General features: G+C 44.0%; 2 protein-coding genes and 2 pseudogenes across 5 annotated transcripts; 3 read left to right on the top strand and 1 right to left on the bottom strand.

Annotated features, from left to right (window-relative positions):
• Positions 1-8,611: 8,611 nt before the first annotated feature.
• Positions 8,612-10,993, top strand: LOC139379300 (nuclear factor 7, brain-like; annotated as a pseudogene).
• A 629-nt stretch (positions 10,994-11,622) lies between these two features.
• LOC139378504 (E3 ubiquitin-protein ligase TRIM35-like) lies at positions 11,623-14,244 on the top strand. 2 transcript variants are annotated; one of them, XM_071120727.1, is made up of 6 exons: positions 11,623-11,806; positions 11,993-12,438; positions 12,649-12,744; positions 12,825-13,078; positions 13,165-13,286; positions 13,467-14,242. In XM_071120727.1, exons 2-6 carry the CDS (start codon positions 12,022-12,024, stop codon positions 14,009-14,011), a joined length of 1,434 nt encoding a protein of 477 aa, XP_070976828.1. In that variant the 5' UTR covers positions 11,623-11,806; positions 11,993-12,021; the 3' UTR covers positions 14,012-14,242. The 2 variants fall into 2 exon arrangements, with proteins under 2 accessions (XP_070976828.1, XP_070976829.1); XM_071120728.1 differs by having other exon boundaries at positions 11,660-11,734; positions 13,467-14,244.
• A 606-nt stretch (positions 14,245-14,850) lies between these two features.
• LOC139379595 (protein mono-ADP-ribosyltransferase TIPARP-like) lies at positions 14,851-21,612 on the top strand (annotated as a pseudogene).
• A 318-nt stretch (positions 21,613-21,930) lies between these two features.
• LOC139378502 (tubby-related protein 3-like) lies at positions 21,931-45,914 on the bottom strand. Of its 3 annotated transcripts, XM_071120725.1 has the most exons (12): positions 45,851-45,914; positions 40,846-40,897; positions 33,807-33,969; positions 32,625-32,831; positions 30,955-31,113; positions 29,461-29,594; positions 27,923-28,114; positions 27,571-27,683; positions 27,267-27,384; positions 27,029-27,127; positions 25,449-25,620; positions 21,931-25,302 (listed from the first exon to the last, which is right to left on the bottom strand). In XM_071120725.1, the coding sequence occupies exons 3-12, from the start codon at positions 33,919-33,921 to the stop codon at positions 25,169-25,171; spliced, it is 1,443 nt and encodes a 480-aa protein (XP_070976826.1). In that variant the 5' UTR covers positions 33,922-33,969; positions 40,846-40,897; positions 45,851-45,914; the 3' UTR covers positions 21,931-25,168. The 3 variants fall into 3 exon arrangements, with proteins under 3 accessions (XP_070976826.1, XP_070976825.1, XP_070976827.1); XM_071120724.1 differs by lacking the exons at positions 40,846-40,897; positions 45,851-45,914 and adding an exon at positions 39,199-39,932; XM_071120726.1 differs by lacking the exons at positions 30,955-31,113; positions 40,846-40,897; positions 45,851-45,914 and adding an exon at positions 39,199-39,932.
• Between the last annotated feature and the right edge of the window lie 6,476 nt (positions 45,915-52,390).

Genomic DNA, 52,390 nt, shown 5'->3' with positions numbered 1-52,390 from the left:
AACAGTGCAGTCACACTAATGCACGCCTGATGTGTAGGTACTTCGGCATCTTCCATCTGTGGCAGTCACGGACTGGAGCCGTCACATGCTGGATGGTCGTTGGTCTGCTATGAGCAAGAGAATGAAGGACTATAAACCAGGATTTAAGACTATAGCCCCAATTCTATTTCCTTGTCATTTTCCCCAAATACAATTATTACGAAGCCTTCTATTTTCTTCAAAAACTCACATTATTTCACTCTGAAAGGCACTGGGTGATTAAAAATAGACCTTATTAGTTTCTCTCCACTCTCTGCCATCTTCTCTTTAATGGACTGGTTTCGCTCTATTTTAATGGACACATTAAAACATGTCGACGACTAAAAATCATTCGGTCTTAGAGTTGACATTTACTGTCAGCAATCAGTCAGGGACACAACCCCGGTCCCCCTCGGTAGAAATGTCAGACGAATAAGGTACAAAACTAGTGACATCATCCACACGGTTGTTAAATTACACAACGAAGTGGCACATTCCTCTGCCGTAGCCTGGCAACGGGACCATGTCTGTCCAGCGTCCACCCACAGAAGAGGAGTAAGGGGACGGGCTGGTTGCCGTGAGTGACGGCATCCCGTTTCATTCATCGGCTCCACTTTGGCTCCTTGCATGACAAAGAGGATGTAGGCTACTGTACACTGATGACTGAAGCTGAATGGACTTGAGCTATAAGTAACTGTTGGTTAAACCAGGGATCCACAGTGATGCACCTGTTGTGTCACCTGCATGCCTACTCCTTATTATCTGTAGGTTAAAACTACCCGATGACTCACTCAAACCTTCTACTTCCTCATTGTTTACTGAATGGTACTTTTTCTGCCCTCAGCAGTTCAAAGTATCCCGGGATTTCCTACACTAACACACTAGTATGACTGGTCAGTGCTTAAAGACTGGGCTGATGCACTTTGGGGAGTTAATTTACTGAATGTTACTTTCTCTGCCATCTCCCCTCAGTGGGAGGCCAGCGCACCAAACCGCTAAGAAATGACTAATAAAAAGCATTAGAACCCCACAATGGCTACGAGCCTGAAGCATTTGACATGGGACAAAGGGTTGCTGGGACCAATGTGAGTTGTGTGAGTTGTAATGTGATGAGGGATGCAGGAGAGCGGCTGTGAGGCTGGGACCGACTGCTAAGATTAAAGGATTATTTGCATTCTCGGTCCCATGGAAACTGTCAAATTTGAGACGGTAACAATCGCTTCCTGCAAGCAAAGAGGTTTTATTAATTAAATCTCCCCCCATGATCAGGTTGGGAAAACGACATATGCAGAGGCCTCACGTCATCTCTTACTCTCAATGTAATCACATATAACAGTGATGTCTCAGAGGAAGGTACATGTATTGTTACTGTACGGCACCATCTACTATCCACTGTCTCCAAGGACCCCATCTTGTCATGAATCAACCCCACACAAGTCACGCTATTTCCAGCCAGCGGCAGCGGATGTGTCCCTGAACTCCACCTCCGCTCTGAGACGGATGCAGGTGGCTGGTAGAGGTCAATGGAGGATTATATAGTGCCTTTTAACCATTCCCATCTTTTATATGCCCCGATAGCACACAGTTAATGAGGGCAGAATCCTTTCTCCCAGGACAGCGCTTAATATCCCCTATCATTGGGACAGAGGCCCTGTTGTACCATGATGGAGCATCACAACCATCCATCTTGGCTCTAAAAAGACTCCCAGTTTCCTCTAGCTACTACCTCCTTATCTGCCTGTGGTGTGAAGCTGGTCCTCTTCTCTTCCCTGTGCTGCCCAGAGCTTAGAGCCTATCCCAGCATACCACAGTGGATTAGGCCCCTCACCAGTGACAATGACCAATTCTGCACTGTAGGCCATGTGACCTACATGGAGACTGTCACATTGGTTTGGCATCAACCTTTTTGTTCAGCCCTTATAAACTGGTCGCTACTCTAAACACCGTAGTCTGGAGATGTCTACGTGATGTAGTGCCTGCGTCTGTGATCTGAATCACATTGTATCGTTTCTTATCTCTCCAGAGTGGGTGTTTCCATAATTGTCCCCAGTCACCGTTTCAGGACATAGAAGAAGAAAAAAATCCATAACATGAAGCACAATTTCAGGAAAGTGATTGTGAAAACCTTCCTTACACCAGGAGCGCTTTCCTCGCTCGCACCATCACGAAGCCAGAGAAAAAAACTAATAACGATTTGAGTCATTGCAGAGCACAAATTCATCTCCCAGAAACAACCTTGTAATCACTCTCTCCCTCAGCTAGAGTTTAAAGGAAAGCTTGGGAATAAAAAATGAAAAGAAGAATGATATTGGGGAGGGGAGAGTGGGTGTTGTATTGACCCGTCAGGTGTGGGTTACTGAATTGATGTTGCTCCTTTAAACTCTATTTGCAGCGGTGGAGGTGGAGGTATGCAGGGCTGCACACCCAATAACAGCTGGGCTCCCAGTGAATCCTGGAGATCTGGAATGTGAGGCCTGGCGACCTTCCAGAGCCCAAAGGAGGATGGAGTCTGAGTCCCAGGTTTCTCACCATTCTCTCCAAATAAGATTGACCTCAACTCTCATTTGTCCCCATGCAAGCCGTGGGCAAGACGTGTGTGTGTGTGTGTGTGTGTGTGTGTGTGTGTGTGTGTGTGTGTGTGTGTGTGTGTGTGTGTGTGTGTGTGTGTGTGTGTGTGTGTGTGTGTGTGTGTGTGTGTGTGTGTGTGCCTGTGCCTGTGCCTGTGCCTGTGCCTGTGCCTGTGCCTGTGCCTGTGCCTGTGCCTCTGTGTCTGTGTGTGTGTGTGAGCAAGCATGTGTGCGTGTGTATTCCAGTGATCAACACACATTTGGCCTCTGAGTAAGAATCCATAAATAAAATGGCTTCTGGGGAAACTTTCTGCCATTGGTTTCATGTCTGTCTGAGATTGTTGTCAAGAGTTCCTCCACCCATACAGAGAAGGGATAAAAAAAATCAATATGACCGAAAAGGTAACTGGTACTTGGTAAGCAGCCAGCCTGGCCAGTCTGGTGATATTGTGCATTTTATCCAATTTATACGGAGGCCTCAACTCATGTGTGAAAAGCAGAAATGAAATTCTCCTCTGATTAAATGGATGTGCTTGAGGTTTATTTCCTTTGACGCTGGTGGTCCTCTACTACTCAGAACGTGAAGGGAATGGAAATGATTGGTCGACACGTCACACAACTATTTCTTTCTGAGTAGGAAATATTGATAAGGCATGACATACAGACCAAGCACCATGGCCTTCTTCCATCTCGGGGCTGTAACAATTACAGTTGTGTTTCAACTTGAGGATATTCATCTGCTAATGTCTTCCACTATTTACCCAAGGACTACTCTACAGGCCTGTTCCGTTGGTAGTTTCTCACTCTGTGATCATTTGAGGCGCTCTCTCTCTCTTCTCTCTCTCTCTCTCTCTCTCTCTCTCTCTCTCTCTCTCTCTGTAGCACAGCAGATTAATACCTTATTGAATCGGTTTATACGAGGCTGCAATAAATGTGATACTCCGTTATACTCTATTGATAATAACATTATCAATAGAGTGGGCCCCAGCACCCTGCTCTCTCACAGGACATGTGGGAGAAGTGCCAGTGTTGTAGTACTCAGTCCAGGTTAGGGGCTTGACTACAACGCTGGGCAGTGCTCAGCACACTGTCATACTGTGCTCAGTTTTTTGGGGGGCAAGGAAAATATCAGATATCGGTATCGGACAAGAATATAATATCGGTGCATCACTAATAATTAATGTAGCAGGTTAGGAGACAAAAATGTCTGTCCCATGTACTATCAGCTCTGTAATGCCCTGATAGTGGTGTGAGACTGGTGGAGGTGTCCTGATACTCTCCAGAAGGCATCCGTCACTGAGACGAGCCAGGGAGGATAGTAAGAGAGAACACTGCATGTCAAACTGCCCAAGCTCATTAGAACCTAGGGGGATTGACAGCCATTCTCAGACCCAATGAGGCTCCTAGTTGCCTGGCTGCCTAGGAGAACATTGAACGGTATGAGAGAAATAATGAATCACTAAGCCTGCGTCCGTCGCACTGCCTCCCTGCCACTCTCCATCAGAGAGAGAGAGAGAGAGACAGAGAGAGAGACAATACTTAGTTGAGGCTGTTGGAATTGCTTGCTAATAAGAGGACAGTAACCCTTGGTCTCTGACATATTTGAAACAAATTGGATTTACTTTAGGATCATTTTTCATCTAGATTTAAAAGTATGTAACATATAATAACAGCATATCTCATTGGGTGATCATGTTTGTATATTTATACCCTATTAAGTAATACTACCATGTCTTCACCAGCAGTAAATAACAGTCTACAATGTAGTTTTGCAATGTGTTTCACAGTAACAACTGTTTCTCTTTGCAAGAGAAACAGTTGCAATTATGTCTGGATAATTTCTGACATCTAGTGGTAAAGTAGTGGTCTCATAACACAGGTACAGTAGGTACATCACTAATTGAATTAGATGTTTTATTATTATTGTTGTTGTTGTTTTATGTCACTCTAGTCTGCACAATATATTTCATAATAGATATTGCAAAGGTGACAGCTGCATATTTACCGTATATACGGATACCAGTTGGTTTGACAAGACAATACTTATTATCTGACTGTTAGATTGTTAGATAATGTGGCACAGGAGATTGGTGGCACCTTAATTGGGGAGGATGGGCTCGTGGTAATGGTTGGAGCGGAATAGGAAGAATGGTATCAGATACATCAAACACATGGTTTGATGCCATTAAATTCACTCCATTCCAGCCATTATTCAGAGCCGTCCTCCACTCAGCAGCCTCCACTGGTTGGTAGTATTGTGCAAACACCCCTGAGCCTGAGCCTTAGTTTCTGTCTGGAGCAGGCAGGGTGAAATGTGACTGTAAGTTTTGGTTTTGTTGCCTAGCAACTCATGGGAATGACATATAGAAACTGCTGGTCATTGTGGGTGAAGTCCATTTCAACACTATCAACCTGCACTTTGATCCAGCAAGCCACCACAACTTACATCGCCTCGTTGATCAATTCTAACATCGAACCAAGAGGAGGAGGGCATTTAGGGACAGACACTGGGCCCCAGCACTCTGTTCTCTCACAGGACACTTGGGAGCAGTGCCAGTGTTGTAGTACTCAGTCCAGGTTAGGGACTTGACTGTTGTAGGCAGTGCTCAGCAAACTCTCATACTGTGCTGTCAGCTTAAGAAGAAGCGGACATTTTGGGACAGGCACGGGGAACCAGCACCCTCTCCTCTCCCCAGGACCCTTGGGGAAGTGCACCGCACACTCACTTTGTACTGTGGAAAAACACTCTTTTCACCACTTCGATCAGGAAGTGACTTTTTTTGCTGCAAGTTAGGAGAACTTACGCAGCAGGTTAGGATAATTCATGTAGCAGGTTAGGAGACAAAAATACTGCCCTAACCTGCTACGAAAATCACTTCGTATCGAAGTGGCGTGAAAAGAGTCTGTCCCCTGTACTGTCAACTTGGAGCCTCAATGAGGCCCTGGCTAACTGAGAGAATGTTGGACAGTATGGGAGAAATAATTTCCCAATTTTGTTCACGTTAAAATGTTTTCTTCCCTCATCAACTTACACACAAGACCCCATAATGACAAAGCAAAATGTAGGTTTTAGAAATGTTTGCAAATGTATTACAAATTAGAAACTGAAATATCACATTTACATCAGTATTCAGTCCCTTTACTCAGTACTTTCTTGAAGCACCTTTGGCAGTGATTACAACCTTGAGTCTTCTTGGGTATGACGCTACAAGCTTAGCACACCTGCATTTGGGGAGTTTCTCCCATTCTTCTCTGCAGATCCTCTCGAGCTCTGTCAGGTCAGATTGGGAGCGTTGCTGCAAAGCTATTTTTAGGTCTCTCCAGAGATTTTTCGATCAGGTTCAAGTCTGGGCTCTGGCGGGGCCACTCAAGGACATTCAAAGACTTATCCCAAAGCCACTCCTGCATTGTCTTGACTGGGTGCTTAGGGTCGTTGTCCTGTTGGAAGGTGAACCTTCACCCCAGTCTGAGGTCCTGAGCAGTCTGGAGCAGATTGTCATTAAGGATCTGTCTATACTTTGCGCCGTTCATCTTTCCCTCAATCCTCAGTCTCCCAGTCCCTGCCGCTGAAAAACATCCCCACAGCATGATTCGGCCACCACCATGGTTCACCGTAGGGATGGTGCCAGGTTTCCTCCAGACGAGACGCTTGACATTCAGGCCAAAGAGTTTAATCTTGGTTTCATCAGACCAGAGAATCTTGTTTCTCATAGTCTGAGAGTCATTTAGGTGCCCTTTGGGAAACTCCAAGCGGGCCGGCATGTGCCTTATACTGTAGAGTGGCTTCCGTCTGGCCACTCTACCATAAAGGCCTGATTGGTGGAGTGCTGCAGAGATGGTTGTCCTTCTGGAAGGTTCTCCCATGTCTACAGAGGAACCCTGGAGCTCTTTCAGAGTGACCATCGGGTTCTTGGTCACCTCCCTGACCAAGGCCCTTCTCCCCCGATTGCTCAGTTTGGTCGGGCGGCCAGCTCTAGGAAGAGTCTTGGTGGTTCCAAACTTCTTTAATTTAAGAATGATGGAGGCCACTGTGTTCTTGGGGACCTTCAATGCTGCAGACATTTTTTGGTATCCTTCCCCAGATCTGTGCCTCAACACAATCCTGTCTCGGAGCTCTACAGACAATTCCTTCTACCTCATGGCTTGGTTTTTGCTCTGACATGACCTGTGAACTGTGGGACCTTATACAGACAGATGTGTGCTTTTCCAAATCACGTCCAATCAATTGAATTTACCACAGGTGGACTCCAATCAAGTTGTAGAAACATCTCAAGGATGATCAATGGAAACAGGATGCACCTGAGCTCCATTTCAAGTCTCATAGGAAAGGGTCGTAATTTAATACATTTTAGAATAAGGCTGTAACGTAACAAAATGTGTGAAAGGTCAAGAGGTCTGAATACTTTCCGAATGCACTATGTGTGTGCGTGTGTGAGTGTATCGGAGGGGTTGTGGAAAAAATCAGAAGACATATTTTCATCTCATATGGACTAATACAGTATATATTATCCTATTAAATCATTACTATACATACTATTATAAATTGATACTGAATCATTGTTATGTCAGGTCAACAGATTCTGTATAATGCAGTTTATTATGTTAGTGTACTCAGTATGTGCATTCTTAATAATACAAATTAATACATTCAATTCCATGTTGTGCTGTCCATATCAATTGAATATTGTTTTCCCAATGTCCTTTCAACTTGTTCAATTGAATTGAACTCCCTTAAACGTGGTTGATTGACAGATGATACATGTATTGCATCTACTGCCATTTCAAATTCTCACAACTAGATGAGGATATCAATCTACACAGAGAATATAGTAGTTTATACAGAAGATCTATACAGAGACAGACATTCAAACCCAAGTGGACTCTAAACTGAACACTTGAAATGCAAACGTGAAATTATTAAATTAATCTGAAACACCAGAGTCCAGATTGAAGAATTCACTTCAACACATAATGCCTTATTGATGTTTCAAAGAGGCAACATATTGTGAAATCCAACCATTACAATCATTTAAAGGATATACTGATGGATGGGGAAAATGGTCAAGATAAGAATTAAATATACATGTGAACAACACTAAGCCTGCATTCATCACTCTGCCTGCCTGCCACTCCATCTTAGAGAGAGAGAGAGAGAGACAGAGAGAGACAGAGAGAGAGAGACAGAGAGAGAGAGACAGAGAGAGAGAGAGACAGAAACAAAGAGAGACAGAGAGAAACAGAAACCGAGAGAGACAGAGAGAGAGAGACAGAGAGAGAGAGACAGAGAGAGAGACAGAGAGAGAGAGACAGAGAGAGCGAGACAGAGAGAGAGAGAGAGACAGAAACAAAGAGAGACAGAGAGAGACAGAAACAGAGAGAGACAGAGAGAGAGAGATAGAGAGATCTCTCTCTCTATCTCTCTCTCTCTGTTTCTGTCTCTCTCTGTCTCTCTTTGTTTCTGTCTCTCTCTCTTCTGTCTCTCAGAAACAGAAACAGAGAAAGAGAGACAGAGACAGAGAAAGAGAGAGAGCGACTGCAATAGCATTTAGTCTAGGAATTGTTTGTTAGTAGGATGTACGTTGGTGTGTTGAAGGACAGGTTCAAAGTAAATTGACTATTTTCCAACTAGATTTAAAAGTATACTTATACACTATTAAGCAATACTGCCATGTCTTCACCAGCAGTCTACAATGTCGTTTTGCAATGCTTTTCACAGTAATAACCGTTACTCTTTGCAATGGCTGGATACCTACTGACATCTAGTGGTAAAGTCCTTGTTTCATTTAACATATTTTTTATTGGTATTTTATATCCCTCTAGTGTGTGTTAGATAATGCATTATTGTTGGTTGGTACATTACACACATCTGCATTCCTGCCAGGATGCAGAGGGAAATGTGATAGTTCTGGTTTTGGTTTCATTTCCTGGAATATGAAAACATAACTGTGGGTGGAGTTTTTGTCTGTGTCATGCCTTTATAATCAGTAAAACCTGCCCCTTGAGCCACAACCCTGTTAACTTGCTTCATGTATTTCAACCATGACCAAGACAGAATAGCACACTGAGTAATACATTATAATGGAAGCCAGCTTGTCTCTCCTGGAGGAACACCTCTCTTGTCCCGTGTGTTGTGACATATTCAGCAACCTTGCCGTCCTCAAATGCAGCCCCAGCTTCTGTGAGGAGTGTCTACAGAAATACTGGAAGGATATGGACAATCTGCTGTATCCTGTATGCAGGAAAGAGTGTTCAATTGAGCAGCCGAGCTAAAGTTTGGCCTTAAAGAGTCTCTGTGAATCGGTCCAGAGAGGGAGTGAAAAGGAGAAAGGATCCCAGGATATGTTTTGATGACAAGCAGCCCATCTGTGTTGTCTGTCACATATCAAAGAAACATAAAGGCCATGACTGCTGTCCCACTGAGGAGGCTCTGCCTGATTTTAAGGTCAGTTTGTGAAAGTATCTGTTCCCTTTGCTTTTATTTTAACTGGTAATTTCAATATCATTATGTGACTGAGTAGAGAGTGACTGGCTGGATTAAAAGACTGGTCTGGTTTTTACCAGGTTTACAATAATCCCTTTTCATTTATCATTAGAGTGAAATCCAGCGTGTGAGTTCCACTTTGAAGAAGGAATTAGAAAGCATGAACACAGCCAGGATGTGCCATCCAACCTGGGAGGAGCATATACAGGTATCTGTCATTAAAAAAAAAACGTGTTTTTAAATATGGAAACATTTGAGCGGTGTTCAAGTTTAATCTTGTCTATTAGGGTCAAGCCCAGTGTGGAGAGGAGCAGATAACGGAGGAGTTTAAGACACCACCAGTTCCTGGAAGATGAAGAGACAGCCAGGACAGCTGCCCTGAGAAAGGAAGTGCAACAGAAATGTCAAGTGATGCGAGAAAGAGCTGAGCCTTTGACCAAGCAGATTTCAACCCTAATAGAGACTATTCAGATGATCAAGGACATGGATGTTGACCCTATCACTTTCCTTCAGGTAAGGGTAAAGATGTTTTAAATTACAAAGATGTAAATTCCCAACATGAGCTCATGAACTCACTGCAAAAAATGATCGTCCAAAGGACGCAAGCGTCACATTGCTAGGCTGCAGTCAAATGTCGTATAACGCCTTGAAATTCTCAACCAGGTCGGAAATTGATGGTGAATAATTTCACAACTGTAAATGATTTATTCCTCTGTGAGTTTTTCAATTATCTCAGTGTCATCTGATATAACATAGTGACATATGTCCTTGTTTTTGTAGAATTACAAGGTCATACTTAATAGGTATGTTGTAAATTAAGTCCCATTTCATCCCTACTAAATACATGTTACGCTCCATTTACAACAGCACTGATGTTAATTATTCCTATAGAGCCGAATCCACAGCAACAGACACTGCAGATGCTGAGGTAGTGTCAGGAGCATTCATTGACATAGCCAAGCATGTGGGATCTCTGAAATTCAAGGTCTGGAAGAAGATGCTTGGGATCATTTACTATAGTAAGTCCAAGTTTTTCACAAATGTTGTTTTTTAATATCTTGACTATCTTACTGTAGCAAATAAGGCCACAATACTTTGGAATTAAATTTATTTTTTCAATAGTTATTTGAAATGGTTTTATCTCCCAACACACCCACACACTTCAGTATTAAAGTACAATATTAAAGTACAATGAACTTTCCCCTTAAGCTTCGGTGACCATGGATCCAAAACACAGTGTCTGCAAGGCTCATAATGACTCATGACCTGACCACTGTGACATACAGCGAGGAGAGGCAGAACCTTCCAGAAAATCCTGAGAGGCTTAAAATGGGAGTGTTGGGTTCTGAAGGTCACAGTAAAGGCAGACATTTTTGGGATGTAGAGGTAGGAGAAAGTGATAACTGGACCCTGGGAGTAGCCAAAGAGTCAATTGTGCGCAACAAGCCACTCAAAATGGAGCCTCAGAGCGGATTGTGGAGCATCAGGTATATTAGTGGGAAATACAGAGTATGTGTAAAACCACGCATCCAGATCAAGCTGGATGAGAGCCCACGAGTGATCAGAGAACATCTGGACTGTGACCAAGGGGAGCTGACATTCTGTGATCCCACTAAGAGCACTATTCTGTACACCTTCAATGATACATTCACTGAAAAAGTGTTCCCATACTTTTACAGTCCCACTGCACCTTTTGTCAGTTAGCCCCAACTTTGGGCAGAATATAAACATGAGTGGAGACAGGTTGCCAGGTTTATAATATGTGGGGACAAATATCTACTAACATGTATCAACTAGAGGGACCCCATTGTGTGAACTTTAGTTGAATCCAGCTCCATGTAAATAGCTGTAAGACTTGCCTCAACACAAAGCATACTATGGGTATAAGTAGTGTAATCTAATTGATGCCAATGGAATGTGGTATGGTAACAACTGTCTATCTCATAATGCTTGTACAAGTGTTTAAAGCAGTTGTTACATTATGTAAAATATGTAAAGTACAGTCAATTATCTAAATACAATTTTAATGTTTCTGTTGCATTTCATGTTGTGCTTTTTTATTTACTGAATGGACCTTCCTAATTATTTAAGTGGGTTTAGCTAATTTAATTAATTTACACATTATAAAATAAAGTTTCAATTTGGTACCATTGCAAATATTCACCACTAAACGGGTATCTCCAACTACCGGTATACAGTAGAGACCACTGTTGCTCAATGCCACACTGTAAAATGGGCCTGTAGACAACGAGTGGGCATACAACTAAAATGTAAATATAAATGGAGAAAATACATCCCACGGCTATGACATTAACATTCAAATAGTCGTTGATTTATATGATGTATTTGTAGTGCTCGTGGCATGACAACTCATTAGTGAAACATGACTTTTAACATGAATAAATCATTTTTTTAGAAAGTCAACAATGACAAACACAAACAATGGAGTAACAGTCTAGTACCACCAAATAATGAAACCAATGTGAACACGGAGTGGAACTGGTGGTATAGTGTTAAAGAATGGTCTGCCTGGCTCCACCCCCATAATGATGTGTCACACCATAACAGGAAGAAGGGAATCGAAACTGGTCTTGGCGTCGCAGATCAAACAAGGAGCTAGTTACGTGTGTTTGGTCGCTGTCCCCTGTAGACGTGTCTTGGATAGCAAGTGAGTGTCACTGTAACTTGTTCTATTAAAGCACTCCCAAACTAAACATCGACGTGGCCTAGGACCTAGGCAGTAAGTATGGCTATTTTGAAGTTCAGACAGAATGTTGTTGAGCCCAAATAATTAGCTGGGTAAAGTTAAACTAAATACTGTACCTTACAGAGGTCATTAGCTAACTAGAACACAAACAAGGGCTGGCTCTGGCTTTGTCTAATACCTAGAGCTCTGTGTGTCCCTTTGCCCTACATTCCCTTCCAGAGGAGGAGTCATTTTCGTGTGAAGAAGGCATGGCCGCTCGATTCTCTCTCCCAGAGGAGGACCTCTGTTGCCCTGTGTGCTGCGATATTTTCAGGGATCCTGTGGTCCTCAAGTGCAGCCACAGTTTCTGTGCAGCCTGCTTAGAGCAGTACTGGTCTGGGAAGGGGTCGGCCCGGGACTGCCCTCTCTGTAGGAGGGAGTTTGTGGACGAGCCGGTGGCCAGCCTCACCCTGAAGAACCTGTGTGACTCCTACATCCAGGAGAGTGGAGCACTTGGACCTACAGGGGAGCTGTGTGAACTGGGTGAGCTGTGCTCCCTGCACGGGGAGAGGCTGAAACTGTTCTGTCTGCAGGACAAGGAGCCCATCTGTTTGGTCTGTCACACCTCCAGGAAGCATAAAAACCATGAGTGCTGCCCGGTGGGAGAAGCTATAGGTGACATGAAGGTAATCTGGTGTTTTGATAGGCAGCCCTATAAATATAAATTGAGTTCTCTAGATAGCATTTTATGAGTTCAGAGGTGACCATGAAGGTAAAGGGGACAATGCTAGGAGTTTGAACTAATCTGTTTTATGCCTTCTGCAACTATTTGCCTTTGTAGAACTGATATGTTTTGTTTATTCTTAGTCCAATTCTCTTTTTAATGTTCTTTGAAGGAGGAGATTAAGTCTGTGCTTACTTGTTTGCAAGAGAAGAAGGAGGCGTTTGACAAAATGAAGCAAAACTATGAAAATACAGTGACACACATTCAGGTAATGTTGGTGGTTGGCCATAGTATTAAATCTAATCTCTTGTATGTTAACACACAATCCTAACAAAGGTCTCATTTCAGATCCAGGCCCGGTTTGTGGCAAAGAGGATTCATGAGGAGTTTGAGACGCTCCACCATTTCCTCCAAGCTGAAGAGGCTGCTAGGCTTGCAGCTCTGAAAGAGGAGGAGGAGAGTAAGAGTGAGATGTTGAGGCAGAGTATGAGGGAGATGGACAGAACCCTGGCCTCCCTCTCTGACACTATCAGAGCCATGGAGGAGGAGATGGCTTTGGAGGATACTTTTTTTCTCCAGAAATGCAAGCAGACAATGAGAAGGTGAGTATATTACAACCCATGGTGGTTTCACTGTCTACGGACCATTACATGATGAGTACTAACTCCTAGTTTTTCTGTCTGTATAGTGTTCAGTCTAGCACACTGCAGGACCCAGTTATGGTCCCGGGAGCACTCATCGATGTGGCCAAGTACCTGGGCTCACTTCAATACAAAGTGTGGGAGAAGATGCAAGGGATTGTTAAATACAGTGAGTACTAACTGCAGAGTGTGTTGAACATCACTCGGTGTCAAGACTAGTCTATTTCGTTACATGATAGACTGAAATGTTAACTTTTTAAGCACTTAAAGTGCTTCTTAATGTGTATTGACACAGCAATTAGTGGTGAGAACCACTACATCATGGTAACTGGCTGTACTTTCTCCTCAGCGCCAGTGACTCTGGACCCCAACACGGCTGCCCCCTGGCTCCTACTGTCTGAAGACCTCACCAGTGTGAGGGACAGCGATGACAAACGAAAGCTTCCAGACAACCCCGAGAGGTTTGACCCTGACACAGGCGTACTGGGCTCTGAGGGCTTCAGCTCAGGAAAGCATGTCTGGGACGTGGAGGTTGGAGAGAACAGCGCCTGGGTCCTCGGCGTAGCCAAAGAGTCCATCCAGAGGAAAGACAAGGTCTCCTCCGTACTGAAGAATGGATACCTGTCCGTGTACTTTTACCACAAGATGTACTTTGCCGGGACCTCACCCCTGACACGACTCAATCTGAAGAAGAGCCCTCAGAGGATCAGAGTGCAGCTAGACTGGGAGAAGGGGAGAGTGTGCTTCTCTGACCCAACTGACAACACGCAGATCTACACTTTCAAACACACCTTTTCTGAGAGGGTCTTCCCCTATTTCTGGGTTGGCTGTAAGCAGTGTCCGCTGAGGATTGAGCCATTAGAGGTCTCAGTGAAAGCTGTAGATCACACCTGAGAATGTGTTATGGAATTTTCTGTCTCTAAAAAGTGTCTTTCTTGATGAATTTCTGTCATAAGAGAAAATCGAATGGATAAATAATATTTAAATATCTGCCGCTTGTTGCCTTTAAATAAACACTGACATTTGATTTTCTAATGGACAAGTGTTGACAATTATTTTATTGTGCATGGAATCAGTTATTAGTTTTCTGTGTGGAATAAAAATAAATAAAAATGGACTATATCAGACTTGCTGTGATCTTTCTTTTATTAGAACATACAAAGATGTGTTTGTGTGCAGTTGTCATCCATTTCAAATAGTTGGGCTAAACCATTCCTGTAATAACACCGTCAAATGGTATCCCCTGAAATCTACAAATGATCCTGTAAGAATATTGTCTGAAGACGACTTCCAGATCTGTTTTAGGCTTAAATATAAATGCCTTATTTAGTTACTCACCAATCAATACTTTTTTTGAGTAAAGCAAAACGTGGACAGATTCATTAAGCCTGAAACACTGCACGTTAACAGATAAAAAGTAAGTTCATGTTCTGTTTGAGTCATGCGATGCAAGTCATTTAGCTAGTAAGTCGGTGCAAATTCGAGGACAGGAGAAACATGACTGTCTCAAGCATTTGTATTAATTAGTACCTTTTTCATTAAATGTCTACAGGATATCTCTATAAAAGTTTTTAGATTTCAGCAAATTGGATTTTGGTTATGTGATGAGTGTTGCTTTTCAAATTATTAGGCTTTTGTTTTGTCATTGACTCAGGATAGGATTGGGACATTTATTTAGTCCTTTGGGTACCATGCTATGCCAACAAACTATTTACCCTCAAAAGATATTGAAGATGACTGACCTTTCATCAATCAAAGGGAAGAAGAGGGAACCTACAACCGTGATCACAGAGGCCTGTCCAAAGTCTCCCAAGGTCAGCTTCCTCACTCCTCTACTGCTCATGGAGGTCCCTTCTGACACCAACACCAGTCTGCCAGTGTGGGACGCCATGCACTCCCAACAAGTGGACGTTGTCTGGACTGTGGCACCATACAGTATCAATGTCCGCTTCACTCCTCTCCCCTCCAAGTCAGGGCAGACTACTAATGCCAGCAATACTCCTATCTGCTCTCTTGGCAAAAGCAGCAACACCACCAGGATCATCCAGATGTTGTCAGACCCATCCTCAGCCAGACCCAAATGATCATCCAACCTCTACCACAGCAAATGACCCCAACCAAAATCACAGCCAGTGTGCTCCTCACCTTTCCTCAAAGCACCCTCAACCTGGAGCAGTCACCATCTCACCTCACAAGCCCCAGAACATGACACCAGGCCCAGTCAAAACCACCTCTCTCATTTTCCCCCTGTCTGTCATCATCCCCCAGCCACAGCCTGTCCACCAGCCGACCACCCCAGCCCAAACCCAAGCCATTAGCACTAATCAGCCCCCTGGTCCATCCAAGACGGCAGTCAGTCTGACCTTCCACACAAACACCTCCGGCGACATCCAGATCTGCGACCACTTTCTCACTTACTTCCGCCAGGACGGGGAGCAACTGCAAGCAGCACCACACGCCATACCCCTTCCACTAGCAGCTGTGGTGCATCAACAGTCACCCATGGGTAGACTTCACCCCCCGCGCCCAGGTTAATCTATAGAGGGCCTACTGCAATGTCAACCGGGAGGAGATTGGAGTCAAGGAAGGGTGAGTAGTACAGGTAGTAGATGTTAATCATAAAACACTGTCCATCAGTCCTCAAAATCTGAGATTTACATGCTTGTTGTTCCTCATAGCTCCATAAGTACTGCTGAATTTTAATTACACAATAGTTTATCAATGTATAAAATATTGTGCATTTACAGAGTATATGAAGAAGAAGAAAAATACAGGAACTGAGACTCACCTACACACACACACACACATACACACACACACACACACACACACACACACACACACACACACACACGGGGAAGTGCCAGAGATGACATCAAGGACTTGATGCCTGTCTTTAACGTAGCACTACTTGCTACTTGCTACTACACCATAATTCTTAATGTTTTTTTTCCCATGTTTGTGTCAGTACTGATTAGAGCTGGGAATTAGCAGGTACCTCACGATATGATATTGCGTTCCGATACTGTGATAACAAACATATTGCTCACGATGTGTGTTGTAGAGGGTCAAGAGAAAACCATGAGAGAATAAGTTTGGATCAGTCATGAAAAGAAAAGTGCAAAAAATGAAATGTCTCCCTATTTAAAAAGAAGATGGAGAACTATGAAGGAAAACTATTGAAATGTTGGTGCAGATACAGTGCCTTCAGAAAGTATTCTTTGACGTATTCCACATTTTGTTGTGTTACAGCCTGATTTCAAAATGGATTCAATTGATATTTTTTCTCACCCTTCTACACACAATACCCCATAATGACAAAGTGCAAACATGTTTTGAGACATTTTTGCACATCTATTGAAAATGAAATACAGAAATATCTCATTTACGTACAGTTGAAGTCGGAAGTTTACATACACCTTAGCCAAATACATTTAAACTCAGTTTTTCACAGTTCCTGACATTTAATCCAGGTAAAAATTCCCTGTCTTAGGTCAGTTAGGGTCACCACTTTATTTTAAGAGTGTGAAATGTCAGAATAATATTTGAGAGAATGATTTATTTCAGCTTTATTTCTTTCAACACATTCCCAGTGGGTCAGAAGTTTACATACACTCAATTAGTATTTGGTAGCATTGCCTTTAAATTGTTTAACTTGGGTCAAATGTTTCGGGTAGACTTCCACAACTTCCCACAATAAATTGGGTGAATTTTGGCCCATTCCTCCTGACAGAGCTGGTGTAACTGAGTCAGGTTTGTAGGCCTCCTTGCTCGCACACTCTTTTTCAGTTCTGCCAACACATTTTCTATGGGATTGAGGTCAGGGCTTTGTGATGGCCACTTCAATACCTTGACTTTGTTGTCCTTAAGCCATTTTGCCACAACTTTGGAAGTATGCTTGGTGTCATTGTCCATTTGGAACCCATTTGTGACCAAGATTTACCTTCCTGACTGATGCCTTGAGATGTTGCTTCAATATCCACATAATTTTCCTGTTTCATGATGCCATCTATTTTGTGAAGTGCATCAGTCCCTCCTGCAGCAAAGCACCCCCACAACATGATGCTGCCACCCCAGTGCTCCCCCTTTTTCCTCCAAACATAACGATGGTCATTATGGCCAAACAGTTCTATTTTTGTTTCATCAGACCAGAGGACATTTCTCCAAAAAATACAATCTTTGTCCCCATGTGCAGTTACAAACCGTAGTCTGGCTTTTTTTATGGTGGTTTTGGAGCAGTGGCATCTTCCTTGCTGAGCGGCCTTTCAGGTTATGTCAATATAGGACTCGTTTTACTGTGGATATAGATACTTTTGTACCTGTTTCCTCCAGCATCTTCACAAGGTCCTTTGCTGTTGTTCTGGGATTGATTAGCACTTTTTGCACCAAAGTACGTTCATCTCTAGGAGACAGAACGAGTCTCCTTCCTGAGTGGTATGATGTCTGCGTGGTCCCATGGTGTTTATACTTGCATACTATTGTTTGTAAAGATGAACGTGGTACCGTTTGGAAATTGCTCCCAAGGATGAACTAGACTTATGCAGGTTTACAATTTGTTCCGATTTCTTTTGATTTTCCTTTGATGTCAAGCAAAGAGGCACTGAGTTTTAAGGTAGGCCTTGAAATACATCTACAGGTACACCTCCAATTGACTCAAATGATGTCAGTAAGTCTGTCAGAAGCTTCTAAAGCCATGACATAATTTTCTGGAATTTTCCAAGCTGTTTAAAGGCACAGTCAACTTAGTGTATGTAAACTTCTGACCCACTGGAATTGTGATACAGGGAATTATAAGTAAAATAATCTGTCTGTAAACAATTGTTAGAAAAATGACTTGTGTCATGCACAAAGTAGATGTCCTAACCGACTTGCCAAAACTATAGTTTGTTAACAAGAAATTTGTGGAGTGGTTGAAAAACGAGTTTTAATGACTCCAACCTAAGTGTATGTAAACTTCTGACTTCAACTGTAAGTATTCACATAAGAGTCAATACATGTTAGAATCATCTTTGGCAGCAAATTACAGCTGTGAGTCTTTCTGGGCAAGTCTTTAAGAGCTTTGCCCACCTGGATTGTACAATATTTGCACATTATTGTTTAAAAAATTCTTCAAGCTCTGTCAGGTTGGTTGTTGATCATGGCTAGACAGCCATTTTCAAGTCTTGCCATAGATTTCCAAGTCGATTTAAGTCAAAATTGTAACTATGCCACCCAGGAACATTCAATGTTGCCTTGATAAGCAACTCCAGTGCATATTTGGCCTTGTGTTTTAGGTTATTGTCCTGCTGAATGGTGAATTTGTCTCCCAGTGTCTGTTAGAAAGCAGACTGAACCATGTTTTCCTCTAGGATTTTGCCTGTGCTTAGCTCTATTCTGTTTATTTTTATCCCCAAAAACTCCCTAGTCCTTGCTGATGACAAGCATACGCATAATATGATGTAACCACCACCATGCTTGAAAATATGAAGAGTGATGTATTGTGTTGGATTTGCCTGAAATATAACCCTTTGTATTCAGGACATAAAGTTAATTTATTTGCAACATTTTTTACTTTAGTGCCTTATTGCAAACAGACATGTTTTGGAATATTTTTATTCTGTATCAATCAATCAATTAATCAAATGTATTTATCAAGCCCTTCTTACATCAGCTGATGTCACAAAGTGCTGTACAGAAACCCAGCCTAAAACCACAAACAGCAAGCAATGCAGGTGTAGAAGCACGGTGGCTAGGAAAAACTCCCTAGAAAGGCAAGAACCTTTTTTTTTTTTTTTTAATTTTACCTTTATTTAACCAGGCAAGTCAGTTAAGAACAAATTCTTATTTTCAATGACGGCCTGGGAACAGTGGGTTAACTGCCTGTTCAGGGGCAGAACGACAGATTTGTACCTTGTCAGCTCAGGGGTTTGAACTCGCAACCTTCCGGTTACTAGTCCAACGCTCTAACCACTAGGCTACCCTGCCGCCCCGCACCTAGGAAGAAACCTAGAGGAACCAGGCTATAACCAGGCTATGAGGTCCAGTCTTCTTCTGGCTGTGCCGGGTGGAGATTATAAAAGAACATGGCCAAGATGTTCAAATGTTCATAGATGACCAGCAGGGTCAAATAATAATAATCATAGTGGTTGTCAAGGGTGCAACAGGTCAGCACCTCAGGAGTAAATGTCAGTTGGCTTGTCATAGCCAATCATTCAAAGTATCTCTACCGCTCCTGCTGTTTCTAGAGATTTGAAAACAGCAGATCTGGGACAGGTAGCACGTCCGGTGAACAGGTCAGGGTTCCATAAACTCAGGCAGAACAGTTGAAACTGGAGCAGCAGCACGGCCAGGTGGACTGGGGACAGCAAGGAGTCATCAGGCCAGGTAGTCCTTAGGCATGGTCCTAGGGCTCAGGTTCTCAGAGAGAAAGAAAGAAAGAGAGACAGAAAGAAGAGAAAGAAAGAAAGAAAGAGAAAGAGAGAGAGAATTAGAGAGAGCATACTTAAATTCACACAGGACACCGGATAAAACAGGAGAAATACTCCAGATATAACAGACTAACCCTAGCCCCCCGACACATAAACTACTGCAGCATTAATACTGGAGGCTGAGACAGGAGGGGTCGGGAGACACTGTGGCCCTATATGACGATACCCCCGGACAAGGTCAAACAGGCAGGACATAACCCCACCCACTTTGCCAAAGCACAGCCCCCACACCACTAGAGGGATATCTTCAACCACCAACTTACCATCCTGAGATAAGGTCGAGTATAGCCCACAAAGATCTCCGCCACGGCACAACCCAAGAGGGGGTTGTGAAGGAAGCCTGATGACATTGCTTCCAGAGGCAGTTTGGAACTTTGTAGTAAGTGTTGCAACCGAGGACAGACAATTTTTACGTGCTTCAGCACCCGGTGGTCCCGTTCTGTGATCATGTGTGGCCCACCACTTCCCTGAGCCGTTGCTGCACCTAGAAGTTTCCACTTCACAAAAACAGCAGTTACAGTTGACCGGGGCAGCTCTAGCAGGGCAGAAATAGCAGAGTTCACTAATTTGAAGGGGTGTCCACATACTTTTAGTCATGTAGTGTTACTCATAATTGGGGCCAGGAGAAATTCTCCACTATTTTTCAAACCAGTAGTTCTGTCCTACAGCACCAAAAGGTTGATAGTGTCATCTCAAGCCACCTGTTGGCATTTAGACCCTACAGGGGACGCACCAGTGTGGGAGGGGCTAGAAAGATACTCCTGACCTGTAAAATGACTAACCACGACTAACCATGTGTTTATTATGTTGAAATGTGTTTGAAAGAGGCTGTAGTGTCACCATATTGATTGAACTGCAGGTTAATGTCATAGGTCAGGTGGTAGAGCATCTTAGTGTCCTACTCATAATGCTGGAATCACACCATATTAGTTCTAGTTCATCAATAATAACATCAACTACATTCACTAAAACAACCATCTACTTGTCTTGTATAGGACAGGTATCCTGCTGGATGGTCTGGCCGGCACATCCACCGAGCCAACTTCAGTGTAGACCCCCGGGGGGAGTTCAGCACCTGGTACCCCCCAGTATGGACCCCTAGCTCCGCCCCAGACCAGGACTACAGCATGGTGGATGTGCCGGCCAGCACCCAGGCCTTCCAGAAGGTTCACAGCCTGTTCCACAAGACCCTGTCAGAGACCCGGGTGGAGATAGTCAGCCTCCACCAGATCCAGAATGTCCTCCACTGTGACAAGTTCCAAAGGTGTGGATGGGGACTCCCTCTGGCCCTCTTTGAAATGTATTCTTGTGAGAATAGCCATTCATTTTCCTCCTCTACTGTATCTGACCGTCATGTGGGAATGAGATAAAGGACAGGGAAAGGTAGATAACATGGTGCGACATTACATCACACAACAGATCAATATAAACGTATTGATCAGGTTATCCATAGGAGATGAAGGCTTTTTATTTTACTGCTCCATTTGACAATGAATAAATGTAATACTGATAAAAACCGATTGAATTGAATTTAAGATGAATACATACATTAGGTGGCATTGTTTGCGTTGTAGGTACAAGGAGCACATGCGGAAGCTCGGCGACACAAAGGAAGACGGGGCTCTGGAGAGGCACCTGTTCCACGGGACCGTCGGGGACTTCATTGAGGACATCTGCCACAACAACTTTGACCCGCGCGTCTCGGGAGTCAATGGGTTCGTGCACAGCTACGGCTCCTACTTCACCCGCGACGTCTCCTACTTCAACACATTCGCTGCGGTGTCACCTGACGCTGTGGTGCGTAACATGTTCCTGGCCAAGGTGCTGGTGGGATAGGTGAGCGTGGGCAAGTGCAAATACCGCTGGCCGCCACAAGTCAGATCCACGAAGGAGGACTACAACCTATACGACACCTGTGTGGACCAGCTGGTCAACTCCACCATCTTTGTAGTTTTTGACCGGTGCCAGTGCTACCCCTACTATCTGATCAAATACAAAGAACTGCTAGTGGTGGACGTTAATGAGTAGGTTTACCCTGGGAGAGCTAGTGTTGCTGCCTGTGACGGTAACTGTTGTTGTTCACTGGATGTTCATTCCACACCAGACCGTAATGCAGCACCTTGCATTAAGGTGAAAGACAGCATTAAGAATAGATCAGTCAAAACTGCATCAAACAAAATGTTTGTGTATCCAGGTCAAAGGATAATGTTCAAAGCCTTCCAAAGACTTGTTTTTAGAAAAAATGTGTTTTATGAAGTTTTACAATTACCGTTTTTACAGTAAGTTTCTACAAAGTCCCATTTTAAAATGGAATTATAAATGTAACACGAAAACAAGTTTGATATATTTTCTAAATGTTTTAATAATCAAAGCAATTGTAACACTTGGTCATATAGAAAAAATTAATGTAAAGTTCTAGATGTTGCTTTCAACATGTTATTGAAAATAAATGGGTTTACTGAATACATCAGGGGCAGTCGGTTCCGTTTATGATTAGGGAGGACACTTTTTTTTTTTTAACAAGCATGGCCTTATTTCTATTACAGCATATTGGGATGACTGTCATTCATATTCCATTCACCCAGTTGAATGCAACACCGATAGGTTTAGGCTACTACATGATACTAACATTCTCCCTATACCCATCATGAGGTTGCTACAACCTAGCCTATGAATGGAAGTTTATACAGTCGTGCTGTGAAAAAGTTTTTGCCGCCTTTCTATTTTTGATACTGAATGTTATCAGATCTTCAACCAAAACCCAATATTAGATAAAAAGCAAAAATAAATTGCTAAAAGGCAACCAATTTGAAGTTTCGGAATGGTCTAGTCAAAGTCCTGACCTAATCTCAAGTGTCTGAGTTAAAGCAGTTCTGCATGCAAGAAGGCCAAAATTCCTCCACAGTGACGTGAGAGACTGATCAACAACTACAGGAAGAGTTTGGTTGGAGTCATTGCAGCTAACTGGCACAACCAGTAATTGAGCTTAAGGGGACACTTTTTCCCGCAGGGGCATTGGATGTTGCATAACTTTGTTTATTAAATAAATTATATAAGTATGTAATTGTGTTATTTGTTCACTCAGGTTCCCTTTATCTAATATTAGGTTTTGGTTGAAGATCTGATAACATTTAGTATAAAAAATATGCAAAAGTAGAGAATTAGAAAGGGTGCAAATAAATGTTTTTTACTGAATACATTCATTACTTAAACTTACAAGGGGAGTCTTGTTCACTTTACAATATCTTCATTTATTCTATTTACAGTCATATTTCTGAAATTCAATTCCTCCAAAATTGTCAGAAAGTTAAATTATGAATGGAATGCAATTCCCCTTAAGTATCTTGTAGTAAAACTGTATATTTCTCTTTTCTATATTTTGTACAAACAAACCCTTTCCCTCTTTCTAACAGTACATCTTGTGAATTAACTTTGTTTCCCGACACTGTCACACATAATCAGTGGACAGGAATCAAATGCATCCTGCAGGCTACCCCAGGAATGTTCCTCATCCTCCAAGAACAAGAATCACACTACTGGACAGAAGCATCTCTATAGCATATCCATCCAGCTGAAACTTTAATCAAAGCAAAATAGTTCAAACCTGTGCAAAAAATACTGTAAAAGTAATAATTTGGCATTGTGATGTAATTTTAAACTTTTCTTCAGCAACGAGCGTTGTAAAAAAGGCCACTATTTATGCATTTTTCAGTGTACTAAAAACTCTACTTAAATGACTTTTTATGGTCACCTTTAAATATATTTTTTGCACATATTTGAACTGTTTTGCACCTTAAATGTCGCCCCAAAAGTAATTTCCCACGGGGCACAGACGTCAGTTCAACATCTAGTTTTGATTTACATTTGGTTGAGTCGTGAATTCAACGTGAAATCAACAAAACATTTGACCCAGTCATTGGATTTAAAAGTTGGGTTAAAAAAAAACATTTTTGCAAATCCAGTGTTCCACGTTGATTCAAAGTCATCACCTCAAATGTTGGGGTTGAAATGACGTAGAAACATCGTGGATTCAACCAGTTCTTTCCCAGTGGGTTCTCAATGACCTCATGGTACAGTACAAGTGTAGTCTGCTGAACAGAGTAACACTTCCAGCTACAGTACATATAAAATGTGTTATTATTCAATCTGGTGTCATTTTACATGGGTAGATACGTTTGGCATATAATGTAGACTGAGTACAGGGCGACCGTTGTCACTTGGAATCCAAACGGAATATTCCTCTATTGCTTGGATTCCAGGCTCTATTGTTTGGATTCCAACTTATGTATTCCACACATTGAAATGACATTAGGCTGACATTTCATGATATTTGAAAATGAGCAGTATGTCCAAACATTAAGATATATCTTATATAAAACTATAGTGAAATCCTTTAATCGTGCTTGCTGGGCAACTCTATTGACTTTCCCGTGTGGTTTTAACTTGACATGGGGCTAAGACATCACAAAATGACATGTACAAAGGAATTGCAGTAAGAAATGTTCCGTTCCAAACTCCTCAGAATGCTACTGAGATACTTTTACTAACGTGTTTTTTTTAAAACAAGGAAACAAGATGAGGACACATTGGATGGACATGCATGACTTCAAGACTTTCTGATATGCAGGCAAATAAATGTGATTACGAGAAATTAATCTTCAAGAGGAAGAAAAACTATGTCAACCCTTTTTTATTAATGTTAGAATTATTGAACATCTTGATGCTGCTAAATGTCTGGAAACCAAAGCCACGTGACCATTTGAAGACAGTGAGGTCAATTTTAGGATATAGACCATAAAGTTTCCAGAGTTCGTCAAAAGAATCGCACAACAGTGATTGTAGAAGGCAACAGAATGTAAAATGGGAGTAAAATGACACTTGGAACCAACATTAAAGGCAACTTTAAAAACATCTGCTAAAAATGAACAAACTCATAAGTTCATCAGACATGTTTTGAGGCCTATAAAACATTAAAATCTGATATAAATCAAAGACACCATCTCCTGTGACCTGGTCTAGTCTGTGTTAGAAGTCCTGTCCCTAACAGGGAGTACCCACGACAGTTTGGTCTATGATGCTTGGTGTCATTTTTCCCTTTCAACCAATTTCAATACACATAAAATCACCAATATACAACAGCTAAAGCAACAAAAAGCAAACAAACAACTCAATGAAACAGAACTAAAGATAAATACAAATGAAAACAAAGGCGCCTTGATGATTTGTGACCAGTTTCCCTTTGTGGACGGTAATTTCATTTTTCTGCCGATAAGGAAAATCCTATATCCTCCACCCAAATCTACTTGCTTTAGTCCTCTCTTTCACACACCCACTCTCTTCATCCGCTCTCCAAGTCAGCGTGATTTGTGTGCCATGATTGGATGTACCACGTACGGGTGAGAGGTCATAATTCATGATTATTTTCATAGTGGCAGACTGTTGGTGAGCTGTACAAGGAAGGCGCTGAATCCTGTGAGGGGGAGGTGGAGGGGCGGTGTTGTGGAGTTGGCGTTGTCCTGGAGGAGGAGGGGGGGTTGAAAAGGCCATGGAGGGAATGGCGAGTTAGGAGTCGTGATGGGGTTGGTCACTCGCAGGCCAGTTTGCTGTCGAAACTGGACAGGCCAATGGCGAAGGCTTGCAGGGCACACATGGGGTAGTTGTAGTCTAAGGTGAATACGTCCTCGGCCACTCTGCCAAACTGCATTACGATGTAGTCCGCTGAGGGAAGAGAGAAGAGATGACTCAATAATGTGAAATCATTATTCCATTCTACTCAAGGAGAGGGAGTGAGAGAGTGGGAAATAGAGAATGTGAAAAAGAGCAAGAGAGAAAGAGTCAAGAGAAGCACTGACGGATCGACTCACGATTGTTGTCGTGGACGATCTGAAAGTTCTTGACGGAGGCCTGTGTGACGCGGCCGTGGAAATTGAGCACGTAGGACTGGGTGTCGTCATTCCACACGGGGGCCTTGTTGTGCAGCTCGATCAGGTTCTCCAGTGAATGGTTCTGCCACTTACTTAGAAGGCTGTCCTGCTCCTGGAAACACACAAACAGGGTTGTATTCATTAGGACTGAAACAGGGAGTGACAACCTTGACTTATCCAATAAGAACGCTCAATTTAGTTTTCCGTTGCGTGCCCTAATAAATACGACCCAGACATCCAAACCATCTGATCTGACATCACTCCCCAGTGACCACATCTCACAGCACTTAGTGGGTTAGCCTCAGTTTCCATTACATGATGTTGACTTCAATACTCACTCCATTATTCAGATTGTGCTCAATGATTTTCTATTTCAAGGTGTAAGAATGCCAGAGTCTTAAAAACCTTTTAGGGCTAGGCGTCTCGCTAACTTCCGGTGAATCTGGAGGGCGCGCAAGTCAAATAAATAATCAGAAACAAATGTTTAATGTCCATATAAGTACATATAAGTGTCTCATCAGTTGAAAGCTTAAATTCTTGTTAATCTAACTGCACTGTCCGATTTACAGTAGCTATTACAGCGAAAACATGCCATGCGATTGTTTGAGGATGGCGCCCCACATTAAAATATTTTTCCACCGGCACAAAATTCACAAATAGCTATTAAATATTCACTTACTTTTTGAAAACTGTTCCTCTGATTTGTCATCAAAAGGGTCCCAACTATAACATGGTGTCGTTTCTTTTAGATAAAATCCTTCTTTATATCCCAAAAAAGTCTGTTTAGTTGGCGCCATCGATTTGAGTAATCCACTCGTTCAACATGCAGAGAAAGGAATCCGAAAATCTACCCCTAAACTTTGTTTCAACAAATTAAAATATGTTTCTATGCACTCCTTGGATACCCTAAAATGTAATCAAACTATAATATTTCTTACGGAAAGAAGTATGTTCAATAGGAAACTGATTTTAGAAGGTGTGTCCTGTCTTCATGGCACGCACAAACACAAATTTCCAAGACTGTGTCCCCGTACTAAAACTGATATTTCTTATTTGTTTTTTAAATTACAAGCCTTAAACCTTGAACACAGACTGTTGACACCCTGTGGAAGCCATAGGAATTGCATCCAGGAAGATAATTTTCAGTATGAACTTGTACTTGCCATTCTAAGAGGATGGTCTCTCCAAAAAAAGAAAATTACGGTTGGTTTATCTTTCGATTTTCTCCTACCCTATCTATTGTGTTACATTCTCCTACATTATTTTAACATTTCTACAAACTTCAAAGTGTTTTATTTGCAATGGTACCAATTATACGCATATCCTGGCTTCAGGGCCTGAGCAACAGGCAGTTTACTTTGGGCACGTCATTCAGGCGGAAATTTAGAAAAAAAGGGGCCTAGCCCCTCAATCATGCCCTCTGACACGCCCCTCTCCCTTACTGTGCATAACAGGTACAGTGACTACAAATGCTAGGAGAAGTGATTGGAGTTGTACAGTCCCATGGGGCTGATACATACACAGTTTGGACGGACAGGAACCCTCTCAAAGTTCATGTTCATGCCTGGGATGATGACGGTCATCTTGCGGGGACCTTTGAACCCCAGAACGTTGGTCTCCTGCAGAGAGAACACAAGAGATCAGAATGTCACACAACCTTACAGGTTCAATAATATTAGCGCGCGTGTGTGTGTGTGTGTGTGTGTGTGTGTGTGTGTGTGTGTGTGTGTGTGTGTGTGTGTGCGTGTGTGCACTCACATAGCAGATGGCTGCGAGTTCCTGTCGTGTGTTGCTCTCCTCCAGCAAAGCTCCAGGGTTCTTACAGGGGTTGGTGCCTTGGTCATACACCGTGAACTTGGTCCCCATCAGGTTAGACCTGCAGGATGACCAGACCAATCACATTAGAGTCTACAATGACCCTCCAGCACTCACAATCACACCCAATAGAGTTATCAGATGCAGCCGAGGGCTCAAAACAATATGTAAATTGTTCATCAGCAAGGATTTAGAATTATATTTAGCAGAGTTGTGACAGAGTGAGACGAGTGAGATATGGTCCTACCTCAGTTTCCCCATGAAGCTCTCTCCCTCGCGTGACAGGTCCGTGGCGTCCACTGAGATCAGGTAGTTGGACGTCTTGCTCTTTTTCCTCTTCCTCCCAGCCAGAAGAAACAGCTGGGTGAAACAAAGAGAGTAAACTCAGGGTGAGAGGGAAACTCACAAACCATCATTTTAATCACTGCAGTCAAAACAGGTGTTACTTTTACTTTATATTCTAATTCCATTTCAAATGTAGCTATTGAGGAAAAGACAGGCCCGTGAAATACGATTAAAAATAAATCTATCTTGACTGTAAATCTATCTAGGTCTTCTCCATGTTAATCCCCCATGACATGATGTGAGATCAAATGTACCTTCCTGCCGTCCTCTCTCTCCATGTGCATAAAGTAGGTGGGGTACAGGCCGCGGTCCATTCCCTTCTTGTCCCGGGATATGCGGCACTTGACGGTGACGCCGCGGAGGGCGGGACGCACCACAAACTCCTCCAGGTTGTCCACTTCGATCAGGGCGCTCTCCGCCGTGGGCGACCCCGGTGTCACGCACTCCTGTAAGGGGGGGAAAAAAACACACAATGCTACGTCACAAAACATACCGGCCAATCACTGTTATAAAGGAGATACAGTCCAGGAGTAGGGGGGACAACATTCATCTGCCATCTTGTTGTTTCAGTGTCTTCATGCATTTCTATACGTCTTCAAGTGACAAGTTGATTTGCCATGTGAGATTTCTAACGTATTCATTGCACAAGCCATAGCCACATAGCTATGTACAGTGGAGCATAAAAGTATTTAGTCAGCCACCAATTGTGCAAGTTCTCCCACTTAAAAAGATGAGAGAGGCCTGTAATTTTCATCATAGGTACACTTCAACTATGACAGACAAAATGAGAAAAAAAATCCTGAAAATCACATTGTAGGATTTTTTATGAATTTATTTCCAAATTATGGTGGAAAATAAATGAATCCTGCAGTGCCAGACGTGTCCCCCTGCTTAAGCCAGTACATGTCCAGGCCCGTCTAAAGTTTGCTAGAGAGCATTTGGATGATTCAGAAGAAGATTGGGAGAATGTCATATGGTCAGATGAAACCAAAATATTACTTTTTGGTAAAAACTCAACTCGTCGTGTTTGGAGAACAAAGAATGCTGAGTTGCATCCAAAGAACACCATACCTACTGTGAAGCATGGGGGTGGAAACATCATGCTTTGGGGCTGTTTTTCTGCAAAGGGACCAGGACAACTGATCCGTGTAAAGGAAAGAATGAATGGGTGAAAACCTCCTTCCGTCAGCAAGGGCATTGAAGATGAAACGTGGCTGGGTCTTTCAGCATGACAATGATCCCAAACACACCGCCCGGGCAACGAAGGAGTGGCTTCGTAAGAAGCATTTCAAGGTCCTGGAGTGGCCTAGCCAGTCTCCAGATCTCAACCCCATAGAAAATCTTTGGAGGGAGTTGAAAGTCCGTGTTGCCCAGCAACATCCCCAAAACATCACTGCTCTAGAGGAGATCTGCATGGAGGAATGGTCCAAAATACCAGCAACAGTGTGTGAAAACCTTGTGAAGACTTACAGAAAACGTTTGACCTCTGTCATTGCCAACAAAGGATATATAACAAAGTATTGAGATAAACTTTTGTTATTGACCAAATACTTATTTTCCACCATAATTTGCAAATAAATTCATTAAAAATCCTACAATGTGATTTTCTGGATTTTTTTTCTCATTTTGTCTGTCATAGTTGAAGTGTACCTATGATGAAAATTACAGGCCTCTCTCATCTTTTTAAGTGGGAGAACTTGCACAATTGGTGGCTGACTAAATACTTTTTTGCCCCACTGTATGTGCTCCTAATGATATGACAGGACAGAGACAACTATATGGTTGGACTCACTGTGTTGGACTTTGAGCTGGAGGCAGACGCAGGCCGTGTTGCCTCTGGGTTGGGGGACAGCGAGCGTGGCCGGTCTTCATCACCGTGTTCCTCATCCTCACTGGCCTCTTCGTAGTTCATACTGCCTGACAGACCTGGTCAGGGGAGAAAGAATGCACTATGGGAGATGTGGCCTACAGCTTACACTCCATTGGTTGGGATCAGGAGGACCCAGGGTTCTATGCAGACATGAGAGATCATCTCAGATGCCCAGCCAAGCTGAAAACTCCTCCATATCTCCTCAGTAATCCCATAGGTTCTTATTGCCATGACTCAAGGAGATATTTTTTTCTCCTGGGACCCATTGTGATTAGCCTGCATGTAATGGATATGGGCAATGCATTTCTTCAAATGTATGCAGATTTTGTTTTTGATAACATAGCCTTTGATTTGTTCCAACTAAGTCATCATACTACCCCAGTTGAAAATATGAACTGATGCAATATTTCCTGTATCGGAAAAGGCCACATATTACAATATGCAGCTAAAACTGCTCTCTATAACATTTAGTAGTCCCACCAAAATTTGAGGAGACAACCTAACCTTAAAACAGCTGGCAGAGGATAGAAAGGAAAGCGGATGCGAAATAGTGCTGAGTAACTGTTGAGACCCATTGAGGAAGAACTTTTGTGTATTGAACAGACGAGACTACCCAGTAACCAGGTTACGATAGAAGAGACCTGTTATGAACCTCTAGCCATCCCAGCAGCCTTCATTATCCCCAGACACCACTGTTAGTCCACTTCAGACCCCTATACATTTCCACAATGGAAAGAATACTGTGAAATACAAGACAATATATTCTCCATCTTCATTGTGTTTTATCCATCACTGAGAGCTGGTTTCCTGGGCCCAGATTAAGCCTTGTACTAAATGCACGTTAAGCATGCTTTTCAGTCCAGGAGTAATCTGTGTCCACGAAACCGGCCCTGATAGTCCAATGTAAAGGGGTTAGTTAGGAACGAGGGAAAGCAGAAATCCTATTGAGAGATGCCAGCCAGACAGACACAACACGGTGTGGTCAGACAGGCCTCTGTGGGAGCTGCTCTGGACAGGTGTCAGTAATGCTGCTAATTGGATTTACCAGCCGTGACTCTGGCTGGTGCTGTGGAATATTTTAATGAGAAAGCATTTTTTAGATGCGATAGCAGAATTCAAAGGGAGCAGGGGAAAAATGGCCGCTCTCAATGTGTTCCATTGTTGATGATACAAGAAATATTAACCTGTTTTCCTCAGTGTGTCTTGAAGCCAGAGTATGATATCTAGCACTTTACATCCAATGACTATGTTATTACCAGTAACTATATAATTCACTGTTGCTGTATCCTCAGTTTCACTTCTGCTCCATAGAGTTAGTGCTGCAGAGAGAGGAAAGGAGGGAGGGAGAGAGACAGAAACCCAGCAACCTTCACTCCAGCCCTGTCACCATGGGAACGGCAGGCTGCTCTCTACTACCTGACTGGAGTAGTTTCTCCCTGGCAGACAGTGGGCGCTCTGGCCCCTCCTCCGGCCCCTCCTCTGGGCCCTCCTCCACTGCACCAACCAACTGGACCACCCTGCCGTTGGCGGGGTCAATCAGAGAGGGGGAGGGGCTGAGAGAGATGTCCCACGCCTCTGCAGACAGACACATATGTATTGGCCAACGTGGCTAGAAACAATATGTACACAGTGGTGTTCACTCCATCTAGCCCCAGAGATGTCTAAATGTCAGGGTACTGACAAACATTAAATACAGACCGCAAATGTCAGCTACATTCTAATAGTGACTCAAAGGCATCAATTAAAACAACAATGTTTTGTATAGTCACTTCTTTTACTAAACCAGCCAAATGGAAATGCCAATACGTTCTGATAATACAACTTTTCTAAAAAGAAAGGGCTCGATGCTCAGGTTGTAAAACCAAAACTTACAACGTGATCATTTCAACCACTTTCTCGGTCTAGCAGCACATGAAGAACTTTACCTTGGGAACTCGCTGACCAGTTTTGATTGAATAGCGTCCCCAAGTCAAATCCAAATGGAGGCAGTAGGCTATTACTAATCCTTTGCTGTTTCCATTTCAATTCGTTTACACTGGGAAATAAAACTGATTGGGCAGCCAGGCACTATCTAAGGCACCTGAGGATAGGCTGGATCTCAGTAGCACTAAGCAGACCAGACATTCATTCATGATGAACGTTTGCATTATTGAGAGGGGAGTGTTACCTGCCCTCTTGTTGCTGTCCAGGAGAATATCCTTAAAAACGGAGGCTAATGCAGTAATACACTGCCCTTAATCTGGGTCTCAGGTTTAACTAGGTAATACATCTCTCTCCCAGATATAGACCTGGCTATCTTAATTTAGTTTGTCATTTCGCACAGTAACAGTACAGAATTATATTGAATTAGTCTCAGGAAATGAAAGAGACTTCTAACACTCTTCGTGGACCAGCCAGAAGGAAGGAAGGTAAGGTGGCATAAATAGGTACTGTGGTAGGTGGATGCTACTCTTGCCCCTTACAAAATGATCAATTTCTCACTGTCACCATCAACCTCGCCCTCCGCCGGCTCTCTAACTGCACACTGCAGCACCACAGCCCTGGGAGGAGGTAGTATCCCAGAGCAGGGAAAAGGTTTTAGCACTGTGCAATGGCTTTTAATGAGAGCAACTGAAAGGACAGCAGCAACAATAAACCACAACCTCCAAAGTTCTTGAGACTGTCCCTGAACAACGATGTTGACCAGATATGCTCCCATTTCTCATCTGTCCTCCTTATCTTCTCACCCCATCCTGCATTCTCTCTCTCTGTCAGTTCAGCCTGTCCTCTCACTAGACTACAAAGTGCCTCTACCAGCACAGAGGTGTGAAAGAGACACTTATATCGAGTGCCCTGTCGGTGTAGCCGTGAGGCCTGCCAGAGCAGCAGACGGGATGTGATCTCTGAAGCTGTTTGGTATTCGACCCAGAGGATTTATCAGGGTAGATGATGATATAACTGACTGACTCGCATGTATACACACTCTCCTAGGTCTTCTGTCTATAGCACTACTGCGTATGAGACACTGTCTGTGTTGTGTAGGTCATAGGGCTAGGACTATTTCCTGGTCACATGGTCTGACCATAACTAGGCCCCAGAGTATTCACCTCGTTTCTGCAGCAGCTCGTGGATGTCCGTCTTGGGCTCCAGCAGAGTCTCCGTGTCCCCGTCCCGGTCAGGCTCCTCGGCGAGGGGAGACTGGTGCAGCGGCTGGGACAGCGACAGGGGCTGGGACTTGCTCACCGACAGAATCTGGATCTTGGTACCCAGGTCTGGGGCCTCAGAGCCCATGAAGGCAGCAGGGCCGTCGATACCTGCAGGGTGGGGTGCATTCATAGACAGGTTTTTTTATGTCTTGAATTATGTTAATGACTTTGCTTGTCTGTGTGTTTGAGCATCCAGCTGTTTACTTCTCCAAGAGCTGTTCTGTATTCCTGTCTGTGCTTCCCTGAGGTGATTTGATTTGTACCTACTCCTTATTACTTAGCCGTCTGCTTGCAGCTGCGTTTCTCTGTAGTACCTCTCCTCTATGTTCATGTCAGAGCTTAGCCTTGTGCCATGGAGTGATATGCTGCACTGAGCAGGTGGCCCTTTTCTTGCCTGAGAGTCTGAACGCTGCTCTGCCTCTCTGAATGTGACTCTCTCCTCCCCATCTGAAGGCCCCTCTGGGCATCAGAGAGAACAGCTTCCTGGGTGTCTCCTCCACTACCGTGAACAGGCGCTTCTCCACACGTCCCAAGACTGAGGGAGGTGTAATTAGGCACCACACACACACCTCAATATATTAGTTTCCTTGTTGTTTGGAGGAACATTTTATAACATTGTATCCCAGTATGTGAGAGACTAACATACGTTGCATGCCAATGTACAGGTGATTGGTATCAGAAGTGGGATGCACCAATGTTTATAACCCTATTCTCTAGTCTTGTATTTCCTGACTGGTCTCCTCTACCTCGATCTGGAAGACCACTCTGCTCCTCCAGAGTGAGCTCCATGACTGGCCCTCTCCCTGCTTTCCTGGGCAACATGGGGCCTGGCCCCACCTTCTCCCACCACTCCCTCTCACTGTCCTCACCTGACGTACTGCCCTCACTCTGGACTGGAAAGCAAATGGATCATTAAAGTATTCTTCTTCATAGCCAACAACTGTTTATCTATGACTGTGGACTGGGGTGCAATCACTCAGCACTGATCCTGCTTCCTCAGACCCATTACTTTATCCCGATCGTGTGATCTGACCCCGGAAAAACTAGCTAGCACAGTAGCTAACCCCAAGAACCAAGGCTCACCGTCCATGATGACATCGCTGGTGATGCTGAGGCGCGACTCCACCAGCGGGGCCTGCTCCTCACTGCGCCGAGGCCTGGAGCGCCTGGGCCGGGCCTCTGGGTTGGGCTGCACCATCAGAGGCTCCTGCCGCTTCCGCCGCTGCTTCTGCTCCAACAGCGCCCTCTGTGGACGGGGGGGATTACGACAGTGAGAGTATACCATGCAAATACTGTCTGGCCGGCCGTCCCTGCCCCAGACTGACAGCTGGACTGACAGCTGGTGATAAGGCTCTAGTGGTCCTCTCTCTCTGGACCCTACCTGTATCTGTCCAGGTATACATGGCCTCTCTTCCCCACAGTCCATGAGGACACCATCCCTTTCCCTCATTAAAACACTCTTTAATCATAGAGGTCTGGCTGCTATGTAATGCATACCACTAGACTGTGTACTTCCAGTCATTGCTCGAACACTAGTTAGCATTGGCTCGCGAAACTACAGCTAACTTCCTTCCTACTGGATGAGGAGACATACAACTGGTATCCACGAGTTCATCTGACTGGGGAAGAATTACTTTATGATGACTTCCTCATCATCAAGCCAGACACTCATCTATATTCAACCTTACACAGACAGCCTTACACCTTTTCCAGATCACTCAAAATGCTGAGAACCAGACAATCAGTAACGACTCTGTCCTTATCAGACACTTGGGACACTGATCGAAAAACCACCGGTGTTGCTGTTTTGAAAAACAAAGTTATCTTAAGCAATATGACAAAACAAATGAGCAAAAAACACAGTATCGTAGCTTGCCAGCTTCGTTTCAGGGGTGCATGTTCCTATGGTAACCGTGTCAGTGTCCTTGATAGACTCCACATTCTTTGTGGTTGTCTTTTCACCACTCCCACTGTTGTTGGGGGAGAGGACAGAACATGATGGCCATTCAATGTGTATCTCAAAATGGAACCCCAGATGGCTTTGTAAACAACACACACACAAGCGTCATGACCCGACCTGGCAAATCATTCAGCCACAGTAAAATGTTATGTTTTCTTCCTTCAGTATCTTTGACACTAAATTGGAAGGCAGAATATGCAACTCGCATAGAAACAGAACAAGTGAGGTAAGGTTGGCTAGGCTATATTTATCTCATAGTAAAGGTCACAAAATAATGGACATTTGTATCCTAGCAATACCACTAGAGGAAATGGGATATAAGAGAGTTAGCTACTCAGTGAAGGAACCTTCAGCAAGTAAGCCTAGACTGTTGTAAAAGACGCTGAGACAAAGTAACAGGGTGCTTAAAATACAGTGCAAACAATTCAAACTACTTTAATAAACCTAGAGTTGGAAATGCTGCTTCCTGTGGAACCATATAACTCTGTGCTGTGCTGACTGAGGCTCTGTTCAGTACAGGGACAGAGAAACTGGGGACAGAGGACAGTGACAAGGCAGTGGGATCATTAGAGCTGACATTGTCACAGCCATCACAAACGCTCTGGGAAACTAGGGACAACAGCGACGAGGGTTGGCCCCCTTTAGATTTATGGCTACACAATACACAGCACAATGTCTCTATGAATATAATAAAGCTTCATACTAGAGAAATGGTCAATTTCCATGAATTATGGTGACATTTATCAGTTGGCCCTGCAGTCCTGGTCTCTGGTCAAAGCAGGCGATGGGTTATGTAACTGCCTCAATTAGTGGGGAGCATCAAAACAACAAGTGGTGTTTAGTGATGAACTGGGCTGGAAAGAGACGAGAGGTCCTTGTCTCTCTGAAGCCTCATTGGGCTGATTAACCACCACTACAGAAAGGTTATATTACTCAGGGCTAACGCAACACACACATTCAGGGTCAATGCAACACAGGCGCACACACACAAAAGCACAGACACGCACGCTCGTACCTACACACACACACGCACGCACGTGCACACACACACCACCATGGCCTGCTTCTATTTGACACCTGAAAAATAATATTCATTAGATACCCAGTCTTGGATTCAAATGCAAATAAGACCAGATGAAAGGCCTCTGGGAGCTTAATGGTTTCAACTTGGAGTCTGATGGTTTACATTTCAAACAGGCTTTGTTTTAAAGGGACATTTCGGGCTTTTGGCAATGAAGCCCTTTATTTACTTCCCCAGAGTCAGATGAACTCATAAATAGCATTTTTATGTCTCTGCATCCAGTATGAAGGAAGTTAGAGGTAGTTTCGCGAGCCAATGCTAACGAGCGTTAGCCCAATGACTGGACGTCTATGGCATCTACTAGCATGCTAGCCATTACAAGAGACTTCCAGTCATTGCGTTAACACTAATTATCTATTGCGATAACGCTAGTTAGAAACTTCCTTCAAACTGCACGTAGAGACATATAAATTGTATCCACAAGTTCATCTGACTCTGGGGAAGTAGATACAATCCCGAAATATCCCTTTAAGAGGGGAAAACAGCTCGCCTCTTCGTTTTCTTCTAAGGCTAAAAATAGCAGACAAATGAATAAATCATCTGAATGGATTATCATAATGAAACAGACTGTTAATTTGGACACAGGATAGAGATTCCATGTAAACAAGAAACAAAAGCCCCACAATGCTTCACAATGAGATCCTCCTTAAAAATGAGCCATACACCTTTTGTCTAGTTTTTTTCTTTGTCTTCCCTCTTTGCTCTGGCTAGCAGTAGTCTTCCTGTGTAAACTGGCTAGCAGTAGTCTTCCTGTGTAAACTGGCTAGCAGTAGTCTTCCTGTGTAAACTGGCTAGCAGTAGTCTTCCTGTGTAAACTGGCTAGCAGTAGTCTTCCTGTGTAAACTGGCTAGCAGTAGTCTTCCTGTGTAAACTGGCTAGCAGTAGTCTTCCTGTGTAAACTGGCTAGCAGTAGTCATCCTGTGTAAACTGGCTAGGAGTAGTCATCCTGTGTAAACTGGCTAGCAGTAGTCATCCTGTGTAAACCGGCTAGCAGTAGTCATCCTGTGTAAACCGGCTAGCAGTAGTCTTCCTGTGTAAACCGGCTAGCAATAGTCTTCCTGTGTAAACCGGCTAGCAGTAGTCTTCCTGTGTAAACCGGCTAGCAGTAGTCTTCCTGTGTAAACCGGCTAGCAGTAGTCTTCCTGTGTAAACCGGCTAGCAGTAGTCTTCCTGTGTAAACTGGCTAGCAGTAGTCTTCCTGTGTAAACTGACAGCAGTAGTCATCCTGTGTAAACTGGCTAGCAGTAGGCATCCTGTGTAAACTGGCTAGCAGTAGTCTTCCTGTGTAAACTGGCTAGCAGTAGTCTTCCTGTGTAAACTGGCTAGCAGTAGTCTTCCTGTGTAAACTGGCTAGCAGTGTAGTATTCCTGTGTAAACTGGCTAGCAGTGTAGTATTCCTGTGTAAACTGGCTAGCAGTAGTCTTCCTGTGTAAACTGGCTAGCAGTAGTCATCCTGTGTAAACTGGCTAGCAGTAGTCATCCTGTGTAAACTGGCTAGCAGTAGTCTTCCTGTGTAAACTGGCTAGCAGTAGTCTTCCTGTGTAAACTGTCTAGCAGTAGTCTTCCTGTGTAAACTGGCTAGCAGTAGTCTTCCTGTGTAAACTGTCTAGCAGTAGTCTTCCTGTGTAAACTGGCTAGCAGTAGTCTTCCTGTGTAAACTGGCTAGCAGTAGTCTTCCTGTGTAAACTGGCTAGCAGTAGTCTTCCTGTGTAAACTGGCTAGCAGTAGTCTTCCTGTGTAAACTGGCTAAAAGTAGTCTTCCTGTGTAAACTGGCTAGCAGTAGTCTTTCTGTGTAAACTGGCTAGCAGTAGTCTTCCTGTGTAAACTGGCTAGCAGTAGTCATCCTGTGTAAACTGGCTAGCAGTAGTCATCCTGTGTAAACTGGCTAGCAGTAGTCATCCTGTGTAAACTGGCTAGCAGTGTAGTCTTCCTGTGTAAACTGGCTAGCAGTAGTCTTCCTGTGTAAACTGGCTAGCAGTAGTCTTCCTGTGTAAACTGGCTAGCAGTAGTCTTCCTGTGTAAACTGGCTAAAAGTAGTCTTCCTGTGTAAACTGGCTAGCAGTAGTCTTCCTGTGTAAACTGGCTAGTGGTAGACTTCCTGTGTAAACTGGCTAGCAGTAGACTTCCTGTGTAAACTGGCTAGCAGTAGTCTTCCTGTGTAAACTGTCTGGGAAATGCTAGCCATATTCATGTAAGCTGTTTTTCTCTCACTGATGTGATATTGATCTGTAACTAAGATGATATTGCTGCTGGAATCTTAGCAATGGCCACTCCTGGATTTAACTAATAATAACGTTTTTACAGAACGGTTACCTCACAAGAACTGACAGCAGTAGAGCAGAAACTGAACTGTCTCACTCGCTGACAGAACTCATCAGTGGCAACGACACTTCACTTCACTGAATTAACCCTATCCAAACTGAACAGAACTCAAACCTAGTTCCTAGCTTGCTTGGACTACACTCTTAGCACCTATTTTTCTATCTAGAACGTTGAACAGTTATACGGCTGTCCCTATAGGAGAACCCTTTAAATAACCCTTTTTGGTTCCGGGTAGAACTCCTTTGGTTCCAGGTATAGAAGGAACCCTTCTGGGTTCCAGGTATAGAAGGAACCCTTCTGGGTTCCTTGTAGAACCCTTTCTACAGAGGATTCTACATGGAACCTAAAAAAGGGTTCTCCTATAGGGACAGTCAAAGAACCCCTTTGGAACCCTTTTTTCTAATAGTGTATAACCAGAACATAGAGTATGGCTGGAAAATTAGGAATATTTAGGCTACTCATTGTTCAACTATGTGCATTTTCAAACAGTAACATAAAGAGTTGATAGAATCTGTTGAATAGGCTATTAGATCCCAGTACACCACCATTACACAGATCATAACCTCTAAATGATTAAATATCAGAATATTTTTTGAAAAACTGGAGAAAAGAAAGTAGGCTACTTGAAACAAAACTGCACTACAATTAAAACAATCCATTGTATTATTGTCAATTTAAAACAAAAAACTTAAGAGGATAGGATATGAGAAAAGGATATGACTCAATATACTGTTTCATTCACCGTCCTGAGGCTTTGGAAGAAAGACATTGTACAGACCTAAAACAAGACACAGGAGGCTAATGAAAATAGCAGACTAGGAGATATCCCACATCCACGGAAGTGTCCCCCACCAGAGACAGGCTATAACAATGATATCACCAGGATGAGCTGAAATCAAATGCTCGCACACATGCACAGTACACACACGCAAGCACGTACATATGCAAACACACACACACACAGAAATATACACACCAAAATACACACGTGCAAGCATGTACCAGTGCACACAGACACACACACACACAAAACTTCCCATGTTACTCTCAGATCAAAATAGTCAACCATAAATGAGATAAACAGAACAGAGAATAAGAGGTGCTGACCCACCCTGTCCATTGGTGTCCGGAGTGGGACAGAGAGTAACAGTGAAGTGCAGAAGTTTCTCTGTGGAGCTCAGGGTTCCATGCTCTGTGAGACCCCGTCACGTCTAAACTCTCCCCCACTGAGCAGCACTCTTGCCGGGCATGCCTCTGTCTCCCTGCCCTCCACTACCCCTGGATCAGGCTTTCAGATCAGACAACTAACACAAGGATAACCACGCAACACCAGCTTCCCTCTCACTCTGAGTCCGTGTCTCCTCCTCGGCGTGTGTGTGAGAGTGTGTGAGAGAGAACTAGAGTGTATGTGCGTGTGTCTGGGTGGTCACTGTCACTAACTGAATCAGCGGTGGTAAGCACCCCGGGGCAGAGTGAGGGAGAGAGAGAGAGAATGAGTGAGATGGAGAAAGGGAGGGAGGGAGGGGATAGAGGTGCTGCGAGTGTCAGACAGCAAGAGCTATTTTTTGGGGGGGCTGTGTTTGTGTGTGTGGGTTGGTTTTTCTATCCTTGTGGGGACCTAAAGTCCCCACAAGGATAGTAAAACAAGGAAAATTCTCCCTTGTGGGGACATTTCTCATGTCCTCATAAGGACAAAGGCCATTTTAAGTTAGTGGTTAGGTTAAGAGTTAGAATTAAGGTTAGAGTAAGGGGTTAGTGGTTAGGGTTAGGAGTTTGGTTTAGGGTTACAAACTTTAGAAGCCTTTTTAAAACTCAAATGCACTACAAATTCTCAGCAACAAATGTGATTAAATTCAGATCCTACATCTGTAGGCATACAGTGCACTAACTACACAGACTCTGTCTACTGAAACCTTTCTACGGTTAATCCTTACATAGTGCACTACTTTGTTAGGCTCTGGTCAGAAGTAGTGCACTATGTAGGGAACAGGGTGCCATTTGGGACGCAGACATCGAGTCAGTCTATGTGCCTACCAATCATCTCATCCATCTTTTACTCCATTGTGTGACTGTTGCTTAAGGCTGGTTTCTTAAACCAAATTTGTCCGTTTCACTTTAAAGCAGCGTGGTGATAAGGATACTACAGGCAGGAGGGATTGTAAGGGACAATCATCAGACACGCAGACCAGGAAGAGCTGTTCGCTGAGAAAGGAGCAGATTTGTGCTTTATCTCTACAATGAGTGCTAAAACAATTCACTTCCGGACAAATACTTTTCTTTCTGCTAATTGGACAAATTGTACTGCCTTCGAAAATAAAAGAGTTCAAAGACACCCTGTTTTCCCTCGGTTTCATGACAATCAGCCTTTGTGCTGATGGTTGGAAATTCATAGCCTGAGTGACACCGGAGGCAGAAAACAAGGTCATTTATACACTCGCTGCCAGTCAAATGTTCAAGCTTGACAGGCTCACAGCTATAAACATGGACTGAGACCTCAAAAACAATTCTGACAAAAGATGAAACGACACCAAAAACAACCAAAACATCAAACGCAAAATGCCTCTAGATATAAATAATATGGACTAGTCTGGTCATTTCTGCATCATAAATAGAATACTCATGACATATACCCTGAACAAGTCTATGGGAGCTGTAATGTCTATATAGGAGCAGTAATGTCTATAGAGTGGCTATGATGTTGAACAGGTGCTGTATGTGGCGTAACTAGTTAAATGTGTTTAATAAAGTTAGTCATTACCTGCTTTTCCAGCTTCTGCTGCCTGAGGCTGGTGCTGTCATCATCAAGGGCACTGAGAAGAGACGAAAGACAAAATGGTTACTATCCACTCATAACTCATATCTGACAGAGACATAATACAAGTGGTTCTGTGGTTAGTATGAATCTGTTATCTGGGTCTCATCTGTTATCTGTTATTTTTCCAATAAGAAACTATTTTCTACAGTGGTCACTAATGAATGCAGGTTGGTTGGCATGCAGATTTTCATACCGTTTCTGTGCCATACCGGGGGTATTTGGTATTACCGGAAGTGCACACAAGCGGCCTTATTTCTTTTTAAAAAAGGTATTGAAAATCATGCCATCGGTATATCTAAATACCCCGGTACATGGTATATCGCCCAAGCCTACCCTGTTGTCACTTATAATGACATTAATGATTTTCAATGGAATTCCACCAGGGGGCATCGCTACTGTGAATAATAACTGAGGACAACGCACTGAAAACTCCTGGCAGAGCTAGAATTGAACGTTACCAAGGTGTTCACTTGAAAAAGCAGTTACACTGCTGCGCATAACTAAGACTGACATACAGGATTACTGTCACACCTTAGGATATAACTGTTTGAGCTTAGCCTGACTGCATGATCTGCATAATGTAAAAAAAACATGTAGTTGTTAATAGATGTAATTTTGTCCAGGAGTTGTTCATGACCACGTAGACTAACTTCAACGAGAAAAGCTTAGGGCTCCAGCTACAAAACTCCTCACTTTCCTTGTGAGGTCAAAAATGATACTGTATCAGGACTGTAAAATGCAATAGAACAACGCATCAGACAGCAGCACCACCGTGCTACAAAGCAACAGCCGTTACATCTAAAACACAGTTCTCCATAGAGTCCTGTCTCTGGCCGTCAGAGTGGTGGCTGTTGTTTGGGACTACTTTTCCTGGACTCCTGTGAAAAGGCCTGCTGGGTACATGTTGCTAAGCTACAACGGAGAAGGAGAAGAAGGTGGGAGTAGCAGTGGGAGTCTATTCAGAGGCACAGAGCGAGTTAGAGGAACCCACCGCTACTCTACCCAGCCACAGACATAACCTACAAGACACTCTCACTGACAGACATAACCTACAAGACAGACATAACCTACAAGACACTCTCACTGACAGACATAACCTACAAGACACTCTCACTGACAGACATAACCTACAAGACACTCTCACTGACAGACATAACCTACAAGACACTCTCACTGCAAGAGCACAGCCTTGGGGGGGTGGTGGAGGATGGGGGGAGTGTGTGATGGAGGATGGGGGAGTGTGTGATGGAGGGATGGGGGAGTGTGTGATGGAGGGATGGGGGAGTGTGTGATGGAGGGATGGGGGAGTGTGTGATGGAGGGATGGGGGAGTGTGTGATGGAGGACGAGGGAGTGTGTGATGGAGGACGAGGGAGTGTGTGATGGAGGATGAGGGAGTGTGTGATGGAGGACGAGGGAGTGTGTGATGGAGGACGGGGGAGTGTGTGATGGAGGACGGGGGAGTGTGTGATGGAGGACGGGGGAGTGTGTGATGGAGGACGGGGGAGTGTGTGATGGAGGATGGGGGAGTGTGTGATGGAGGATGGGGGAGTGTGTGATGGAGGATGGGGGAGTGTGTGATGGAGGGATGGGGGAGTGTGTGATGGAGGATGGGGGAGTGTGTGATGGAGGACGGGGAGTGTGTGATGGAGGACGGGGGAGTGTGTGATGGAGGACGGGGGAGTGTGTGATGGAGGACGGGGGAGTGTGTGATGGAGGACGGGGGAGTGTGTGATGGAGGACGGGGGAGTGTGTGATGGAGGACGGGGGAGTGTGTGATGGAGGACGGGGGAGTGTGTGATGGAGGACGGGGGAGTGTGTGATGGAGGATGAGGGAGTGTGTGATGGAGGACGAGGGAGTGTGTGATGGAGGACGGGGGAGTGTGTGATGGAGGACGGGGGAGTGTGTGATGGAGGACGGGGGAGTGTGTGATGGAGGATGGGGGAGTGTGTGATGGAGGACGGGGGAGTGTGTGATGGAGGGATGGGGGAGTGTGTGATGGAGGGATGGGGGAGTGTGTGATGGAGGATGGGGGAGTGTGTGATGGAGGACGGGGAGTGTATGATGGAGGACGGGGGAGTGTGTGATGGAGGATGGGGGAGTGTGTGATGGAGGATGGGGGAGTGTGTGATGGAGGATGGGGGAGTGTGTGATGGAGGACGGGGGAGTGTGTGATGGAGGGATGGGGGAGTGTGTGATGGAGGACGAGGGAGTGTGTGATGGAGGACGGGGGAGTGTGTGATGGAGGGATGGGGGAGTGTGTGATGGAGGGATGGGGGAGTGTGTGATGGAGGATGGGGGAGTGTGTGATGGAGGACGGGGAGTGTATGATGGAGGACGGGGGAGTGTGTGATGGAGGATGGGGGAGTGTGTGATGGAGGATGGGGGAGTGTGTGATGGAGGATGGGGGAGTGTGTGATGGAGGGATGGGGGAGTGTGTGATGGAGGGATGGGGGAGTGTGTGATGGAGGATGGGGGAGTGTGTGATTGAGGACGGGGAGTGTATGATGGAGGACGGGGAGTGTGTGATGGAGGATGGGGGAGTGTGTGATGGAGGGATGGGGGAGTGTGTGATGGAGGATGGGGGAGTGTGTGATGGAGGACGGGGGAGTGTGTGATGGAGGACGGGGGAGTGTGTGATGGAGGGATGGGGGAGTGTGTGATGGAGGGATGGGGGAGTGTGTGATGGAGGATGGGGGAGTGTGTGATGGAGGACGGGGAGTGTGTGATGGAGGACGGGGGAGTGTGTGATGGAGGGATGGGGGAGTGTGTGATGGAGGATGGGGGAGTGTGTGATGGAGGATGGGGGAGTGTGTGATGGAGGGATGGGGGAGTGTGTGATGGAGGATGGGGGAGTGTGTGATGGAGGATGGGGGAGTGTGTGATGGAGGACGGGGAGTGTGTGATGGAGGACGGGGGAGTGTGTGATGGAGGATGGGGGAGTGTGTGATGGAGGATGGGGGAGTGTGTGATGGAGGACGGGGAGTGTATGATGGAGGACGGGGGAGTGTGTGATGGAGGATGGGGGAGTGTGTGATGGAGGATGGGGGAGTGTGTGATGGAGGATGGGGGAGTGTGTGATGGAGGATGGGGGAGTGTGTGATGGAGGGATGGGGGAGTGTGTGATGGAGGATGGGGGAGTGTGTGATGGAGGATGGGGGAGTGTGTGATGGAGGATGGGGGAGTGTGTGATGGAGGATGGGGGAGTGTGTGATGGAGGATGGGGGAGTGTGTGATGGAGGATGGGGGAGTGTGTGATGGAGGATGGTTGAAGATTGTGAGAACATAAAAAAACAAGGTTCTGCAACAAGCTGCTGAAATCTCTCAGAACAATTTAACATCTCTGTGCTTCACTAATTTCTCTGTCAGTCCACATGCTCATAACATCTGTTGCTGTCAAACAGCCTGGGCTGTACTTTACCCTTTACATCTCCCATTCAGACACAATGTGTTACAGGAGTAGGACAAGAAGAACTTCATTAAGCACAACTATCTACAGTAAATAACAATCTCTCCATACCACTGATTTACTCTCGCTCTGCCTCTGATCTGTAAATCTCATACTTCTGGTGTCTGGGATAAGGTCCGTGACACATCACTCTGCTGGAGGATATAAGGGCCTCATTACGTCATCAGCACCGCTTCTGACGGACAGTCACCAAATGCCAAGAGGAATAGAAAGCAGAACGATCATCTGCTGAGAGGCATACATCATCCGTCTATTACGTGAACTCAGATTATTACAGACAACAACATAGATGACTTGGCCACGTCCTCTGACATCCTCAGAATGATTAATTAAAATCATTAAGCTAAGCAAGTAAGTCAATTATTACAGATTGAGATCCCACATTTTGTGGCAATAAGAATTGTTGCCAATGTCATCGAACCAATGAGTTTTGGACCGGACTTTGCGAGTTGCTTGTTTATTCATTCAACAACAACCCCTGTTTGGTCAGCTTAACATAAATGATCAGTCATCTCAGAAGCTGCAGAGCACTCCGTTTTAGTGTACTGATTGTTACAGCCCTCTTCAAGTCTAATGAGCCCAGTGCAGCGCTATCCATACAGGCGTGCAGATCTGTCCACAGGGAATCCATTACATGGCCCTGAGGTGTTGGTGACAGTAGTGACGAGGGAAGGATAATGGGAGGTGTTAATTACACATCCGGGATGGTCATTACACTCGTAGGAAGAAAAAAATGATCTAGAACCTTAAAGGGTTCTTCGGCTGTCCCCATAGGATAACCCTTTTTGGTTCCATGCAGAACACTTTCTACAGACGGTTTTACACGGAACCAAAAAGGGTGCTAACTAGAATCAAAACAGGTTCTACCTAGAACCACAAAAGGTTATCCTATGGGGACAGCCGAAGAACCCTTATAGAACTGTTTTTTGTAAGAGTGTAGGGTGGCCAGAGGAGGGCCAGGGGGAGGAGCGGAAGAGGAGCAGGGGACTCTTTCTTTTCAGCGGCTGTCCAGCTTGGGACCTGGGTGGAGACGCAATGGGAATACTCTCCACTGGGGAAAGGCTGGAGACTTGGTGTGTATGGTTACTACCAAAGGGTGTTTGACCTCTTTTGGAACACTGACCTATTGAAGCTTACTAGGAATACAAAAATTATACTTTGGCCATGAAATTACTAGTTGGTGGAAGCTGTGGGTGCCTGGGTGGATGGTTAATTATAGGTATTCTAATGGATGGGTGCTAAAGATGTAGGATCTTAATTTGAGCCAGTTTGCTACAGTAGGAGAATAATCTTGAAGCAACAGGAAATGTGAATTATTATGTAGATTATAATTAATGGACAAGTTTCAAAGTGGAAATGACAAACTTCAGAAGCCTTTATAAACCTCAAATACACTCCAAGTTTTACATTTCCTGCATTGCAGGAAAGTTCTCCTTCAACAGGGTGATCAAATTAAGATCCAACATCTGTGCTACTTACCTTGCTGTTGAGGTAGAGGAGAAACTGGCAGAGCTGGAGGGTCTTCAGGGCCATGGGGTTTTCGAACAGGAACACAGGACACAGAGAATAATAGAGTTAGCAAGAGATCAATGATACCAAAAAGAACAATGCTAAAACAGACCTCTGGCAGTCTCTATGGGGGTGCCACAGGATTCAATTCTCGGGCCGACTCTTTTGTCTGTATATATCAATGATGTCGCCCTTGCTGCTGGTGATTCTCTGATCCACCTCTACGCAGACGTCACTATTCTGTATACCTCTGGCCCTTCTTTGGACACTGTTAACAAACCTCCAGATGAGCTTCAATGCCATACAACACTCCTTCCGTGGCCTCCAACTGCTCTTAAATGCTAGTAAAATTAAATGCATGCTCTTCAACCGATCGCTGCCCGCACCCGCCCGCCCGCCTAGCATCAATCACTACTATGGATGGTTCTGACTTAGAATATGAGGACAACTACAAATACCTGGGTGTCTGGTTAGACTGTAAACTCTCCTTCCAGACTCACATTAAGCATCTCCAATCCAAAATTAAATCTAGAATCGGCTACCTATTTCGCAACAAAGCCTCCTTCACTTATGCTGCTAAACATACCCTCGTAAAACTGACTATCCTACCGATCCTTGACTTCGGCGATGTCATTTACAAAATAGCCTCCAACACTCTACTCAGCAAATTGGATGGTCTATCACAGTGCAATCCGTTTCGTCACCAAAGCCCCATATACTACCCACCACTGTGACCTGTATGCTCTCATTGGCTGGCCATCACTTCATATTCGTCGCCAAACCCACTGGCTCCACGTCATCTATAAGTCTTTGCTAGGTAAAGCTCCGCCTTATCTCAGCTCACTGGTCACCATAGCAACACCCACTGTAGCACGCGCTCCAGCAGGTATATTTCACTGGTCACCCCCCAAAGCCAACACTTACTTTGGCCACCTTTCCTTCCAGTTCTCTGCTGCCAATGACTGGAACGAATTGCAAAAATCACTGAAGCTGGAGTCTTATCTCCCTCACTAACTTTAAACATCAGCTGTCAGAGCAGCTTACCGATCATTGCACCTGTACACAGCCCATCTATAAATAGCCCACCCAACAACCTCATCCCCATATTATATATTTGTTGCTATTTTGCACCCCAGTAGCTCTACTTGCACATCATCATCTGCACATCTATCACTCCAGTGTTAATGCTAAATTGTAATTATTTCGCCACTATGGCCTATTTATTGCCTTACCTCCCTAATCTTACTACATTTGCACACACTGTATGTAGATTTTTCTATTGTGTTATTGACTGTACGTTTGTTTATCCCATGTGTAACTCTGTGTTATTGTTTGTGTAGCACTGCTTTGCTTTATCTTGGCCAGGACACAGTTGTAAATGAGAACTTGTTCTTAACTGGCCTACCTGGTTAAATAAAGGTCAAATAAATAACACTGACACTGTGCTGTAAAAGACTTACTGAGAGACAAGCAAACAAAACGCAGCCCAGCCTGTTACTTTGTCACGAACAAGTTTTAGGATACCCTTCATTCATGGCATTGTCCTCGGTCTGTTGGGGAAAAGGTTTGTGAATAGGATGAGACTACTGCAAACAGATGACAATATGATGCAGTTCCAAACGTCTCTGGCATTTAGCATAAAATTAGAGACTATTATCAGACGAGGGACAACAGAGAAGCGTATTAACAAACTGCAATAAACTGATTCTCATTCATATACTTCACAGCTTTGGACTAATTTAAATCATGTTTTAAAGTTCATTGAATAAAGTAAATGTAATTTCCCCTTTGGCAGATGACTTTCCGGGGTTAAAAAGAAAGACTGAACGAAGTCTAATTAAAATTCTATTTCCCCAGAGGTTGGACAGAATGGCTTCAGTTCCAGTTCAGCCAGTGAAATCACAAGAGAGAGGGATTATTCAAAACAGGGTGATGACATGGGTGAGATTAGGCAGCTTTTGATTACCTGGCATTCAGATCAGCTCCTCATCACGTTAAAGCTAGAATATGGGATTCGTTTTTTGTGTGAACCGGCAGCCCTGCTAAATACCAAGAATTGAAATGACCATTAAAACAGATTTCCAGATCGCAGATTGTGCTTTTAAGGAAGCCAGACGAAAAGACACCAGCTGAATAAATGATCAACGCATGGTGAGGTGTAGAGCATGAACAACACTGTTTAACTAGGCCTAGGATATTATAGGACTCATACAAGATAAACAACAGTCTTTTCAACACAAGCAACTTCAATCAAATTCTTTCATGTCAGCTACTTGGTCAAATATTATTCTTAGCACGTCCTTAGTTAGAGCAAACAGCTGTAAAACAAAACCTCACAAGAAACTAGTTACAGTACAAGTGGTGGAGCTCTGAATAAGTAATGACGATGCAGCAGATGAAACATGAGCGTGGGAGAGATACTTAAAGAGATCTTTTTTTTATTAGCCCTGTTGACACTGCATTTGGCCGGTGACACTTTGCTTCTTGAAATTCCAATATCTTTCAAACTTGACTGCTGACATACAAAACATTTTGGGGCTGTATCAACAGTGGACTAAAAAAGTGGATTCCCTTTAACAGCAGGTAAGCCATTCAGTCCAAGGAGAACAGAGAACAGAGGTGTGGGTAAGAGGTAGGAGCAGTGGGAACAAGAGGAGATGCTCAAAGCCTATCTGTCTGTCACAGGCACAACTAACACCTGATTCACAGGACACAGACTCCTCTCAGTTCCTCTACCAAATTACAGTACACTTTTATGAGAAATCAAGCACACAGAGTGTGTGTGTGTGTGTGTGTGTGTGTGTGTGTGTGTGTGTGTGTGTGTGTGTGTGTGTGTGTGTGTGTGTGTGTGTGTGTGTGTGTGTGTGTGTGTGTGTGTGTGTACAATATGATAATGTCTACGAGCGTGTGCCTACGTAGGCCTGCTGAATACCTGTAGGACCAGCGGCTGTAGACAGGCTGGGAGACACCACTCTTTACACTGTCCATGATGCTGTATCAGCCAGTCTAGGTGTGTGATAGATAGTCAGTCCAGCAGCAGCTCCGGTAATGTATGCTACTCCCAACCTGGTCCAGAGTCAGTCTGAAGGTCTACCTGGAGCTCCAACTACAACCCTGCTACCCTGATGCTGGAGGGAGTCCCATCCCGGGGAGTGACAGCGCCACACAGCTGAGGGTGAGGTCTCTGAGTAGCAGCAGTTGCCATAACGCCACACTTGAGGCTAGCCTCTGAACACAACACAGTGAACGCACAGGGATTTGTTAGGGGAGTCTAAATGTGGTGTGAATTCATGCCAAGACAAAATACCGGGCATAAAATCCCTAAACTTGGTCCTCTGACTTAGTTATATGTCTGTCTTTCTTCAGTTTCTAAGATGTATCAGATATATAGACTGATAGGCCACGTGCTAAAACTGGACATGACTGTATCGGAAGAGCTAAAAATGCTTTCTGCAGAACTCCACAGATGCCATTTCCTCTGACTCGGAGGGAGATATTGCACATATCAAAACCGCAGACCATTGACTAAAAAACTGAATTTAACACCAATTGGGAAAGTTTACGTTTTGTGAGCTTTAACCTAGGCCTAGTATTTTAAGTTAAAATATTCCAACACTTTTATTTTGACAGAAAATGCCAGAACATGGAATTTGCTTAGTCATAGCAAAATGAACCAAACTGTTTCTTGTCAATGTGAAACCACATTATTCTGGTTTTCTGCCTTTCTACATAGGCTTTCCTTATATGCTCCTTGAATCCGTGTAAGTAAAGCTGTTTCTGGATGATAACCACAGTTACTCCCAATTACCGGAAGTATAAACAAACAACCCTCTCATTCCTAAAACTGGCAAGAAGTGGGGGACCTTGATCCTGTTGCTAGGAGACCACAGGACCTTTAAGTCATATCGTCTTCTGTTAGTGTACGTGTGTTTGCGTGCCTGTGAAGGGAAAATGGCATTCTCCTCAGCTGAGGGCAATCTGGGGAATGATTCACCTGAGAGTAATTAAACACCGTCAAAACAAATGATGGAAACAGGAGTTAAGTGTCGACTGGTAGGCACTCGAAAGCATCACCTTACGTCCATATAACAATGATGAAAACCCAAAGACCGAAACTACAGAAGCTCGCTATCTCATGCATCCCATTGAGTCACGGCAGGTTCTTTGGTCTACACGCAGAATCTGCCCACACGGGATTAGGTAGGCTAAAATGGAGTAGCCTACATGATACAGTTGAGAACCAGCCTACCTATTGCAAATACCAGATTATTTTCCTCTGTCTGTCAGTCCCTGACTCAACTGGGTGGATTGTCCAAGCCACTGCGGAGGCATGTGTTCGGAATGTGCTGGAAAACAGAAAGTAAATTGCAACCCATTTTCTCACCCACAGGTCTTGTACAGTTAGATACTTGAGGTCCAGGTGGTTTGTTATAGGTCTGCTGAGCCATTGTGAAATAGGGATACAACAACCACACCTTTATGGAAAGGGAATTCCTGTAAAAGCTGATTTAAGCTGAAGATACATTGAATTAAACCAGGAACAATTTTCCTACAGCAGACTGAATGGTAACTGATTTTGAGTGAGACTGTGAGTGCATGATTATCTTTGGTCACTGACCATGATAATCGTGTGCGCTATACCTTACAGACACCCTGATTTTCATTTGTCAGCCATGCGCTTGTTCAGTACAGTTTCATGTGAGGCATTTTCCCCTCTACTCTCAGGTTTGTGGTATCAGCCTCATATACTGCTGTGTTAAGGTCACTTTCCACCTCTCTGTTCAGCTCTTAAAACAGACACTCACGTCCTCTGCCAATTGAGTCACCCAAGCATGAAACCCACAGCAGAGAGAAAAGAGAGCCCTTACGGTGAAAGAGAGAAGGATAGGATACTGGAAAGGGCTTGAGAGATAGGTTAGATGTTTTACATGCCAGGATTTAAAACTCCCATGTTTCCTCTCTGAACAGACCTTGCAGCTGTGCCATCTGCGTGTATGACAGCTGGACACAAACAAATATTTTCTGGCTGGTTGGGGGGCTTGGACATTGTGGCGAACCAGGCCTGGTGTGTTGTTTTTGCTTGACAAACCCAGGCTCTAGGTTTCCTTTAGCCGGTAAATGACAGCTTCCGGGCCAAAAAATAAATAAAAAGCCGCTAAATAAAATTGTGACCGGACCCATTGTCCTGAAAATAAATAAAATAATCTATTGCAAAATAATTAGTTTTATTTATTGATGAAGATACCAGTCAATGTGCTCCAACTTCATAGGCAAATACATTTCATTAGGTTAATAAATCCTCAAGCTGCTTGGAAATTAGTGTCAGTGTGCGTTTCTATTTTTACTCACAAGGGACTTCAGCTAAGTGTACCCTGACTGGGCAAAATTGGTGAAGATTGTGTTGATGATCCCTGTTTCTAGTGTGCCCATCGAGAGGGGATTCTTTCTCCAAATCAGAGTAAATACGGCCTCAAGATCGCGCCTTCTTGAGGACAAAGTAACGAGGCTGATGTGCATCAAGCTGCTCCAAGGAGTTGGACAGTTTTGACTTCCCAACAGCAGCAGCAGCTCACTTTGAGCAGGCCACGGTCTGCCGCAAATGCAAGTAAATTAGAAGCAAATTATTATGTTTGACAGGCCCAGTCCTAGCAGTTCTGCTGCCGCCCTAGGCAAGATCACCATGTATAGTAGGCCAGGCCTATATAGATTTGGAATGGATTGATAGACCAGAGTAGAGTAATGATGTGTATCGTGCACTATTGATGCATTTCAGTTGAGCTTATTCAGTGGCACTTAGAAACTAAACATTGAGCTTTGGAAACAAGTGCTTTTATAAATGCATGGCGCATTTCACGTTTCACAGGAGCATTGTCATATAAGCTTTCTATTATTGAACCAGCTGTAACAATTTTTTTAAATGTACATATGAAATTTGATTGTCCAACATCAGTTTGATAATTTCTTCATTTTGTGGCCGCCTAGAGTGGCCTCTTACCACTGCTGTGGTGCTGAATCACAGCTGGAATTGGGAGCGAGGCGGGCTGGCCCCGGAGTTCGTAGACAGCCATGCTGTATTATTTATTAGCCTAATTAAAACCTTTATGCCTAGGATAAATCAAATTAGAGAGGCCTAGATTGTATTTGAAACCAGCTGTGGCTTTTTATTTATTAATTCAAATGTTCATACAAATAGGCTATAGGACAGGTCGCTTGCAAATGATATTATACAAATATTATATTTTGAAGTTGTGTTTTATTACTGTGTAAGTGACTTGTTCTTCTAGGATAAATGTTTCTTCTTTTTTTATGATATTCATTTACGATTTATTGCAGGGATGAAGACGCATTGGGCAATGTTTTTCTTTACGATAAAACCCGTCATGTTGTTTTAAGAACATCAGTGTACTTTATTTTATTAAACCTTTACAGGCAAATGTCTATTCTGTTAAAATGAATTACAATAATCTAAAATGTGCTTTTGAGCACCATGGGAGGACACCCTATGTTACG

This window comes from Oncorhynchus clarkii, chromosome 21, assembly GCF_045791955.1.
Source record: "Oncorhynchus clarkii lewisi isolate Uvic-CL-2024 chromosome 21, UVic_Ocla_1.0, whole genome shotgun sequence".
Taxonomy (NCBI): domain Eukaryota; kingdom Metazoa; phylum Chordata; class Actinopteri; order Salmoniformes; family Salmonidae; genus Oncorhynchus; species Oncorhynchus clarkii.
Note: the sequence above shows the minus strand (reverse complement) of the source record. Positions and strands in the feature narration are given on the sequence as shown.

Excerpts from the sequence above, each read along its gene's own strand:
- LOC139378504 (XM_071120728.1), top strand. The coding sequence starts at position 12,022 with ATGGCCGCTCGATTCTCTCTCCCAGAGGAGGACCTCTGTTGCCCTGTG. Across the intron at positions 12,439-12,648 it reads AAGCTATAGGTGACATGAAG|GAGGAGATTAAGTCTGTGCT; the intron begins GTAATCTGGTGT and ends TGTTCTTTGAAG. Across the intron at positions 13,287-13,466 it reads GCAAGGGATTGTTAAATACA|CGCCAGTGACTCTGGACCCC; the intron begins GTGAGTACTAAC and ends CTTTCTCCTCAG.
- LOC139378502 (XM_071120724.1), bottom strand. Across the intron at positions 28,115-29,460 it reads CCAGCTCAAAGTCCAACACA|GAGTGCGTGACACCGGGGTC; the intron begins GTGAGTCCAACC and ends CCCCCCTTACAG. Across the intron at positions 25,303-25,448 it reads GATCGTCCACGACAACAATC|CGGACTACATCGTAATGCAG; the intron begins GTGAGTCGATCC and ends CTCTTCCCTCAG.